Source organism: Pomacea canaliculata, linkage group LG8 (genome assembly GCF_003073045.1).
Source record: "Pomacea canaliculata isolate SZHN2017 linkage group LG8, ASM307304v1, whole genome shotgun sequence".
In the NCBI taxonomy this organism is placed as follows: Eukaryota; Metazoa; Mollusca; class Gastropoda; order Architaenioglossa; family Ampullariidae; genus Pomacea; species Pomacea canaliculata.
Window position 1 is genome coordinate 13244645 of NC_037597.1, and position 70727 is coordinate 13315371.

Sequence of the window (70727 nt, forward strand, 5' to 3'; positions counted from 1 at the left end):
TTATGCCTACTAGATTGCCCACGCTTTGCGGGTGGAAGCAAAAATTTAGCTATTCTAGTGCCATATGGTTCTAAATGATTAAAGAAACACAAGACATAAGTTAGTTGTAAGAGAACTTATCTCTTCCTGAATGGTGAGTTCATGATCTACAAATAACCTTGTATGCATGAGTAATCCAACAAGACTTTCTCAGCCTTTTGCGAGTATATAAATGTGGTCCAGCACATACACGAAAGCTTATCGCTGAGAAAATACTGATTAGCAAACCGTCATCACTCACTGTGCATTCTTTCTCTCTGTCACACTGACTGGTGTTCTGAGAACCTATCGAACGTTACGTGATGTTGCGAAATACACCCTAAGTTTCATTTTATGTCCCCCAGCAACATTATCACCAGAAGGGCAAATGGCAGACTTTGTAATCAGTCTTACCTAGAAGCAAACGTTAACAATCTCATTCCGACAGTTGGCGGAGGGAAAAAGAAGAAATCCCGAGGGGTCGGGCAGCGTGGTTCAATAGTTGCATTCGCCCCCTTCCCAACACACACACACACTGGTAACAAAAGTGTGAGCAGAAAATTATCATGTTACCATGACAGCGGGAAAAGCCAAGAGAACGCATGCGCTGGCGGCGGAATACGAGGAGCTGGTCTTCATTTCGTGGCATTGACCGGTGTTGCTCGGCTGCTCGTAGTTCTAGTTTCAAGGCTAATATTTACTCACGATACATTTTTACTAACATGATACATTTTTACTGAAAAACGTGAGTCCATATTTTCGGTGTGTTGTGAATGTTTCTTGTAGTTTGAAGAATGGTTCTGCTGCTTACGAATTCTGACAAAATTGCATACATTCAACGGAACTAGTGAAAACTGTTTGTCCCGTCACTGCAAAACACTTCCTCAAACAAAATCCAGCAATAAATTTAATAATCAGATATTAATTTTATATAACATACTAAAACATTAAATGAAATGAAGAAAAAAAAGAAGAAAATCCACGTAGTAATAAAACTGACTGCTAGGATATCAGTCGATCTGTGTCTCTGTGTGCGCGTGCCAGTCTGTCAATCTTTATTTCTCGTTCACACCATCACAGACACTGTTGCCACCACATACACAAGCAATCAACTGCTAGCACTGAGCTTTACTCGTCCGTTCACATGAATTGAAGGGACATGTCTAGTCCGCAGTACGCTCTGTATGCATTCTTGCCTCTTCATCCGTAACATCCGTACATTGCAACCTCTGTGATAGCCTGTCGCTTGTAATAAACATCAATTAACAACGAACTTCTTTTCATACCTCAGCGACCAGCCATTTTTTTTAAAAAGGTTGGGGTAGGATGGCGAATATACCGTGGTCAAAGAAGTCAGCAATGAAAAACGTGTGTCAGTAAGCTTTATAATTCTTTTAGTTCCTTCTTTATTTGTTTCTTGGTGTTTTATTTTCAGTATGAAACTATGGAAGGACTAACTGCGAAGGGGACACGTGCATAGTTCCTACCAATAACCTAACAAACTCCGACTATGCCAGCCCCGATTTATATTTATTGTAGGTACCTCTGTACAGTCCCCCACAGTTTATCGTGCTTTTTGTGTGAGCTGATAAACATTTTGTCAAAGTGTAAATTTGCCTTCTCTTGACAACTACAAACAAAGAGGATTAACATCGTTAACTGTGAGCTGTTCCAAGCCGAGAACCAACAGATTACAAACGACTTCTTGTCACCGCTGCATGGCAAGGGAAAGAATGCGATACAATCCTTATTGACAACAAAGCAAGTTGTCTTCGCTGTACGGGCAACATTTACACTTCACCATCAACATGCTTATTGTTCTGCTTCCCCTCCCTCCTAAATGAATGTTTCTTAGTTCGTGCTCAATCTTATAAAGCTGATTCTACTTCAGAATGCTGAACATGTCTTTGTTTTGTAGTGGTGGCTGTCGCAGGTATCTACAAAAAAATACGGATTTCATGGCTATAATACGCCCACAAAGTACACACTGACTAATAACGACCAGATCTCACAACAATAAGCAACGGAAATAAGAAATTCAAAAAGAAAATGGATAAACTTTCACAAATCAATAATAGCAAAGAAATTTTTAATCACTTACCGTCCATGATAATAATGCACCTGAACGAGATGAGAGGTGAGAGAAGAACGGGGCCAGTCTGAAGTCGACGCAATGCGGGTGAGACAGTGGGCTGAGCGGATTGTTTGTGGGACCTGATGCCAACTGGAACCAGCAGTAGTTCGCAATGTGTGATCGTATGAATGAACGTTTGACCAGAGCCACTGGGATGCAGGCGACGCCGAAGGAAGCCAGTTGGAAGCCAGTGGATGAGGGGGAAACCAGTGCAATGGCTCATGACCGGCTCTAGGGTGAGCAAAAGGCGGTGGGGGTGACAGCTCAGCCCGAGGTGACCATGCAGAAGAAATCGGTGTTTGTAACGAACTCTCGGAACTGGTAGATGTCCGGCTAGAGAAAGTGCGAGCTGAAGTCCTGCAAGACCACCCGAAAGGCTCAGGGTGATTAGAAAAAGTGTGCGTACAGCGAGGCTGCTGCGACTCGGGGTGGGCAGCGACAGGCAGGCGACAGGTGGACTGGTGAAAGAAGCATCTGGTCTCTTGGGAAGAATGGTTGTTATCGAATGGCTTGCGGTCCCTGAAAACATCATCAATAATCAATAGTCAATAATTAATCATCATCATCATGACAACATCCACCACCGCCACCAGCACGTAGTTATGGGCACATTTAAAAGAAATCTGTGAACTCAATAGAGAACTGGACAACAAATGCATAAATGTATGATTGCTGGTCACAGTACTGTGGACATTTTCAATGTATTGTTGATATAAAATATGTGGACTCTCTCTTTGATCTGTGAAAAAAAACTTATTTGGTATGGACATTAAAATAGATGCCACTTTCCTCTTAAAACTCATTAAAAATTTCAGTTTTTCTGTAAAATTTTGTACAATAATAGCACTGTTTATATATAATACGTATATAAGATTATGTTGATCGCTGAAAGGTGAGTGTTGCAGGGTCAGATGCACAGCTAGTCGCTAAATGGCTCGTTACACACAAGCAGCTTCTCTCAACACATCACCTCCGGTGAGATTCACAAACATTGGAGGGACAATGACAAGTCTTTAAATGTTTCAAGTCTGTCTCTGGGTTTCACGTGTAGGATTGCTGCGGCATCACTGGGATAAATGGAGAGCAAGCCATGCACTAGATCGACAAAAATACTAAACGATCCCTACATCTGCAGCTTTGTACTCATCCTCCTCTTAGCCCTCCAGCTTGGAAGCCTAAAAGTATGAAAGTCGTGAGCAGCAGCTGATCTCCCAAAAATTAAAAAATAAAATACATGCAAGGAAGAGGCACGCAGCGACTTTCCAAAATAAAAATTAAAAACGTCCGGAATCCTTTCACGTCCACGTGAAGGAAAAGTTATCATAACAGTTTGGACGTTTATTATATCATACTGTTTATTTTGAAAGTTATAATAATTTTGACGGTTATTGTTAGCAAAATGCTTATTAGAAAAGGTGTAAAAATTTTGACGTTAGTTAAATCATACTGTTTGTTATTAAAGTGATAACAGTTCTTTGTCATATTGTTATAACTTAAGTTATATCACTTTTGAGGTTTATTATATACTATTTATTATAAAAGGCTAGACCCCGATACCTCTATTCTCCTTTCTATTCCATGGATGGTTGGGTGAGTATACGAGCAAAATTAAAGCAAATATGGGAACTTCGATAAGATTAAGAGTAATTTCCATGATTCACATCCTCTTTCGCAAGAAATAATAATTTTCATATTCTTAATTTTGATTTGCTAATTCAATTTTGTACAGTTCCCTCCTAATTTGGAAAGGAAATATTGATTTTAATTGATAAATTATAGATTTCAGGCGGTTTTAATGTATTCAGTCTCTGTATATATTATGCAAATAATACGGAGGTTTAAACTGCAACTCACGTTTTAAACTTGCTATTGTAGACTTAAATCTCTTTTCTTTCTCTTTTTAATATTTTAAGAAAATCCCTATGCAGTTTATTTTATGTGGTGTATCTTTGTATAATTTTAAGACTTATAATATTGCTGCTTTCCACAACAGGTGTACTTGTCTAAAAGCATTGCAAAACCCGACAAGTTGGGAAAGAACGGTTTCAGAATAAGCCAACCAGATCACAGCACGTAGCCGGCGGATATCGAATTTTTCGCTCTAGTTTTCTATTTTCCTCCAAAGCACCCTAGCACGCCACGTCACCCTTTTAAAGGTCAAAGTATTGACATTATCAAAACGACTGAAATGCATCTCCGGCAAACTTTTTTCTTGATGAAACGACTTTAGCATGGGGAAAGTGAAGATGCAATTTTCATTACATTAGCTGCAAAAGGATATATTAATAGAGTATTTTAATTGAGCAACAGAAAAACTGCATTAATAAAACTGTTATTTTTAAACTTTTATGTGCTAATAAATATTTACTCAAAGACATACAATGTCTTTATTACGAAAATGTTTCTAACAGATACAGAACATTGTTTTATATATAGACACTAAGTAAAATAAGTCTCGCAGAAATGACTTATACATGGGAGGATACTTCTTCCAATAAAGAGCTTAAAACCCTAAAATAAGAGTTATGACCATACTATCCCATCTAGCCCTCATCACCGCTAAAAAGAAACTTCCTTTGAAAAAGAAAGCTTATGTGCTTTGATTTGCAGATCAGTTCCAGCCTAGGGATACAGCAAATCGTTGTGAGAAGCTTTGTCGCTTTTAAATGCTTTCTCCTATTCTCTCAAATTTCAAAGTTAACGAGATGAAGGCAAATAACTGATCTGAGCTGGTATAATGATCAAGAATTTCCTGAAAGTTATGTCAGCACTCGGTGTCAATATAATTTTCATTTTATCTCACCTGCCGCCGAGGTAGATAATACTAGTTGGGAAGCAATTTGACTAAATCTCTTCAATCGCAGGGCGGACGTCCGCAAGTGGCTCAAGACACAAGCTACTGATATCGAAATGGTCAACATGATTCCTATAGAAAAAAAATCTCTTACGGCTTTGCAAACATTAAAATCTCACCAGCGAAGAATTTAAAAATGCAGGCTTCTCTACGAAATTAAGGCAAGCACGATTTTCAAGCAATTATATACTCTGACCTGTTGTGCCGCTCTGTTTAAACTGCACAAATGTATATAGATAATGTGCTATTAATTCCCTGCTATTATCGCCAATCACTTGGTAAACAAACATTTGAATCTTAGTAATCATCCCATTTGTTGCAAAGCACTTCAAAGCGCTGGCATTGAAGTAAACAGCACGTTAGCAGGCGTCACCCATCATCAGGTCCAGTTGTTGACAACATCTGGCATAATGAAGGTAACGACAAATTCTTCATTTTGAAAGTATCTACCGAATGAGAAAGAAAACTCCGCATCTCCTAACTCTGACTAAATGCAGTATTAATTATCATTTAATGAGGCTAGGGATATTTTGAATAGAGGACTCTATATTTTTGAATTTCGAAAAGAATGTTCAACCGTTTCTGAGGTACACGATCTGTGAAACAGAAAAGTTTTTTCAATATATAAGTCAAGGGACTCGTTGCATAAACTTAAAGAAATCTGTAACACGTTTTTTCTATGTATATCTTATTTTCTTGTAGCTCTTTGTATACAATAAACATTTCAAGCATTTTAAATGTATACAATACACGCAAACACCCAACCACGTACACTCACAGTCACACACACAACCAATAATAAAGTAATAAAAATCATTAAGTCCTTTTGAACCAGAACCTATGACTAATAAATAAGCCGGCTAGAACTCTATTCTTTACATTATCATGTAACAAATGGTTTAAAACTAGAAAATTCATGTAGATGACGTGGTGAGAACATCCAATGAAACACTTAATGATAATAGACGAATAAGTTTAGGCAAACATTTTTTTAAAGAATAAATGATCCCTTCATTTAAAATTCTAAATAACACTCTCAAAAAAAAAAAAAAAGGAAAACATTATAAACTTGATTTTCTCAATTACCTGTAATCGCCGTTTTGGCCTGTTCATTCAAATGTAACTGATGTTATACACCTTCAGTCTATTTTTAGGTCCTTGTAAAGAATTCTTTTAAAATTTGATTTGACATTTTTATCATTTCTGTAAACTGTTTTAAAATGTACTCTTAACGATTTAAACTTTTCATGTATTTTGATATTTTCCCCTAAATAACTGCAATAGGAGTTAATCTTTAGTAATTATAATAATGGTATAGTTAATTGTTGATTATGATAATTGTTAGAACGTGTATTTAAAATAAACCGAGTTTAAATCAAGTTCCTCATTTACACGAGCGGCATGACGACTAGGAAAGTTCACAACGTAAACAGAGAGAGAGAAAAAAAAAAGCATAACATTAAGCTGTCACACCAACAGACACACCAACACGACAAAGGTGTATGTGCCGTGATGGCGGTCTCCTACTTACATGATTTAGAAGCATGCATGCGCAGACACAGTAAAAGCAGTTTTGCGATGCCGTGCAACAAGAGTTCAATTTGTCGCGCGAGTCCGCACGAGCACAAGGAGAGGAAATGCCGTTTTGCACGCGCGCCAGGTGAGTTTCCTTTTAAGGCAGACGGAGAAAATTACACCTCCTGTCCTACAGGCGCAGGCCACGTCTTTCGAAATAGCTGGTAAATGAGGAAACGCTATAACCGTCTCTCTGCGATATGTGCTCGTGTGTTAGAGGAACTGTAGACCCTCTAACCTCGTCTTCGTGCATCCATTAATCGTTCTTAATCTGCTTAATCGTTCAGTATCCCCCTAATCGATGCCTCTGTATTAAAGAAGATTTTATTGAACTTTCGGTGACTAGTTTTGTCTGTTAACTGGTACTGTTACTCCATCCACTGCTGCTGCTGAGGATAGTAATGACTGATGACGAGACAGGCTCCCTGCAACAAACCCCTAATTCTTATAAGCGCTAGCACTTTTTAAGACTTATCGTTTTCTGATAATTTTGTAATAAACCTGAATGCTAGCCAGTTAATTTAAATACCTATGGAGGTTTTTTCCCCCTTGCGACTTCGTCTACAAGCGCGTGCACACACACGAACAAAGAAGCACTTTCTATTTTTCCCATATAATTTTCTCTACATCTATGTGTGCCTGCGTTTTCTTAGTTGTTTTTATGTCTATCTGCATATACACCTACTTCAAAGAAATGAAGGAAGAAAACAAGAGTAAACAAAAAGGGTGGGGAAGAGTCCTACTAATGGTATAAATCGTTGTGTATGAGACATAAGACTTGAGGCCCGTAGACATCAGACCTAATATCTATTTTTGACAATACCTACTCCAAACACTGCCTCTTCGGTTTTACTAACAGAGGCAATAGTACGGGTTTTAACAACTGATACATAAAGATCAAGAAATGAGTACAATCTGACAATGTAATAAAAACTGGATAAATCCTGAAAACATTCGTAATGCACGGCAAAATATCACGATGACAATTGTATTTATTTAGAACGTATTCATTAGATAATGTATATCAAACCAACGAAAAATAAGCTAAAAATGCTATAGTAACCCGTTGCCAAATTTGCTTCTCTGTAATCGTACTGACGTCAGCACATCTATTATTTTCCCTATTTTTCTCCCATCATGAACTGTTGAAGGTAAATCAGCATATATATGAAAGGAATTGAATAAAGTCGACAACTTCATCTCTTCATCTGCATGTCTTCTAAAGTCGGTTTCCTCTTTTGACTTGCTATCTAAAACTAAATCAGTGGTTTGACTCGATTTTAGGCTGCTGTGAAAATTATGGACACTATTCTGTTTGCACAACATTTTAGAACGTTTTCTCGCTTGGGAAGAAATAAAGGGAGACTATGAGTCTCCCACTCCGCCTTCCCCCCTCACCATATGTACTCATTCAATATTGACAAGACTACAGCCGGACAGTGAGGTGGTATAATAGCAGCGCTGTTTAGAATCTGCTCTTCTGAGCCTGTTTTCATGGCCTGTTAAAGATCTTCCTTCCATTTTCTCATTGTAAGAAGTATGAGAGGAGACTTTTGTTAATTGAATTCACAGAAACGACCTACAAATTATTGAAACCCTGTCCATGAGATTTTTGAAGCTGTGAGTGACTTGCGTGAGAAGAAATGGGAAACCATTGTGCTTAACTTCATCCACTGGAGCTATAATGCTAAAATTAACATTAAAAACAAATAATGTGGCATACTAGAAGCCAGAAACTCGAGTCTTTATGAAAGAAATGGTCATTTTATTATTTATCAAAAATAAATATGATCGATGGAAAAGTATGCACATCTCATCATCCATCATGACCTACACTTGACAAAAGTATTACAGCATCCTTCACTCACATTGTTAATAAAACATTTTAAAAGTGTATGGTCTTAACCATGTCTAATTTTATATGGAGACTGTGTAATTCCATGGTCTTAAAAGCAGACTAATTTCACAAAGCCAATGACAGTTAATAATTTTTTAAAATATGTTGCAACAAAAGAAGGCGTAAAAAACAGTAAAAAATTAGTCTTAGAGAACAGAAATATTTTAGAGTTCATGTACAATTTAGATGTACAATGTTGTCAAATGTTTTGATGCTCCTTTATTATGGCAGCTGTCAGACCTCTGATCTTAAGAGGTTAAACTATGAATAGGGTCTGTATAAAACTTGTGTTGGGAGGGTGGGGGGAAGGTGGCATGAAACTGTGATGTGAATTTGTGGAGTGCGAAATTTAAAGGGTTCAATTAGCATAAGGCAGCCACCAAACTCTGATCTAACCTCATCCTTTTTGAGAAAGGCAATGGCTGAGATAAACGTGGCAGGAGGTCACTGTAACCACTGCTAATGTTTGTGGGATTTTGTTTCTGACTTATCAGCTATTACAGATGTGAAGACTGGAATTTATGGCCTATTCATGCAATGAACTCTGATCAAACGCTATATATATAATCTGTTTTAAATGCTTTCTCAAAAGCAAAACAAAAAAAATGCAATAAAACCCGTCCATTTAAAATGATTGTATGGAAAAAATGTACATGGGTAAGACCCACTTCTTATGTATAAAAACAATTCTTAAGATCCGAAAACCTACAAACGTCATGTCTAACATAATATATCTCCTCCTACAATGTCTGATTTCACATGTCAATATCAAATCAAAGTAAAATATGTACTTCTTGGACAAACTGGCAAGTAAATGTTAATCATGACAATTATTATTGTTGCACCTCTTCCACAAGAGCATCTATATGGAGTCTTTTGATCTGAATAACTTGCTCATCATCAAATAAACAAAATTAGCGCTCATTTAAATGTGAAATGTGAATTCTATAAATGTCAGATACACTTATTGAAAGTTTGGTACATTTCTCCAAATACACACTTCATTAAAAAATATATCTTATGACATGAGCATCTGTGAATTTCCATTTTATGTAAATTATTGTATACTCTGAACAGAGCATCCCAAACTTCAGTTCTCTGATTGCAGTCTCCTTCCTTTCACACACATCATCAGACAGCTCTTCTACCACCTTTAGCTCCATCTCTCTGTTCCCTATGGCCACTTTGACTACCCTCACCACCACCACCACCATCTGGCCTGCTACCATCATGATCATTAGACAATGGCTGAAAAGTCCAGCCTCCATCATTGCTGATATGCAAAACAAAGTCGTGAAATCTCCTAATGCTGTTACGATGACCTACACTCAGCAAGGTGATGTGAAGATCGGCACAAGTCTGGTAAAGGATTGTTTCCATGTCTTCACTTACCTGACTAGTGGCCTCATCGAGGACTGTTGAAATAGGTGCAAAATAGAATATCAATCATAATTTCAGTTACATGTGATATTTACACACATATCAACCTGATTTCCTAAAACACTCAGAAGGTAAAGATTAAAGATAAACAGACTGAAAAAGTCAATACTAACCTTTAAAAATGTGATTCTACTAATATACTTATTTCTTCTTTTTTTCTCATTTGTGATCTCTCTCTTTTCTATTCACCCCACCCCATACGCACACACACACAAATCAAAATTTTTAATTACAACCACAATGCAAAACACCGAAGATTCTTATATGTATAATTGTTATAAAGTTTTAACAAATCTTGTACTTTGTTTTTTACTTTAACTAAAATCTTTTTCTTTACTACCATGAACTTGGTACCACTAATAAAAAATGATTCTATTAAATGTTAAACTCTTTCAGATACTTTTTGTTTTTAGACTTCATCTTTAAGCCTTGCATTGTCAGATAAATTAGAATGCAGTTAGTAAACCTTATACGCTTTCTTTGATACTGTAAGTGACCTGCCTGAAGGAACAATGAACCCTAGGTCTAAAATCACATGCAAGAAATCATGTAAGCACCAGCTTGTTTAACTGGACCACTAGCAGACAATTTTTCCAGTTAACTACTAAAAAGAGGCAGGCATATACAAAGCTTCCAATTTATTCACATTTCAGATTAACTACTAAAACAAGGCAGGGTTTTATTTTGCAGAAAGTCCACTGTTCACAAGACCATTTGTGCACTAGCTGAAAATGTTGGAATTAATGACATATCAGCATTATCAAAATGACAACTGACTAATAAGTACATTTCAGGCTTTAATATTAAAAAAAAAACAAAAAAAACAAAAGTACTTGTTTTGCACTATCTTCTGATTCTTCATACTTAAGTGTGCATCAATCTTAAACTTGCAATTATAATTCCATAGGAGTCTTGCTAAGAAATAAAGGCATCAAATAAATATTGCATCATGTTTTAGCAAGACTTATTACACAAAAGTGAAATTTTAAAACTATCTCTTACTTGCAAAAGGTGGATGGTGGAAAAACAGTCTTACAAAAGACAATCTTTGCATCTCACCAGGTGATAATTCATCATGCCTGAAAAATTCCCATAAAAAATCTCTGGCTTTTATTTATTGTTACTTCATTTATACAATCAAAATCCAAGACATTTCTATTTTGTCTCTCTCTTAACTCTGTCATGAGAAATAAATAAACTTTGGAGTGTGCTACATAAAAATAGATTCCAAGGTCAGTTACTCACATGGATTAAGAGCATGGATAATATTGAAAGAGATTCATGCAGAAGTTCACTTGACAGATTATGTCTCACGTGTTTAAAACAAGAGGAAATTTGTAGTCCAGTGTTGTTTTCCTAGTTAATTAATGAATTTACACAGCAAATCACCCTAAAGGGTCTATGGTACTCTACCCAGGTATACTACAATATTTTTTTCCATTAGCACTCATGAATTTTGCTTATTTGGGTGCGTTAATTGTGACATATTTGTTGTTTATCTCCCACATCTCCTTCCGTTGGTTATAAATGCAAGCCCTCTTAAATTGTCATCACTGTCATTGTCACTCTCTCTCATTCAAACATGCACAAAGAGAAATAAGGAGCTGCTGCTGCTAAAATAAATTCTTAAACCATCTGAACCATTGTAAGTATAATAAGCATTCCCTCAACCACTGCCATGCAAGAAACCAGCTATGGCATTGGTTTCAAACTAATCAAGGCTCTTTAATGATGACTTATTTTCAAATTAATTTTGTCAAATATTTTAAATATTCACCTATCATGTAAAGATTTGCTAGTCATACTGTATGTTAAAAAATATTTATCTAGTCAAGGAGAACATTTTGTTCATTATAACAAATGCATCCCATTTTAGTTTTACCATAATGTGTTTTAAAAGCCTAAAATGTTTGCGCAGACTTTTAATTTAGTGCCTTTTTTCTTTAAGATTGTGTTAACTTCAGAACCATGTAAGCCATGTAAGCTTCCATCTCTGTACGGCATTCAGTTACTCTGGATTGTTCGTAAAGAAGTGAAGCTTGATAATTTCTTGGATCTTAACTAAAATGTTTTCAACAAATAATGGCAGGACCAAATTTAAATCAAATCCTACCAGTTCCAGTCCATATCCTTATCCAGTCCACCAATTCGTTCAACAAGAGGGTCAAGTCCCACAGCAGAGAGATACTGATATATTTTGTAGTCATCTGCCAAGACAAAATTATCAGATAAGAGAAAAGAATGATACAGAGCATACATTTTAACTATTGAAAAAGCTTGAAGGGCTATTGTTACAGGAAACAGTATTATTATTATTTGAAAATAACATTTATGAAAACCAAACAAACATTTCCCAACTTCATGTGGTTTTCCAACAAAAGTGTTGTGTTAATTCCTTAAAGAAAGATTTAAAGAACTCAACTCAAGAAAGGGACAATACAAAAGCAATTACAGTGATATGAAATTATGCTCTGACCACACTGTACAACATGAACAAAAATTCTAGCTTTTCACAATTTTTGACAACAAAATTTCTCTCCTTCAAACAGAGGGCAAAATAAACATCCCTACTCCAATGTTTGAAACTCCTTTTTCTTTTTATTCTGTTTTGGGGGGATTTCCTACACATCACATTGAGCTCATTTCCATGTGGACTCTACAAATTTATTTACTATTTAGTAACAGCAGTTGCGCAGCCCTATGCTCTCCGGGAGGGGGGGGGGTGAATAGGAACAAGAAGAAGGAAAAGTAATATGGCATATGCATAGACAAATCTTATTATTGTCTTTTCTTTCAGCAGTAAAATGCAATGCTGGAAACACCAAATGCAATAGCCAATCAAAACTGTTAGCCTTTTTTTTTAAGTTCTAAATCATGGTTACCTTTAAATGACTTCCAACACTTTTTGGTATTTATAATGATTAAGCACACAAGCAGGATAAAATGTTTTTTGTAAATTGCACAAAGTGATGATTATTAGACTACAATCGTACCTGGAATAACTTCAGTTTCTGATGAAGGAAAAACAATCTGAAACAAACAATTTAAACTCCCAGAAAATGTCAGACATAACAGACATTACATTTTTACCTACTTCATGAAACAATTATTATAAACTCAAACAAAGTAATTTACTCGTATCAGCAAATTTAAACTGAAATGAATTGTGATGCTTGGAACATGTACAGCTTTATCCTAAAAAAATAAGTGTCTCACACACTCAACCTTCTCTCTCTTTTTTATAAAAGCATCAATTATAAATCATTTGCATCAAAATAATTTAGGTAGTGGAATTTATTTTGTGCTGATAAATTTTTCATGCTTGTGAAGTGCTGATCATACCTGATCCCACAGAGAACCGTTAGTCAGGTAAGGTTTCTGAGGTAAATACATTATCTCCTGTGGTATTCGCCCAGCACCAAGATTTACTGAACCTAAACATTAAAAAATATATAGATTATTAAACAAACAATATCTTCAAACTAGTTTTTAAAAAAGATTTTTAATTTTAATTTTTTAAAATAGGGTTTATTAATTAAGTTTTGAATTAAAAAAACAAATAAAAGGTTTAACATTCTCTTGACACAGGACCACCACACAATGTGTGTGAAGGTACACAAGATTTGGCATCTAAGAGAAGTTGCTTTAACTGACTGGCTGGTAATATTCACAAGAGATGTTTTCCTTCATCAAATTTGTTGTAAAATTTGTACCATACTACAGATCTATATTTATAAACCTATTTTAGGCCATTTTCTAAATATGTGCCAGAAATAATAATTCAATGCTATCTTTATACGAGCCCATTACAATCTATTTCTCATCAAAAATCTATTTGTAGTATACATATTAAGTACTTCAGTCCTGGAGTTAGGTGGTATCTCCAATGTTTTATAGTTTAGAAATCTTTGTTGGAGGAAGCCATATAAAATTTTTCTACAATATGTAGTTTAGTGATTGGTGTCAAGAGCAAGTGAGGGAGTTCAATTGTTTAAGATGGAGAGGGAGGCATGCTTCCTGAGTATTTCAGACTTAATTTCATTACTGTGCCGATATGGATACTTGGCAAGAACTGGTTTGCAAATGTGAAGGATCGGACTGATCGTTCCATGCAGGACTTATCCATCACTGCTCAAGACAGGCCTGTGGAAAAATTTGTCAGCCCTTTTGTTTGTCCAGCTGCTACCCCTGATGAGCAGCAATAATGAATCAGCAAAACTACTCATCTGTTGGTACTAGTCAAGAGATGTATGTAAAGCAAGAAGCCCTTGGGCAAGACTATCCAGGTACCTATTTTTCGGTTCAGTTTTTAAGGGGAGTGGGGTTGGGGGGAAATCGGTGTTTTATGCTGAGGCCATATCACAGCCCTCTAAACAGATGTCATATACAGGGAAAGAGCAGTGTTCCCGAGATGAGAGTGGAACCCAGGACAGCCAACCCTCACTGTATTGGCGACAGGTGCTAACCGTTGTGCTATCGGACAGCCCTTCAGTTAAGAAAAGGAGAATGTGCAACTGTATCATGGCTGAAATACTGTGAACAGAAGTAACATCTTCAGCTCAACTTCAACAGGTTTAACGAAAAGATTGGAAGATGTTTACATGATCAGTATACCTCTCTTCTGGCATAAAGATAATTAATCTCTTGTTAATTTTATAACAAATAACCTGCCTGAAGAAAAGGAGTAATACAATACAGAAAAATGCAGTCTGATTGATACTGGGGATGAATACCATTACACATTTTTACATTAGTTTTTTCAAAACAGAAATATGTAAATCAGTTCACAATTCTACTGGAATAATTCAAACTCCTAAAAGTTGACATATTTATTTGATACCACAAAAAAATGTGTTTTAACAAATCTAATAAAGTCTATACAAATATTAATTGCATGCTTGACTTAGGAGAAGGTCAAGTTCAAAGCTTACTAAGGTCATAAGCCATGGTGATACAAATTACCTTGGTATGACCTCCAGAGACCACTGATTATGCGAATCAGTGATGTTTTCCCACAACCACTGTCACCTGTCACCAGTATGTTGCTGTTTGGCTTAAGCTGTAGTGTCAGACCTGTGAACAACAGTAACTCTGTATGTATGGTGATTCAAGTCTCAAAGAAACACTATCAAACTATTTCTTTGCTGGTCAGATTGTTAAATATTTAACTGCTTGTGGCATATCGCCAGTGACTTAACCATCTTAGGACAATGTAAACAAAAGGTTAACTGACCCCGGCAGCAAACAATGGATGATTTGGGTGGTCCGTATGTCACCCCTTCCATCTCAAAAGCATATCTTGTTGTCATTTCACGAACAGAGTTGCTGCCTTCTTGAAAGGACCTTTATCGAAAAAAACAAAAAACAAAACACTGGTGGTCATACTTCTTGATACCCTTAATTGCATACACATGCATATGCATGAAAGAAGAAGTTAAGAGAATAGGTGCACACATGCAAAATAGAGACAAAATATGGAATAGATTTCTTTTTAATCTCATTAGATGTTTATTACAAGTCTAAAGCTACTGAAGAATATAAAGATATCATAAATGCATATAAATAAGTAAAAATGTCAAAAAGGAACAATTAAATAATAAACACAGATCCCTAGTATGGTAACAGATTAATAAAATCATACAGCAAGCTGAATTCGACAGTTTAATTAAAAGGTCTTTGGTAGAGCTCTTTAAATAAACTTTCCAAAACAAGATACACCTGTTGGTTTAGATAAATACAAACACATAAATACAACAGCTCATTGCAAGTGGTTAAAAAAGAAAATTAGTTCAAGGTATTAGTAAATTATTACTATAAAGGAATTACAATGACTATACATGTACTGAAATTTTGTTATTACTGGTCAGTTTTAAGCAACATTCACCCACTCAGAGTAAGGTCTGCAGAGAGAATTCCTGTGTTCCTTCTGGTCTTCAGTCAGTGTTGCCAGCACTTCAAACAGCTGCCCAATTCTATTTACAAATCCTAGTGGTTTAATCTTTATTTTTGATCCTTTACATTTTTATGCAATTTTTGGTTACAATATTACATTATGTGTCAAAATTAATCCACCAATGAACAAACTTCAAGAATATTTCTTTATTTAAAGCAGGGGTCTCAAACTCATATTAGCCTGTGGGCCGCAGTGGAAAGTAACAGCCAGTCAGCGGGCCGCACCACGAAAAGAAAATGTTTTTTCATTAAATTTTACGAACACTACTGTCACTGCAGTTAAATGCTAAAATAAAGTTTTTATAATTATTAATTACATTTAGTGTAGTTTATTACATGCACAGGCAGTTTAGTTTATTAAAATAAGTTGACGTTGTCTCTGTCACTAATAACGGGGGTAATTTTCACTGCGGGAATTAATCACCAAGCACAACATACATATACACCGCGGACGTGGCCGAGGGCCGCACAAAAATGTTTCGCGGGCCGCATTCGGCCCGCGGGCCGCGTGTTTGAGACCCCTGATTTAAAGGTATGTGTCCTAAAAGTATAAGTCTTCTAACATTTGCATAATTCTAATATTTTCATGAATTTCTATCAAAGCATTATCAAATCATAAATAAACATAAATAAACAATCGTAATCATGAATACTAACTGCTTTTCATGATTTTTGGTCTAGGCCCTTTCAATTTTAAAATTATGATGGTTTCCTTGGAGAGCATACTAGATTTAAAGGTAAATTCAGTATATTCAAGATATATAAGCCGTCTGATAATTTTCTGCTTCCAATAAACATATTCTTACCGATGTGCAGTGCCAGCAACATCTGTGACAGAACTAGCCTGATCCATAAGCGTAGTGAAACAGTTGATGAGGTAAATGGAAACAAAAGCATTCTGAAAAGAAGAAAACATCCATAAAACAAACATAAAACTTGTGTTGAGATAAATAAATCACAGACCTTGACCTGTACTGGTTGACCCAGATTGATCATCTGTTGGGGTGGAAGGAAGTGGAGATGGAAGGATGTTGCAGCTGACAAGGTTTGCCACAAAGCCCTTTGGAGCAAAAAGCAGTTCTAGTATGATAAGGTCTGTCCACTTCTTTACGTTCACCAGCCAGATTTTCTGTACAAGACTTGCACTACGGAAACATTATAAGGCCTGGTGGAGATGTGGATATTAGTCTGCTGGAGATGGCGATGCTGCTTATGATGGCTTCTGCCACTTCTTTCCATACTATGAAGGCTACCTCATGTTTATACATGGCATCTTTCCAATCGTACCTAATCTTGTAGCACAATAACCCACAGATAATATAATTAGATAAAATAACAACTCTCATCTCCTACAGGTGATTGCACTGATAAGCTTTGCTTTACATGGTCTAAATGATTCAAGCACATAACTTGTCCCTCCCTGAAAAAAAACACATTGTGCAAGGCTCTCCTTTCTTTCAAAAATTTTTTTTCTTTTATTTACCAACAAAATTACTTGGATGATCATTATGGAAACAACAAACTTATTTAATAGTTTTTCCACACATTTTCAGAACTATCACCTTCACAGCACACAGTCTTGAATCAGGTCAAGGAATGTCATGTGATGCAGAGAGAGATTAGGAAAGTACATCTCACCTTACTGATAAGTGAAGACATGTCAGCTGGGGGCAGGTCATCATAATGGCCATAAAAGATTGGGAAAGCAATAGCTATGTAACTGAGAATGCTACCAAGGTAATCAGCAGAACTTATACAAACTGAAATTGAAAATTTTGAATATAAAGTGAACAAGGCATAAGATAAACAATCCTGAATTACAGATATATTAAATTTTTTTGCAACATAAAATTCTGTCAGAAAATGGTGCCTATTAACAGGATTCCAATTTATTGTGTTTATGATTTAAGATAACTGGAAAACTCAACCCAGCACCTGACAAACAACTTGATCTTAACCTTTATTCACAAACAACAATTAACTTTTACTCTTTTCTCTCAGCTCTTTCTCACACACATACATATGCACTCTCTCCTTCGTTTTACTTTATATACATGAATCTGTTCATGTCTGTGCATGTATATGCTTAAAACTTGAAAGAATACATTATATCCTTACATTTCAGAACAAACTCCCATCGTATGAGCTTTTTTTGGGTGGCAAGAAGATCATGCAGCTTTGTGTTTGTTTTGTCCTCTTCAATTGCAGCAGCATGATAAAATGCAGCTGATTCTGCATTTACCCGTAAATGCATATGCTTGAATCTAGTTTCAAAATAAATTTCCAGATTGTATTCCAGATTATGCTATTATTACGTGCATGCATGAACACATAAGTGTATATTAATAAATACACTATGAGTAGTTATAGATTTATTATTTTTGGAAATGTATACTAATTTAAATTTTACTTTTGTTTTTCTGCAACATCACTCATTCAAACAAATAATAAGGTAGTTTAATATTTCACTACAAATCAAATGAAGAACACTTTTATCTCATACTTGATATGGAGCATTACTTATTTGAAAAGTTTAATGACTTCTACTAGAAATACATGATTTTATTACAATGATATTAATAAAACTCTTTACCTGAAGTCACCTTCCATTTTCTCTTGCAGAAAAAAATACTGGACAACTGGGCTCATCAGAAGCTTATTTAAAGTAGTAAAAACAATGAAAAAGATGATGACACTTACAGGTCCCAGGTAACCAGTTCTGTAAAAGAATTGTATTAATACAGCAGTTTGTAAAGATGTGAAAAATATCTTATGTCATTCTCAAAAAGACACTATACAGCCCTCAAATAACAGACGCAAAGCAGCTATTTCTCACCATAAAACAAATTTTAAAAATATCTTCTAAAAAAATTTTTTTTTACAGAGAATTCTCCAACAGATCTAGGAACTTAGCATGTGACAGTGTATTAAACTCACCCATCTGAAAATAAATTTTCACACATTACCATTTAAGCATATTTAAGAAATGTTTCATTGCATTTGAACTTTTCACAACTTTTCCGAACTACTTACACTTGAGAGGCCTGATACATGTAGTAGCCAATTTTAAAGGGGGAAATTAATAGCGGCACAAACACCTTGCTGAAGGTTTGTGTGAGGATGTCTACATCTTGAGTAATTCGCTGATCGCTGAAACAAGTTAAATGCATTCATGAAATGTCTCTACTTTATTGTTTTAGACACATATTTTTTTTTTTTTTTTGTTTAAATTGGAAAAAATAATTTCTGCTTCTAACAAAGAATTCAGCTTTATGTATACAAAAAAAGCTGGTCTGATTAAAAAATAGAAACTTGTAAGAATAACAGCTATGCCTCCTTCTAGTCCACTGTAAACAATAATTTTCTTTTTTTTTTTTTAAAACTTACACAGTAAGGAAATACATTTTGTTCAATTTCTTATTTTTCTATTTTCTGCCTTTTTGCAATAAATGCAATAGGCTTTTCTAGTCACACTAAAACAATGTTAGCAAATTGTCCAAGTTTCACTCTGATGAGTAGATCATCAGTAATATAATTGTACTCAAGCTTTAACATGAAATTTCAGCTAATAGAAAATAAATTTTAAGAAATGAAACCTTAAATCTCACTCTTTTATAATGTTTTAAGAAGCAAACAAGATCTAACTTTAATGAAAGAAAATTCAAACCCAAGTCATTTTTATATTTGAATGTGGTTAAAGATTAAACATTACTAAGAATTTTTTTTTATATCCACAAAATAAAAATTACTAACGGATTATCAATTGTCTTGTCCACAGTATTTACATAGTAGTACATTAAGTTGGAAAAGTAGGATTTATGAAGTGCTCTGCATAATGCTTCCCGCCATGTTACATAGAGCAACGATGAAACATAGGCGATGGCACTGGTGAGCTGGAAATGAAAGTGCTTTTGAAATGACATTTGTTTTAATATATGCATATTGATTATCACAAATATACTGTACAATGAATTAGTAACTTTTAATGAATTTTAATGATTTAAATGATGCTATTTTAATGAATTAGTAGCTCTTGTTCTTGTTCTTTGGTTCCTTTTTGTGTTTTCTGTATTTGATGTTATTCTTTGTTTAGTACAGTTGTTTATTCTTTTATAGTTCATATGCTATTTATTTTCCTGTCCCTCGAACACTGTCCATGCTTCGCTAAGAGCATACTCCTTAGGAGTGTGAATATGCGCTTTACAAATTTTCCATTTATTATTATTATTAACTTCCAATGATGAAAAGTTAACAGCATTTGGGTTCAAATCACAACTGAGATGAGAAGTACACATTTCTGAAGCAGGCTTTTAAAACTCTAATTGTATTGAAATGTGATCAAAACTTATAATGTACAAACTGTGTGTCTTTTGTTCATGTATACGTATATAATACAGTAAATGTGAAAATATATCCTTATCCATGCGGCTATACATCAGATATTTTTTTCCAAAAGAAAGCTTCATTTGCTGTTTTCAAAAACCACAGTCAATAACAAATAAGAAATGGAGATTGCAAAGAGTAAATAAATTTTAAAAATTACCTAAATACTTACAAAAGCTTCTGACAAAATGATGAAAACAAAAAGGATTGTGCTTGAAGTGAAACCAGCACGGTCTTTTTCTCCAAGAATTTTGTAGTATTTGCTAGGTATTAGGCCAACGTTGTAGATTACAACTTGCTCTGCAAAAAGTCTTTAATATGATGATTTGATTCTTTGGGAAGAGTGCTATACATTTCTTTCATGTTTGCATTAGTAGAAATATATAGTTTTATATTATACAACAACAGTACATAATGATAAAAATATTTTAAGCATCAAACTACAGTTTCTATTCTTAAAAGATTTGAATTTAGAAAGGTAAACTTTATAAAAGTAAACGTGTTTATACCAAAAGAAAACTGAATTTAAATGTAGTAAGCACAGAATTGCCAAAAGATATTTAATCCTACTTTTCTGTCTCAAAGATCATATGGTCAGAATGAGCTATCCTGTTGAATATAATGATGCACATACCTGTACTGTAATAAAAATTAGAAGTCAAACAAATTATGTGTACATAAATTTCGTCTAAAAGACGTATAATAAAAAGAATTTGTCGTTTGGTGTGTACTCTGTACTGACTGACCTGGTTTGCATTTGTGTGTGGGCCGGCTACACGGTGGATGGGTGTATGCTTGTATATATGATGTCGGTAATTTTCTCTCACACCAAAACAAAATACTTCTGTAAACTTAGAAATAAATCTAATTAAATGAACTATGTCTACTGTATCTTACCTAGGAAAGATAAAAGTAAAAGAAAGACTGTCATCAACACCGATGTGCTGCCGAAAGTTGGGAACATACGACGACATAATTTATAAAATCGCTTGAAGAACACCAGGTCAAAGCGAAAACTGTAAAGCGAAGTAACAGATTATGTTACTAAGTCATGTAGGGCTCGTATTAAACATTAACAAGCAAACTTCAAAACATCAACTTTTTTGCCAAACTTCGAAAAACTACAAAAACCAGTCCGATGTCTGCTAAAGCGTCTACAACCACAATCCAAATTTTCTACTTTCAATTGTCTCTTTAATAAAAGGAAGAAAGAGATTTATTATACATTTCACTAATTCGAAGTCTATCACATTTATACAATAATGCAGATAAATTTGACTTACTCGGTGTGCACCATGTCTGCCCACGCCGTGGTCTGCTTCGCGTCGTCTGCTCGCTACGCAGTTTGTGTATCATGATAAAGAGAAATACTGGCTATAAAAAAAATTGAATACAAATATGCCATGTTGAAGACTTCGTAATGAAATGTTATAGAAACTGGTTAATGTAACAAAAAACTATAATGTTAGAACATTAAGAATTTTCGAGGTGCCGAACGATTTTAGAGTAGTATCCCCTGTCTTGTCCTAGAGTCGTTAGGAATGGCAGGCGAGTGTGAAGAGGATGATTACATGTCGGATGCCATTCTACAGCAATGGTATTACCTTCTTAAAAGTTCTCTGTACATTCGTAGTGTCTGCTGTGCTAGATTGTTGGTAATTCAATCTCGCTGGATTTTAGCGAAGGGCGTAAGAGTGCCCATTGTCACAGAGTGCAATGCAGTCTATCATTTCAGTGATGCAGTGTGAGCGATGTATCCACTAAAATAGCAGTATACTTAGTGATTCCTATAAAAACGAACCACCAAAACGCACTATTATCTTAGAGAGAGCGCTTTAAAATGTTGCAAGTGGTCCAGTACGTGTTGTCAGAGATTATTTCTCTCTATAGAAGAAAAGCGTCTTTAAAACGCAGATAATTTTCTCATTACAAAGATTGTTTCATTGTTCACATACATGGGTGGACTGTCTTCCTTGATAAACTGTACTTATGCATTCATTATCTGTTGCAGTGAAGACAAAAGGCCAGGGTTAGTCTTCTCATCAAAAATAGCCAAACAGTTTGAACAAGAAAAGAAACAAAAAGTTTCCAACGAAAAAAGCAAAGTGAAATCCAAGAAACAAGTGGAAGAAGAGAAGCGAACAGAAGGACTGAGTACTGCTATATCAAATGAAAACAAAGGGTTTGCTCTCCTCCAAAAAATGGGATACAAGCCTGGAATGGTGATAGGGAAACATGGTACATGATTGGATGCAGTTTTTAATTTCATAAGGAAATAAAAGTTTGGTCGTTCTTTATAATTATATAATACAGCATACTGAGAATATAGTGTCTTCTAAGAAGCAAAATTAAGGTGAGCAGTGGAAGGTGTTTTAGAGAATAACAACCTTTTTTTATTGCTTACTAGGTACAGGAAGAGCAGAGCCAGTACCTATTGAAATAAAATCCAATCGATGTGGGCTTGGGACAGAGGCAGAGGCCAAACGCAGACGAGAGGAGATGCAAGCCATGCGTGCCAAAATGGCAACTAAACGTCAACGACTGGAGGCCAATCAAAAACACACATTTCTTCAACGCTTGAATGAGAAATTTACCAGTAAAAATGTTGAAAAAGACTTGAAAACAAGTCAGGCAGCTTGCTATCAGCTTGACATTGAATGTGTGAGCATCTGCAGAATTACAGAATGTAACAATACGAAATAATATATGCTCTTACTTTTCTTTTATGGCATGTCAAAAGAAATCTGTGATATGTTCAAAAGTTTTAATCAAAAATTAAGGGTTGTAAGCAAAGTGCTCAAAGATTTTGAGAATGTCTTTGTACTTTAAGCATGATGGGCAGTTTTATCAATCGTGTTCACATTAATTTATTCTTTTAGTTATCTCAGAGTCTCTACTGTGCAGGGTTATGATAAACCTGTCGAAAGTTTCCACTGGCCAAGCCACTGTCTCTTAGAAAAGAAACAAGGCGTAAATGATGAAGACACCGAGGAAGAAGTTGTTGAAGAGGAAGATGAGGATCAATGTCTACTTTCAGTTAGTACTCTCAAAATTCATAGTTTAATAATCAAAAGTAGAAAACAAATGTTGAGAACAGTAGATTTTTTACTTGTTTTGCATGCATATCTTATCTCCCCTTCAAAGGTGCATTCATAAATTATTAGTATCTAGAGTTATAAATGGAACAGGTGTAGACCAGTGGTTCTCAAAGTGTGGTCCCCTGACCACTTTCAGGCTGCATGCATAAGTCAGGTGATCCCCGGCTGAAAGTCATCATGTCAGCAATTTCACACAAGTTTTAATTTTATCAGTGCCCAACTGCTCATTTGCATAAAATGCTCGCTTACCAACAAAGTCTTTATGTCACAGTGTGAACATTGTGTCATTTGGCCACGTCATCTGTTACCTTTATCTAAAATTTTTTTGTGTACTTTGCAATGTATGTAATTTAATGTAACTTATTACAATACTACTGTCACAAAAGTACATTTAGTTTTGAATTGTAATGAAACAAATGTGGCAATTTAAATTTGAAATTCACTGTACAGAGTAATTTTAGGCCTTGGTGGTCTGCCATATTTTTTTTACTTTAGCTGAGTGATCCGCAGTCCAAAATACTTTGAGAACCAGTTTTAGGCAAAAGCTTCAGTATAAGTGCTCATATCTATTCAAGGGAGGCTATGTGGCATTTAGGGATAACAGTTGATGCTCAATATGAGGGTTCAAGTATGATTTATGGATTAATTTATACTTTTTCATCATTGGGTCATGTAAGGTTGTGTATCAGTTATTGCTATTAATTCACTGTTTTCAGTCTGAATGTCTTTAAACTAGTAAACTGTTACAAGCTTCTGTTTCTTCCATTGGTTCATTGTATCAGGAAGAAGAGAAACTGGAAACTCTCACAAAGTACCTTAGAACAACTTACTTTTACTGCAATTGGTGTGGTACAAAGTATAAAGGTAAGTGCATCATGTGGTCATAAAAAGACCGTTCTCTATTTTTCCCCCCCCCCCTTCTAAAACTTCAGTTATATTTTTGAAAATAATTCTGTTTAAAAAAAAAATTAAGATTACAAGGAATGTCAAAAGTATTTTTGACAAAATTACTTTTTCACTGTATTTTTTGTATCCTTAATTAAGAAACTATATATAGTGTGCTGTTTTATTCATAAGCATGCCATAGGCTGTTCGTGTTTGAATGTGAAGTGTCACACTTCAAATAAATGTGGTAAAATCTGGTCTGTAGGTTGGGCTTCCATGTCGATTTCACTGCAGACTTGTATTATATGTCCGTGATTGTACTGTGTTTACTTCAGTGGTCATTGGTTATTATAAATGCTTTCTCTTACCAGTTGTTTACTGTGCTAGAAAGTCGCATTAACTGGGTATCTTTTGTTTTCAGATTTGGAAGATTTAAACACAAACTGCCCAGGCGACACTGCTGATGTGCACGAGTAAAAGATAATCTGAAATGTGATATTTTGGGAATGGGAAGTGAGAAAATTTATTTCAACCACTGTTATTGTGTTGATTTCAGACTTGTTGATATTTTAATTGTAGTGGTGTGAATGATAATATATCTGTATGTTTGTAGTGTAAATATTTGCATATGAACTTATGTATTAGCTATAAATAACTCTTCCGATTGATGCTTGTATGAGTGCATGCTTGGAAACAGGAACAGTACTGATGAAATGTTTACTCAGCAAGAAAGAATAGTGTCATCTATTTCAAACTGTTGTTTCAGCCGTCATTTATTTTAATTGCACTATCGATGATGAACTGATAATTTTGTTATAAGCATTTAAACACTTTTTCACATTAATCATTTAGCTAGAGCATAGTATCATGCATAGCTCTCATCTACTTACCTACTTGCATTTCTTTCAGTTATCTTGCTCATTCTCTAGGATCTGCTTAATGTCAGACTTATTAACTCTTAAATGTTTGCTTTGTATCATATGCTATATTTTTTGTTCCCTATATTGTTGGCTTTTAAAATTTTTTTTTTGCATTGTATTAAGCAGTCTTAATAAAATGGGTAACCTTTCCCAGTCTAAAGTTTGTTCAGGAAGATCAGTGCTGATCCCTGTTTCATTTTTAACTAAAGAAAAGACACTAACCCCTAATTTGAACACAATACTAGGTTAGGAATTTTAAAAAACTTTCCACATATTGACAATTAACTATGGGAATCTATCATCTAGTCAATCTTTGAAATGTTTGGCTGAGTTCTTGTATTAATAAAGATGAGAAAAGGTGCCTCTTCAGCTCTATTATTGACAATTCAAGCATACATTGCAAAGGAAAATGGTGAGAGACTGGTTGTTTAGTAATGAACAGAAAAATATCCCAATCTAAAACAACCTAAATACTACACATGAAATAATGTAATAGATAATATACTCTCTCATGTGAGAGGTGCCTAGTATTGATGGCCTGTGTTACCTTTAGCAATTGCCATAACAACCCAAGACTTAAAATATCATAAAATGATTAGTCCAAGCATGGAAATATGGTTATTTCAGATAGGCTTCAGTTTTGTAAAAGCTGCTGCTGTCTGTATTATTTTGGACAATGCTCTTTCTTGGTGGTTAAGAAAATTAGAAGTTTAATGACTTGTCAACTTAACAGTCTTTAACAGAAGTAAAACACTTCCAGTTAAAACCAACAAAACATCAAGACTATTCATTTTATTTTCCATCTCACACTCAAATGTTACGCATCATTGTAGGAAAAAATGTGCCTGTAGTCTAGCTGCTGCAGTGAACTGGAAGTGTCTGTACTATATATATATTGAAAAAAAAAGTGACTGCACATGTGCACACATTTTTTTTCTCTCAATGAAACATGCAGTAAAAACATCACTCTCATGAAAAACATAAAGCAGTGTTTTGTTATATATCATTCTTTTATGTTGCTGACAATTTCTGCTTCTGTTCCTTCATAAGCAATTCTACTCTGGATCACTTTCTTTATCTGTCTCTGCCTGATTTTCTCTTTGGCAAATGTATATCTACAGTAAAGCCTGCAAAACAAATTCACAAATTCTTGAAGAGGGTAAAATGTTGACTTCCACATGTTAGTAATCGGAAAGTAAATTGTTTGTGTCTTAATAGGAATTCAGAATATATGCTTCCAAATCATGCCTAATTTTACTGCTTCTCAGCTTAAAAAAAAAAAAGTAGCAGTGCTAGTAAATAATATCTGCAGACAACATGAAACCTACAATAAGGCAGAAAAATGTCAATAAATATAAAGTCAGTGCAACAATATTGTCGAATCTGATCCTTCTACTCAACATCATTTTGAATATATTCATACTCATTCCTGTTAAGTAAAATGATTGTTTTTAACTAAAAAAAATTATATGTTCACACTTTAACATATAAATTAATATTTCATATTTTTCTTACCATGTTCCCATTGTTATTAGAGCATAGCTTCCAACACCAATATTGGTTGATCGTCTCACATTACCTGAATATAAGCGCATTAAAGTTTTCAAGGAGTACCAAAACAATAATACTGAAGAATATGGAATTACTTCTTATCTATCACAGTCTGATATACATTTACTAAAGCAAAATGATATCAAAACTATGTTTATCCAATCTGCATATCTCGTGAAACAATGTTACTCAAATAAGTCATGTTCAGGCATATTCATGGACCATTTCACTTATAAAATACACAGTACTTTTAGCAGATCCACTCCATGTCGAGGGAAAAAAGTGTTATAGCTGCAATTTTGCTACTGTGAAGTCTTTAAAGCTATTGCCCTAAACCCTAACTCTGAATCCAAATGTCAGTTGAATATCTGAATACTACTGTATTAGAATAGTTTGTGTAAAAAACAAACTCATTTGTGTCATGTACATCAATGGCAAGGATATGCAGCAATCTGCATAAAATGAAGCTTTTATGAGTGCATCATTTTTATGGACATTGAAAGCATATTCAGATTTTTTGTTAAATGAAAATTAACTTTGGAAACAGCCAAAAGCAGAAAAAAATGAGAATCTGGGGTTTATTAAATATGTCTATTCATCGGCAATCTCTGGGGGGAAAAAAGCTCACCTAGTTTGCAATATAATTAAGTTAATTGATTCTTTTTTTCTTCCATTCTGTATGCATGCAAAGGTTATCTGTGAATACTATTGAGTCTATTTACTAACAACAACATGCAGGACAAACACTTAATAATCAAACTCTACATGAATATGTAACTGCAGTACATAACAAAATTCTCTTTTTGTTAACCAAATAAAGAGCCCTCACTTGTTATTAAGAAGGATCCAACTCCAATCCCTAATCCTCCTCCTATCCCTGTGAGAAAAGAACGCCGAAAACATGGTATCTTGCTCGGTTCTATAGAGAACTTTGCAATTGACTGAAATTAGAAATGATTAAAAAAAAAAAAATCGGGATAATTCATTATCATGCAAAGGTGTAATTTTCCTATCACTTTATGCACCATTGTTCCTCCTGTCTAACAAAAGCCAGAATTTTTACTGCTCTTAAAAGCAGTTTGTCCTCTAAACAGTACATTAACACGACCACTTTATCCGCTTTTGAGTACCGTGTCAACAAAGTTCCATAGATTTATGTATTTCTTTGTATTTTCATACTTCCAATACTTATTTTAAATGAACCATTGGGCAAATTAATTTTTATTTTTCATTAATGAAATCAACTTAAACTGAAATGTTGTGGGCTACTGCGCGGTAAGTTAGTGTTTTCCAAATCATGGCATGCGGCACAAAGTTTAAGTTTCGTTCACCTTGTCTGCATCGCCATCAGACGTTGGGTCTGACATGATGGTCCTTTTATGGTTTGCTTCTTTTCTTTACGTTAAGGTATCAGCGTTTAATGTTCGTCTGCCATGTCCCTAGTCCTCACGGTATAGTTTTCACGAGAGAAACAAATACTTTCTCTTTCCAATGATAAATATGAGGGTCAAGGTTGAGATAGAACATTCTATGATTTGTGCGAAGAAGAGTTCTTTGAAAAAAATACTTTGTAGTAATCTCCCTTGTGGATGGATCCAAAGGATTCTCGTATAAGTTGTATAACTCCGTGGAAAGAATGTGCGTGAATTTTGTTTTATAGTGTGTGCACTAAAATTTAAGTGAATACAAAATTCTATAGACACAATGATATTGTTTAAATTGGTAACACGAGGTACAAAAACTATGGTTATATTATCTGGTTCAATCAACATGAAGATCAGTTTACACAGATTTGAACGTCGGATAAACGATACACAGTTTTATAGTTTGAAACGTAGCTTCACAAACACCAAGAACTTATATACACTGAAGTAAAACTATTTCCAGCTACCATTAACACCACCCCAAGAGTTCTTAAAGGGTAGATTTTAATATTCTTCACATGTGACATATATATTCGTTGACTGATTTCGTGATTAAACCAAAACTTTTACAGCAACAGCCAAAACTTTCCATGGCACGACAGTACTGAAAAGAATGGAGACCGACAGTCATGAATGTAAGTGTACAGACACCGTAACAGAGGAACTCAACCCAGAATTAGAGATGAAAGGCATTACCAGACAGATGAGACCAGAATTTAAAGAAAGTCTTCGTCGGGTAATGTTGGACCGACTTTCACAGAGCCCTGCACATTTTGTTCACCAGCAGAGAGGTGACCCTGACCTCACTCATCAAGAAAAAAGAGACATTGCTGAACAAATTCTTGCAGAGAATCCAGTTACCTTCTTAGCAAGGTAGAAAATACAGATTCGTCATCATAATCCATAGGTGTACCAAAGAATATTACAACCAGCTCTTGCCCACTTTCTTGCTTTTCTACCATTCCCTGGGATGCACTATATGTGTCACCGATTCACTTATGGGTGTTGTCTGTCCATTCATTCTTTTGTCTGCTTCATCTTCTACCTTCATGTGGGTTGTCTTTGAACATCCTAATGATCTCAAGATGCACACATACCAGGGGATGAAGAATCCTCCTGTAGCATCTCATCTCTGTTGATCCTACTCCTTTTTTTTTGCAAGTCTGATGTTGGGGTCATAGTCTTACATGCATATAGGAAGATGGCATGATTTTGGAGTGGAGAGATACATCATTCCAGAATTTTTTTGTCAGTTGGTGAGAGCTGTTGTCTGCACTATACTAGAGAGGACTTCTGGTTCTGGTTCTGACACTCCATTTGAGACAATGACCCCATGTATTTGAAATTTCAGACTAGTTTTTGCCCTTGACTTTGATGTGCTGATCAAATAAATTAATAAATGATAATTCAAAGCTCTGTTGTGGATCTAAAAGATTAAGTGTACACTTTTCTTTCATAACTTTCACTGACTGGCTTATTCAAGAATGATGTTACGAAAGGCTTCAAGTATGTTTGTGTTTGTTCATTAGGATTTTGTATTTATGGATATTTTTACATTCTGTTTCTTGAAAGGCATATATTTGTGGTGGTGTCCATTTATCATTTTGTCTGATTTTTGTAAGATGCTAAGATGGCAGTTATGTTTAGTACCTGTTTTTGTCTGACATAAGGGATGCTGAAGTGAGTTAATATATGTGTACATTTGACAATAGCATAAAATGACAGTTTCATCTCTATCTTTAGAAGCAATGTAATTGTAATTTTGAGCAGAAATATTTCGAAACATGGATCTATCATTCAAGCATTACTTTTTAGTTTACTTGCCTTTCCTTTTAAATATGAAAGATTACATGTGGTAATGTTCATGGAAGGTAATGTTATAAAGTTTACTCATTTGATGTCTAAGTAATATTATTGTAATCTCTCTATCCTTTAATATTTGCATAGGTTTGGAAGATTTCTTCAGCTGTCTGATCTCAAATATTTTCAAGATGCTGGAATGAACAGTTATGAAGTGAATTTTTATCTAAAAGAAATTGAACAACAATGCAAACACTATGCACAGATTGTGAAGAACAGAAGATTTTCTGCAATGCAGCAGCTTGAAACAGCAGGAGAATACTTCAGTGAGAGTGAAATGAAAAGTCGAGAGCCCCTCCTATATGATCAAATGGTGGGCCAGTTTCTTACAGAAGAAGAGCAACAGCAGAAAGAGGCAGCATCTATTGATCGCAGTGATTTGAGATTTTCAACAATTTTGATGCATCATATGGAGAGATTACAGGAGCAGTCACTCTATTCTCAGCAAAAAGAAGAAGAGGTAGATGTGAAAAAACGCATATTTCACAGTAAAGTTTCTAGTAACCATGAGATAAAAAAAATTAGTTTCATTTGGTGACTTCTAATTTCAGAATTTATTTATGAAGAGGATTAAGCTAGTGGCTTACAAAAGAGTTTGATAATGAATAGACTGTGAAAGTTTTAGCATTAGAAAGAGTTTTGTAAAATTAATTTTAAGTGTATTCTTTCATGCACTGTGCTTTTTTGTGGGAAGGGGATGGATAGGGAGCACATAAGTCTATCTTTTTTCATTAAGTATATTTGTTTCAACAAAGTCTTTCCTTAATAAAGATGGAAAAAATCTTTTAGTAAGGTCTTACTATTGACAGTGCTATAGATATAGAGAACATTCAGGATGTGCACAAAATAAACTTTACTGAGTTTGAAATAATTTTATGTATCCATAATAATAGGAGTGTCAGGAGGAAGAGGAGGAGGACGAAGAAGATGAGGGAGATGAAGAAGAGATGGAAAAGGGTAAGATTACTGAAACTGTAGGAAGGAATTTTTAACAAGTTAGTGTGCACCATTGAAACCCTTCATCTTGATATTCACCGTAGCACAGTAGACAGTATCTCTTGCCTTTTCCCCCTTCTTTTCCACCTTTCACACACATTTTCTTGTTCACATGCACACATAAGTACATTCATAGATGATATGTTTTGGAATATGGAGTATGTATATTTATGTGTAGAGTTATTTGTACATGTTTATAGAAGTAGATCTTAACTGGTGGTGGTGTAACTGAATTATGTTTACAGCTGTTCTGTGATGTTGAATAATGACTATGACAGATACATCTTTGCAGGAGCTAAGCTCTTTTAGCAATAAAGAAGCAATCTTTCATTCACAAACAAATGTGTGCACACACCCAGGTGTCTTGAAGATGTTTTGGGTTGATGGTACACAGAGCATTTTGATATGGGTTTTTGGTGTGCTAGTGGAGTCTGAGATGCATTGTTTTCTTATGAGAAATATTCTTCAAACTTGTCGTTATTGTCTTATGTAGAGTCGGGTGACAATGATCCAGAAATATCAGACAACCGTGCCTCAGACATATGGCGTCAGCAGCTGATGTCAGAGTTCAAATCAATTATGCAAGAAAAATTTATGTCAGGGGCTGATGCCCATTTTGATTACAGGTGATTTGAAGTTTCTGACTTTTATTAATACTTTTACCTATCTGTGTATGTTACTTTAATTCACTTTGTTTGCATCTATTTATGTAAAGGATATCAGTAAAACATGAATTTGTATGGTATATATCATCATTACATATTTATTTCAATAATTATTATGCATTTGCATTGTGCTAGGGAAATTTTAACAACTGAAAATGCTAGAGTTATGGAGATTGAAAGTGATCCTTGGAGCTATCATACGTGACTGATGATTTATGCCTTTTTTACCCACCATTTTCTCCATTTTTATATGCCTGTAAAATTATCATGAAATTGCATTCTGTATTTATGTGAGGGCAGAATATACTGCTCCTGGCATACTTTACGGTACTAGTTCAGTTGCAGTTCTATGTGGATCTGGATTTTAAACTGAAGAAAAACATTTTTAATTCTGTAAATTATTTGAACTATTTCTACATCTGATCTTGAGATATTGAGAAAGGATTAAAAACATTTTGGACGCAGTGTTTCCAGTACTCTGAGCTGATAATCATATTTGTAGTATGATTAACAGTGTTTTAATAAAGTCATAATTTTTGTTTGGCTGATAAAATCTTCTCTTTAATGTTATAGTACATCATTTATCATCTGTTGTTATTGACAGCATGGTGGATAATAATCCAGATTACGACTCCATGGCTACATTGGGGCAGGATGAGGAGGAGAAATTTTTTGATTCTGAGAAACCTGATACATTGAGTTACTGTGACACAGCTGATGACAGCGATGATGAAGTACTTACGGCTTTTAAGAAGAAGATGGATGAAAAGGAAGAGGTGGAGGATTACATGGATTACATACCTTCTGAAGAACTCGTCACAAAAAGTAAAGTATACAAAGAGAAAGGAAGCTGCCAAGCTTGTGATGGTGAATAATTCAGCTGTGACTGTGTCAAAGACATGTTTTATTTATCAGAAAGATGTCTAAAATATAAACATTTTTATCTGGTAATTTTTTTCTTGGCAATTTTTATTTTAATGTAATGAAGCCTTAATTTTTTTACATCGTGATTGAGCTCTGCTCTCCCTATAGGCCCATCATCATGTGTTTTGTATATACATGTATAGTCACATGTGTATGTGCATCCTTTAACCTGAAGTAGCGTGTGGGAGGAGGGATCACCATCAGGAAAAATACAGCTTGACCAGACATTGAAAGACGAGTATATAGTATTAAGTTTCACTGAACTATTTATAATTCTTATTGGTGAAAATAATCCATTTTCACAGTTAAGGTTAAGCAGTGCTTCTTTTATTCTCTGCTGCGATCTTGTGTAGCCTTAATGCATCCTATGCCACTTGAAAACTTGAAAATGTCATTCAGGGAACTACACAAGACCTTTAGACAAGCCCTCATCTTTCCCCCCACTCCCCGCTTTCCAGTCCATGCACCCTACCACTCTATATCTGTCTTGCAATTTTGTAGACATATTACAAGCACTCATTGTTTGTGATTTGCATTTTGAACAAACAGATGTGTAATTAAATAGGGTATTGTTTCTGTAACATGTTAAAAAACAAAAATATAGATAATTTGATAATGCAATTAAGAAGGAATTCAAGAAAAACCAGTCATATTGAAAGGGTTTAATAATATAGCACATCTTGTTTACCATAAGTATTTCCTTAGAGATTATACACTTATACATAGTTTTAAAAACAAGTATTGTATGGTCAGTAATTCATGTGAGATTGCCAGAAGGTTATGTGGCATCCTTTTTTAAACTTAAGAAAATGTGAAGTTATCACATATGGAAGATTATAAATGTCAGCCATATTCAAAGTTGATAGCCACCATATCATTTGGGGCGTCTGGTAGTGAAGTGGTTAAAACGCTCACTTTTCACCACTGCATGAAAGGTTTTGATATTATCTTGGGACACTCACTGCATGTGGCATCTGTTCACAGGGCCAGCTGTCAGTGGGATTTTCTCTGGGTACTGCTGTTCCTTCCTTTCCCTCTCATCATAATGCAAGATCACCTCTAGGTGGAAGCACTTTCCCACCAAACCAATCAACCACCATTTCATTTTACATTGCAGTTTAAGTTGTCAAGCCCTTAGCTTTTACTGCACAGTCTGCCATGCCCAAAGCTTTCTTTTCTTGAACTTTTGGCTGTCATGTGTTAGGATGTATGGCTGGCTGCCTGCTACTACTTAGAGCTCGATGATGAAGATATCCATGATGGCCATTCATCAAACTGTCATGCCAGAGTTGCAATGAAGCCTCTTTGCAGAGGTCTAGCAGTTCTCTCAACACCTGTTACCAATACATCAATAATGACCATGTTACTGTGTAGAACCAAGTAAATGGAGAAAGAATGGAGGAAAAGGGGTGTGCGTGTGTGTTGTTTTTGTTTGGAGGTGGGGAATAAGAGAAGCAGAATGATGATATCCATTGATTTTTAAGCACATGCACAAGCACACACAGTTGGCAAAGAGATGTGCAAGATGGCTGCTATTTGAAACTCACATGTTATACACCACATCTTCACCAGAAGAATGTTGTTCATACAAAGTTTGACTTCAATCGATTTTTCAGAGTCTGCGTTTTCTGAAAAATATAAACAGAAAAGAAGCTTTCAAATAAAACCAACTGAATTTGAGGAATTGCAGTTCTCCAGCTGCAGCCTTAACTGCTACCACATGTGTAAATTCAAATTGTAACTGTTTAGAATTTTGCAAACAGTGATATTTCAGAAAGTACAACTGTTCATTGGGAATGAATCTAAATGAAAATTTTTGAGGCAAAATACTCAGCACACTTTCTTGAAGCTCAATCTTTTTCGACGAGGTTTCATTTTACCCTGTGACATCAGCCATAGAATGGGAGTACCTTAAGAACACTAGTGAACAGAACTCACGCCTCACCTTGACAGGCAATGCTGAAGACGGCAAGTAGTGCAGCTTCGTTCTGGGTGAGCTTTAGCGCGCACAGCTTCTGCGCCGCACGCTTCATGCGACTCTTGAAGTCGTACAGCCGGCTGATGGGCACCTCCTCTCTGTTCCAGGACGTCTGGAAGCTTCTCATGTGATCGAAGAACTCGGTCAAGGCGATCAGCGCAATGACGTAGAAGAGCTACGATCTGCTCACCAACACGATCCTGTCGTCCAGGGACACGCTGTTCATCCCTAAATAAAGGATCAGTGAGCTAAAGGGATGGTTCAGCGTGTGAAAAAAATAAAACGAAGATAATGAATGCTTCATTCAAGAATGTGGACGCAATGTTCTAGGCCAATGATCTAAGTTTTTTTGTAGTGTTTGTTTAGCTTTGTTTTTGTCTTTTTTCCCGAAGTTACCTTGCTGAAAAATCCATGACCGAATGAAGTTTCTTAAGTTTGAAATATGAAATGCTAGCTCCTGAAATATAAAACGTTTCGCTGTTTATTTCGGCGCCAAAAATGAGAGTTTTAACACGATTTTGCGCATATTAAATGGGTTTTTAACATAAAGAAATGAAATCAGTACTCAAAACTGAACAATATGTAAATCCATGTACTATTCTTTTTACTTATTTTGTAATCTTTCTCGAAGGCTTTCCGAATGTCTGCCACCAACCGACTACCAAAAGGCCAAAGAAAGTGTGCTCCCCGAACTCCAAAGGTTTCACCCATTCGTCTTTGTTGGTAGCCTCGACAACAACACTTAATTACTTCCAGTGTATAAGTTTATGACGAATCAGAACTAAGGAAAGTTGACAAAGCCGAATCCGTGCTTTAGAAATGCACTAACATTTGTCAGAAGAAAAAAGGGTTATTAGACACAAAGGCGCTATTTACCTTTTAAGTGCGAGTGTCCTGGATTCTACTCTGTTTCTCCCTCTCTTATACTTTCCTTTTGGACTCTCTCTATCCCTATGAATATGTATACGAACGTGTAAGTTGGTGTGTGAGAGAGAAGAGAGAACTTGTGTGCTTGGAAAAATGACAAAGTAATATATTTCTGTCTGTCTCTGCATTACTGCAAATCAGTCCAGGTGTTTACTTGACTATGGATGTAGATGTGCTGTTTATTATTGTGGACACTGCCTACATGTTATATATCTATATACCTATATAAAACTGGTGAAAGATCTGGAGAGCTCAATCTCCCCTTTGGATGGAAGTGATACTACAGCATTGTATTTTATATATTCACTTAAATCAGAGAAAGTTGTATCCGAGGCGTGTCTTACTCAGAAAGTCAGCGACCCTGGGCCTTGGTATTTGACTCTAGATGCCAGTGCGAGGTTAGTGGCCTTTGACCTTGGCGGGATTGTTTGAATTCTAGGAGCAGACGGGACAAGTTAAGCAAAGAGGTTGGGAAAGGGTTAGTAAGTAGGCAGGGTTGCTAGAGGTCGACTGCGAGAGAGTGGCTTGAAGAATTAGAAATGTATTCTGATATCACTAAAGAGAAATGTAGGAAGGCAAAAGAGGCGATGAACAAGGAACTAACACGTCCTTCCTTCGTCACAGCTACCAGCAATTCGCTCAGGAGAAAAAAGAAATCATTTCGCAGTTCGTTAGTCGTTTGACCAGGAAAAGCGATGGATTTAATGTCACGTGGTCAATAATGCGTCCACGAGACTCAGACTCTTAGAAAAAGGCAATACACTCGTTTACAGCACTTTTGAAAACTGGCAACTTTCGAAGCAATGAACGAGCAGGCTGCAGAAAGAAAGTTCGATTCTTTGAAAGGTGTAGCGCACGTGATCAGCAGACAAAGACCCAGACAAAAAGAGAATATGAAAAGAGTGCTTTAGGTGTGATAGAAGAAGCCATTACGGAAGAGACCCGTCTTGACCAGCCAGAGGAAAGACACCGAGGCTGTGGATGGGCATTTCGATAAGCAGATCTTAAAAGAAAGATGGGGAAAATAAGCAGAACATAAGAACAGGAGGGGAATAGTAGACAACATCCATAGCAGCAGTATAAACAAGGAAACCAATATCATGTCCATCAAGTAGAAGAAACCAGAAATTTTTATTCAGACAGGGGACGTGAAAGAAAGGCTCGCATCACAGAGGACCACTAGCGACGGTGCCAAACAAAATCAAGACCAAGTGAACCAAGTAACAGAGCAGCACTGGGACAATCTCCAATACGCCATCTACAATAATCTCAGAAGTCAGAAAATCATCAAGAACGAAAATACTTCGTAAAGGTTTGATGATTGTTGAAAAATCGGTAAAATTGGTTTGACTTTAAGCTGAGATATATTTAATATTGTGAATATAAATGAAACTGTAATGAAATATTTTTTATACTTTCATTTTCTATACTTTATCTATAAGAGTGAGTAATGAATACGTGTTATTTGCAGCTGAATGCATTTCTATTTTTGTGCAAGGAAACGCCATTTACGTACAAGATCCTTTGTTATAATTTAGACCACAGATGTAAAAAAGCACAGTATTGAAAGGAAGGTACGAAGGAAACCTTTTTTTTTTTAAATCGTTTTGATTCTTAATCCGACTTCAAAAGAAAATTGTGCTGTGACATTAACACCTCTGGTCTGCGTGACCCTCTATCTTTTGTCGTTTGTGCATTCGTGTGTGTGTGTGTGCGCATGTCAACATAAATTACAGTTCTCCGCAGTTCACTTTTTTTACCTTTTTTTTTTCATTAAGATTTTTAAATTGAATTTACTTGCGATTTCTTTGCATGAATACCTTAAGGTTGCTTAATATTTAAGTTTTTAATTCCAAGGGTTTCTTTCCATTTTATCTACAAAAACAATACTATCATCAAAATTTGTATACGCATATGGAGTGTAAATGAGTGAAGTATGGATAAACAAAAGAAGACAGTAAGTGTATTAAAATCTACTGTAGAGTTGTCGAGATGATCAGCAAATTGACAGGTGAAAGAGTCTTTATTAAAGGTAAGTGATTAAACTACCACGGCCACATGTCCCTGAATCATCCTATCACTCATGTTTGCTTCTTGCTGTGTATTTTCCACAAAGACGCCTTCATCGTTCATGGGCAGTCCACACTAACCTACACCAAAAGTTTGCACCAGAGGTTGGCGAGCGACTCTCCTCTTTGAGGCCCAAACAATGGAAACAACAACTGCCATTCTCAGTTCCAACCATTCAACCTGTTCCAAGTTTCAAGAGGGCATTAAATAAAAACTTGAAGTAACTTATTTTTGCGTGTAAGCTCTCTGTGTGTGTTCAGAAAAAGAGTTACTATTTTACACCATGAGTTGTATTCCATATCTTATGCAATGAATATCCTACTTAGGAAGTCAGTGACCCAAGGTGAGGTGTTTGACCCTGTTGAGTCAGTAATGCTAGTGAGTCACAGTGAGGTGATGACCTCTTGGCGGGAATGTAAGGTTTGCTAAGGGCAGAGAGGACAAAGATGATAAGCAAGGGGCTGGGATAAGGATTATTCAGGAAGCAGAATTTATTTCTGAAAAAAAGGACCGAGTTGCAGGAGTTAATATTTTATAGTTTTGTAGATTGTATGATATTTTGTAGAACCCTATTCTGCTCAAGCGTTTTACATTAAAATCTGCTTATGGCGTAAATCTGAAACTCTGCTAATATTGTTTTCTGTACATTGTTAAAAACAGTGCGATATGGGAAAGGTAAACGAAACTGAAAGGTAAAAGGCAAAATACCAAATGGATATAGTTTATCTCGAACGAAATTCATAAACACATTTTTCACTTCACTGTCACTGCCAGAGCAATAAACAAAAAGATTTTTTTTTAAATCCCTCGTCTCTCAAACGAATACTCTAATCGATGTACTATTCGGTCTGTAAAAACAGTTTCCAGAAATCGAAAATAATATCCATATCCAAAGGTCATTCCAGACCAGAATTAGACTGTATATGATCTAAGAAAACGGTTTAAAAAATAAGTCAACTTTTCTGTTTAATCAAGTGTGTTAATCCTGAACCCTAAAATTAATCCACAGTCATGTCTCTATCTATCGGAGCAACTCCTGTTTCAGGAATGAAATTATAATGCTGAAAAACAGTGATATGTGCGTAGTGTGTGTGTGTTTATATATATCATCTGGTCTCACTTCTGTCTAAAATAGGGTAACACAAAAAGCCACTAAAACGACAACTCCGATGATTGTAAAAATACCTATAAAGTTCTCGTCGCTTCTTTCGAAATGCGAAAGCGTGATTACCCTCGCTGTTTCGTACACTTGGCCTTGAGCATTCACAGGTTTCATGTCTTTGTTTTTGTTCTTTACCCTCAGACTATTCAGGGGTTTTCCATCAATAATTAAGTATGCATTTTTTTATGTTCAGTTTTGTGGCCGATCGACGAAAATCGCAACCACCGCGGGCAGACTAGAAAGTATAAAGAAAACTAAAAACGGTTTGTAAATTATAATTTCATAAAATACGTGCATTATTAATTTATTTTGTCATTCATCCATAAATATATACACAACTTTGTTAAATAAAACTAAGTGTTGTAAAACATTTCTGTGCGATAAAGACTACGGACTATATAGTCTGGGAGCGCCACGCTCTTTGGGTGTGTGTGTGCGCGCGCGTGTGTGTGTGTGTGAGCGAGAGAGAGAGAGAGTTGTTTGATCCTTATGTTTTAGGAACAGACAAAAGAAAGGTTTTGAGGGTAGGGGGATGAGTTATTCGCGAATTGTTCACATTCACAAGGGCCCTGCGTCACCAAGGCGAATACCGTGGGCCGCCTGTATAATCATCTGCTTACTGCGCCATGGTGCTGTCATAAAGGCATGCTGAGTATACCCTTAAGCCATCCCTGAATAGCAAAAAATGCAGTAAAGAACTTGTCACAAAAGGAGGGCACGGGGGGAAATAAACAGGCCAGCACCTCGGTCAACGTTCCTACTGAAAGTAGTGAGCATGTTTACGCGCTGTCTAGCAGATTGCACTAAACTGGTTTATACCTTCTTGACATGGACGTTTCTTAACGCTTTTGTTCTATCTGGTGGACAGGAGGGTGAAATTTGTTGTGCTCCTTTTTTGACCTGGTAATTCCTTTACATCGCGAGTTTTGATGTTATTGTTTGCAATATTGTTATTTTATTACCGCTGTCGGAAAAAAATTGGAAAAAACAACAGGCAAATAAAACAGACACAAAACTTTACGGCAACCTGTCTAACATGCAAGAAATGGTCATATGGCTGAGTTAGAACCAAAAATAGAAGATTACATCGCGACAGGACATTAGATGGCATCAGACACTTGAATATACTACCTCTAAATCACTGTTTTTATGCAGTTTTTAAGTTATTGAAGTGTATGCATTAGAAAGAATGATTCCATTCAAATGAATCTCCTATTTTTTTTATTTTTTTTTTAATAATGCAGATAGTCATCAAGATTACGTACGAGTTACATACCTGAGACCGTTTTTAGTCAATGTTTTGTAAAAGTCAGATTGGAATATGTATTTGGAATACACATGAATATGTCTTTATCAACCAGCCGTATATTTTACCTTCAAAACATCTTAACCACAATAATAAATAAACAAAATAGTTTCCCTTTTCGTTCCTATAAACTGTTTGCCTGTAACTCTGACTTCTAAATCAGTAGGTTTTGTGTTCAACAGGCGAGTGTCTTCTTATCGTAGTCCTAATACATGTGCATAGGAAAGCACAGTTAAAAGTGTTACAAAGTTTACAAAGGCTTCAGGACAATCCAACTGCTTCCCTTCATCAACACAGAAAGATCATGTTGCAGATGGCAGATGATGATGGTATACATTGTAGCTCATTGTGTGACTGGCACTTTACTACTGACATTTAAAGGAATGATTTAAGAAATATGATAAGAAAACAAGGACTCAGATTCAAAATCAAGGTTTTCTCGAGGACAAACTCTTGTCACGTGTTCCTAATATTCGCTTATCAATCCTTCAGATGTGTAGTTTTGCATCATTAATGACATCTGGTTATAGTGATAATCTAGCCGGCTTTAAAAACTTCATTTATCTTCTGTGCGATTGTGACAAATCTCAAGCAGGAATACCTCGTTTATAAACCATCTTACAATGAGACGAAAATATAAATAAATGTTCCTGTGTACCTGGAAGAGCGAAGGGGAAACGATTCTCGCCACGAACATTACGTGGCATGTGGGTCTGCAAACACTTCCAGTTCTGCTCCTCTTCCCGACACAACCACAAGCCATCCTATTACAGCAAACATCTAGTGAGGTGCTCTATTTTTAATGACCAGGTAAAGCTAATAGATGTTATTTCCCCAAATCCGGGCGAGTAAGGTATACCTGTGTACAAATGTACAAATGCGACATCCCGTTTTTGACCACCTACAAAGAATGGGGGAGTATTTACACATATTTTAGGGAAATAGTATCTTGTAATAAGCTTTACCTAATCCTTAAAAACAATTGCACTCCCACTATACCTTTACAAATACACAGCTTTGAAAAGTAAAAAAGGCGATCAATTTTATCAGTGATAATATTTTTTGTTATTAGTTGTCTGTGGAAGCGCCTGTTGGCGTTTCTCGGTTTCTAGGGTCAATCATACACTTACCGGGCGATTGGAGTCAACGTCGAGTTTTTTACTGGTGATCTTTTTGATCTCTTCGTATGACGTCACATCCTCTTTGGCGATGAACCTGAATATGTCAGGGATCTCAAAATCGCCATCGACTGGCGCGGGGACATTCAGAAGCTTCAGCGTCTTGTCCCAGTATTCTCGCAGCTTGACCAGATTGAAGCCTAATTTGGTCTGTGTCAGTTCCTCGGGAATCTGGATCGTCGAGTGGGTGGGAGTCTCCTGAGGGTTCAAAGTAGTCTTTTGTCTCTCTGATGTTTCTATTACTGCATGCATTATGTCGGCAATGTCATTCAAGGCGCGTATCTCGTCTTCCTTTACAAATGGGGCGTTGTTCCTCGGGGTAATTGTTGACTGTTTTTCGCCTCGCAGTTGATATCGAAGTTGTTGTGAATGTTCCGAAGGGATCGAATGACAGTTGTCGGAGGGAATGACTTTCTCCTGTCGGAGACTTCCAGGACAATGTTGGGGAATGCTAGGGAAATGTTCTGATGTATATTGTGCGTTCTGATTGTTGAGTGTAATCGTCTTATGCTCACTCATAAGCACGTCTCTGGAAAGCTTTCTCATGGAATCAAAATAATTAATTTCCGTACATTCTTCCGTGCGGAGTGTCTCACTGGAAGCACGGTTTATACCAAGACCACTGTTCAAACTGATTGACGCGCTCATCTCGGGATGAAGACTGGGCACAAGAGTGGTAGGCACCTTCCAAGACGAAGCTTCGAAAAGGTCCTTCTTATCTTTCGTTGAAGTCCATTGGTAATAAGACTGACATGGCGAATTTATATGCATAGAACTAAGAGACGATAATGAAACATTTCCTGTTTCCGAAACGTTTTCACATAATCTGTAGTTCTGTCGTAACGCCGAGCCTTGAGGTAGCTTGTCAGTCGCTGACAGATCTTCAGGACCATCACTGTGCGCAACAAACTGCCTCGTTGCCTCGGTTATCGGGCGATGTGAAACTGTCCACCCTGGACCACCACTCGATCTGGTGTTTTCATCGTGAACACTGTCGGAATCCATCCGAGAAATTTTGATGCCTCTTTCGACATCGTCAAAGGCTCCCTGTTCGGAGACCACCCTTTCAGTCGTGGTCGTCGCTCTCAACAAACTAACCACGTCTTCCTGGCTGCACGGTTGCATAGAATACACTCTCGGTGATTCACCATTGTAAGAAGGTGGGCACACACCATTTTTTCTGCTGGGTGCAACATTCGTCCTCACACTGAGGTCGAGCGCTCCGTCAATGTCACGGCCTCTCACGACCCGGTCGTTGACAGATGACATCAGCGACAACCTTTCTGCATGAAAGTCACGTGATGCAGGCGGCGCCCAAGACGTCTGGTCGCAAAGACGAGTTGAAACGAAGTGGTCTGGTGCATCCGGTGCAGGAGGCTTGCTTCCTTTGTATTTCTTGACAGAATGAGTGCTGGCATCAGTATTGAGACGCAGAGAAACTGGCAGAGGCTGCAGCTGGGTAACAGCCGGAGCAGAAGAACGAAAGAGTGAGCTGTAAGGATTCGAACTGGTGAAAGTCCGATTTTCACCAATTTGTGCCGAAAAATGCGAAGCCGACTGTACAGACCCTAGAGGCACGATCATCGGCATTGTCTGGACATTTGGAAGCGACTGGCTCCTACCCACATCTTCGGATGCAACACATGGTGGTTCGCTGCCCAACAATCCAGCACTGCAACTCTCACTCCTGGTCGCCCACTGATAAAAACTTATGGGCTTCTCCGGATGGAGCTGCAAGTGGGGTACGCACACAGGGTAACGTACTTCGTCTGTAGGGCTACGACGGTGAGGTGACCTGTTCAAAGACCTCTGTGGGGTCTTGTTGTCAAGCAACGCTGTCAGTTGGGTAGGTGGAGTGGTGTTGCTTTGTTTGTGATGAAAGTATGATGGTGGTAGGCCAGCTTGGTCCTCATCAGTTTTCGACTGAAAAAACGTTTTTCGTGGTCGCCCCATCTTGATAGCTGGAAATGATAAGACACATTTGTCTACAATAAGCAACAGTTCAAAGTGGACACTTTCACGGCAAGCTATTCAGATTACAGAGATGGTCTTCCTAGTACTATTTGCTCTTCATTGCTGGAACCATCTGAGCTCATTATTTATGAAAAATTTCTACTTGGCTGTCAATTAAAGACAATACACACCATCATGGACAAAGCAAAACGTACTTACTTTACTAAGATATTGTTTTGTATAATAAAGATATTTGCTTTTCACTGATAAAGCACTCTAGACATGATTATTTTCATAAAAACACTGGATGCTCTATCTTCGTCTACATAAAAAGAAACTGATCGAGACGGATTCGCATAATTGTGATATAGCTAAAGCAAAATATTACACAAATCTAGAATCTGATGAAAGCACCTATCCTACAAAACCACCATCACCACTAACCAACAGTATCTGATATTACCGAAAAACTAACACATTCTACAGTTCAGAGAGTGTACTATTCATGAAGAAAATCACTAATCAGCCAAGTCAATAGTTCCTTATTAAAAGAATAGTCTTGCAAAAGTGTGCAGAAATCAGAATCTCAAAGCCAGTTTGAAAAGCTTTAAACATATTCTGTTACCAAAGGCTAGAAAACGACTGTCTGGAAGAAATTTCTCACCATCACGTGACATGCCGACAGCTGCGCACTTCCAGAAACGACAGGCACGACAGTTGTTTCGGTTGCGTGGATTTAGTTGGCAGTCGTGGGCGCCACGGCAGACGTAACTCTTGTGCTCTTTCAACCCTCGTCGAAAAAATTTCTGTGTAGAAAAAATTGTGGAAACAACTTTACTAAAGAGGCTATCTTTCTAGAAATGAGGGAGAGTACCTCAACAAGCATACTGGGTGGTGTTGTGCAACTTATTCTATTTCTCCTCAGCTCCAGTCAAGGGACGTTATGAACAAAAGCTCCATCTTGAAACCAGAATGAGGCCTAGGGGGCTGATGTAGTGGCAACCGACATGTATTGGCACTGACCTGTATATCAAAATGTCTGTAATACTGGATTTGGAATTCTCACATTGGCGATTAAAGAAGGAATAAGAATTGCGTGACTGATGCTAGATTTTTGCTTTACATGTGAGTTCTGTTCATGACAATATGCTTGTGTGATATCTTTGTGTGATATAGCAGTTGTAAAAGGATGTCTGGAGCGTTTCTTTTTAGTAATTTGTTCATAGTATGTGTTGCTTTAAGAGTGTGATTTGGGGAATCAAAGAGACATGTAGGTTTGTTTGGGGTTTTTTTTTAAATCCTGTTCTCCATGTACTTTTAGCATAGGCGATTCTGTCGGTGACTTCAATGATTTACATCGTCCCCATCGAATAATTATGCTTAATATATTATTCGGTGTGTACATTTATTTTTCTGGCATTTCTGTGCAACCAACCTGTATGTTTTGATTTATTTCATGTGAATATTTTGCACTTTGTGTGAAAATCTCTTGCATTTGTTTTACCAACCTACATAATTTGCTTTGCATATGTATCTATTGCACTGTGTGTGCATACCTTCTGCATTTGTGTCACCACCCTGTATAATTTGCTATTTATGTGAATGTATTGCATGGTGTGTGCATTCATATCTCTTATGTTTGTGTTTTTGTTCTTTTAAGTGTAATTCTTGTACAGCTGGCCAACTATACCTGTATGTAGCGCGATTTTAGTCATTCTTAAATTGAAATATTATTTTAAAGCAAAATAGGCTTGTCATACGACACTAAAAGCTTGTATTTTATTCTTCTCAATTTTTTGTCAAATTCAAAGCTTTCAAAGATTTTAATCCATTGCAAACGAAAGAAATGGCATTCTGACCATATCTTTTATCATTTTTACAGAAAGACACACAAGACTGTCTGTGCGATTTGATTTTCTTTGTACTGCTCTTGTCTATCCGCCGTTCTTCCTCGTAACAATGAGGCCCATGAGGCCTCGTTTTGGAAAGCCGGAAGAGCCGCACGCGAATGATCCATTTTCCAAACAATAACTATATACCCCTAACTTTACCCACATCCAGAATCCAGGCCCCTATTTCATTCGTTTTTTGAGAGCTGTCTAGTATCCGCAACTATTGCCTTGTACCCTGTAATAAAGTTGAGTCAAAAAGGAGAACTAAATCTGTTCCATTTCAGTGTAGAAGAAAGATATATAACCCCATTGTTTACATAATTTGTTGCAGGAAAACCTGTTAAGCGCATCGTCAGACAGCTTCAACGTTTTAAAAGGGAACAAGAAACGCATATCCTATTTTCTCTTCAAAATATTTTGATACTTTACACAAAAAAAGAAAATAGTTAAGCAGCACAGTTTGTAAACATTTTTGGGTAAACAGATTTATAGTCGTTCTGGTTGGCGAGAGATTGAATCCTGTCTCAATTTTGTTTGTTGGCTTTTTTTGAAATTCCGTAGTATTGTGCTGACACAATACTACGGAAGATGTGTGTACAGCGACTAAGAATGTGCGAATAGCCTGTAAACGCAAGTGTAGGTTTAATAATAAAAACAACTCCGAATACATGCTTAATCCAAGTGCTTGAGTGTATGTGGGCACTAACAGTATTCCAGAGTGTGTGAACGCGCTTATTCAAGTAGGAAATTTATAATGAGGACCAATGCTGATTATACATGTGAAGTGTTTTTAACTGAAACTTTTGTCTGTTTGAAGTTTTTTATTTTTCTTTGGATGTCAAATGGTTTGGGTCACAATGACATTGTCCAGTCATCCTACTTAGGATACGAGAAAACAAAGAAAAACAATCCTGACACAGTTAACTGCAGTAAAACACATAAAAACACTCCATCCTAGGTCGAAAAGACCTACCTTACATCCCTCACAAGTGAAGATCCCGAAATGGACTCCGTTGGCAAGGTCACCACACACCCGACAAAGCTCTTGACCCTCAGCTGCGTGCACTACCATCGGCTTTTCTGGTGTGTTGACAGGTTTGTGTGTTAGAGAATTTATCTCACAAGGCCAACAACTCACAACCTATTTTTAAATCCATATCCTATTTTCTGTCCTCTCAAACGCAGTTTAAGTTTTACCAAGTTGACAACCCCATCATAAATTCATCCTTTCTTCAAGTCTTAGGAGTAAGCTGATACAGTGGAACCTCGGTTAACGAACTTAATCCGTTCTGGAAAGCTGTTCGTTAACCGAAATGTTCGTTATCCGAAACAATTTTTTCCATAAGAAATAAAGGAAATAGATTTAATTGGTTCCCAGCCCCTGTTGACTCGCTAATATTTGAAAGTTACAGGCTGTATATATATATAGGTATTTGTTTTAATGAGAACAGTTATAATGCAATATAAACGGAGTTAAATAAACATAAAAACATTAACGAAAGCATTTAAACAGAAAACTTGCCGTTTTGACGGCGTGGTTGGAAACAGGTGTGGGGAGGAAGGAGTGGAATTACTGCTTTGAATCCCCTCTCCATGAGCACACGTGACATTATAAAATCGGGGGAGACTTCCCTTTTCTGTAGCTTTGAGGTTGAAGAAAAAAACTTGTCCAGTGTCTGCTTCTTCTGCCTTTTTTTGTAAAACTCTTCGGTAATACGACATCACATATCCGACAGACGCATGCCACCTTCATACTTTGAAATCATTTCCTTTTTCAATTCATTTGTTGGCCGCGTCCTTGTCATTACCTCACTACTATTAATTGCTCTTAATCTTCTTTGGAGCCATGATTGAGGATTATCTTATTAAAATAAAGCACAACAATCACTAAATAAGAAGGATGCGCACAGGTAAGGAACGACTGATCGTAACTGTCTCGAGCGCGAATGATGATATGCTGGTCGGTCACGTGTGGTTCACGTGGCTGTTCGTTATCCGAAATTTTGTTCGCTATCGGAGACAAATTTTTAACGAAATTTTTGTTCGTTATCCGAAATTTTGTTCGCTATCCGAGACAAATTTTTAGCGAAATTTTTGTTCGTTAACCGAAAAATTCGCTATCCGAGGCGTTCGCTAACCGAGGTTCCACTGTATATATATAGATTCTTTCCACGTGACAAATAAATGTTTCTTTACAGAGTTTTGCAATTTCGTTCGGCCATGCGTCACCAGGACTTATTGCAGCAAGGACAAGGACGCTAGCCATAAATTTTGCAGACATGTTGTCTACAGATTAATAAAATGGCGAAGTATCACGCTGATGCAAAGGAAGACAAAAATCCTGAAACAAGATGTCTACCTTTTCGAGTCATGCCAATGAGCAGACAGCGCTGGAAGCGACAAAACTGACAGCGATTACGTAATTCTTTGCTGACGTCACAGCAGCCATTGCACTGCTTCTGCACGGCAGGCTCGCCATCTTTGGTGCAGCGGATAAAGAAGCTCTGAATCACAGACAATATCCATATTATCCACTCGCTTGGTAAGAAAAAAAAAAACAGTAAACTTTATCATTGTTACATGATATTTTCAGTTTGGATTAGCGGCTGATTATGAAATAAAAGGCTGCGCACACAGAGCAATTATACTTTTTGATACACATCGAGGTCTAATTATTTATTAATTAGTTCCTGATCAAAATTTAAGATTATTTATTATTTATTGGTGGGTTTTTTTATTTGTTTGTTTTGTTTTGTTTTTTACATGCATTCTCCCGTTTAGTTTGTTTACAACGATATTTGCTCACTTTACAGGGGAGGCAAACAGTAGCCCCGAAGAAGTTGCCGCTGGCACGGTCACCACAGACGGCGCAGGCTGCACTGTTGAGGACGTTGTCCGGTGGTGCAAGGTTTTGGCGGCGTGTCACGTTGTGCCCAGGCCCTGAACCCATGCGATGGCTGCCTTCCTCGCCACCTTGCGTGGGAGGATGCTGTTCATAACTGCTCCCCTCGTAGCTGCCAGTAAAGTCCCCCTTCAAAACGGTGGTCTTGGCTGTGGGCATGGCCTTCGAGTCCCAATCAACCAACAGCCATACGACGTCAGGGGAGACGAAAAAGAAGCTTGATAACTTGAATCAGTTTATTCTGGCCCTGGAAAGTCACTGTTTTTAAAGGCATTGACTGTGTAGTCACAGAAATGGGATCCTTATCTCTGGAAGGAATAAAGTACGTGCATAGAGAGTTTTGGTATACGGGGCACTGTCCTTGGTTCCCTTGAAAGTGCGACGATTACTTGAGTGGTCCTTTATGACATATCACGACTCTGCTGCTATTTAAAGAAAAGAAACAAGTACAATTAAACGCCTTTTTCAAGCTTTTCAGAGATTGATTTTAGTGTAGTTGCGTGTGCACACGTGCGACAGAGAGAGAGAAAGAAAAGAAACGAAAGAAAAGATAATCAGCTTTGCTAAATATAACGGACGCATTGGGAAAGCTAATGGAACACACAGACTTTAAAAAAAAGGTCAAAGAATTGCTCATGTAAATCCCGGTGACACAGAATCGCATGAATAATTATGAAGAGCCAGATCTCGTCCCAGCCAGGGGCCGTAATTATGAAACATCGTTTCCACGTGGCAAAAATGGAGAATTCAAGGAGAAGCGTCTTTCTTCCGAAGTTATAAAGCGGCGTCCACACCCTAGCAGATACTACTACATGTTTCTTTACCCTAAGACAGTGGTTCTCAAAGCATAAGTCAGGTGGTCCGCGGCTGACAGTCGTCAAATGTCAGCAAAGTGATGTTTAAAGTGATGCATTCCTCGCATTAACATTTTAATTACAAAGAACGAGGTAGTTTTATGTCAATTTATTACTATATTACTTTTACAAAAGGACATTTAGTTTTGAATTAAAATGAAACAAATGCGGCAATTTAAATTTGAAATTCATAGTACAGACTGATTTTTAGGCCTTGGTGGTCCGCCATATTGTTTCATTAGGCCTTGGTGGTCCGCCATAGCTTTTACTAAAGTAAAGTGGTCCGCGGTCCGAAAAACTTTGAGAACCACTGTCCTAAGACACATTTGCTTTAAATTACGCCTCCAGGGGTGAAACTCCTCCGGGGTCTGAACACCTGCTTTACATCTTCGGAAACAAGATGCCTGTCCTTGAGTTCCCCATGTTGCCCCAGGGCAACGACTTCCCTCGCGTTATAACTACGGCCCCGGATGTTGTGCACTGGTGTGGGCAATGGGAGCGTCTCGACCAGGGAGCAGATTGTGCCGCAGACAGATTGGGTGTCGGGGTAGTTTTTCACTTGAAACGCGCAGGATGCCAGTCTTAATGTAGGTAGCACAATTGTGAAACACTTGTTTCTAACATGTCCAGCGATGTATGGACTGCACAGACTAACAACGAGCGCGGAAACTGCGAGGGTACTACACATGATTAACACCGCAAAAAGTCCAAGAATCTCTACCAAAAAAAGTAACTCCAGGCTGTTCACGTTAAAAGAAAAAAAAATATTTTGCAAATAACTCCAGTTATTCTGATAATCATTTTATTTTATTTTTTTTAATTCAAGCCACATTTTCACAAATGAACTTTGAGGTCACATTTTATCCCCCGCCATGACGCCATCTGCAGTGCTCTTCGGCCTTGAAGAGAATTTATTGCTGAGACAGTTTCCAGTGTACTCACGCAAGAAAATCGAGCTCCACTACACGCTATTTCGTCCACTCAACTGTTCAATCGATCACGATAATAAAACTACAGACTAACAGTAAGGATTGTGTTTCAACCTTTGACATTTTGCTGTTATTACCAAATCTGGAATTTTTTTTTAATGTGTGGCTCTTTTGTCCCTCAAACAATAAAGAAGAAAAAAAAAAGTTTCACACAACTCGTTCTTCAGAATAATACCGATGACGAACAGAACTATCGTCATCCTCCTCCTCACCTTCCAGAAGGACAACAGTAAAAACTGACGCTGGACATAGAGGAACTTGAGAACAATGTGTGATGCAGGCTTACAGACTATAACAAGTTTTATTTCGTTGAGTTACTCAAATTTATATTCCTAAAAGAAAAGAAAAATAAAACAAGATCACAGAAAAATCAATTGAATAAGAAACAGAAATTATAAAAAAAAATTTTCAGCGGAAGACAGGAAGAAAATAAAGGATTTTGAAAAGAAACTTAGTGATATGGGGAAATGGGAAAGCAAACATATATAAGTTTATCGTATATGCTAGCTGGCGAAATAATCCAATGATTGAGAAATGAACATCACCGACAAAAGTGACAAAAAATATATGGCCTTACCTTGCGTACATGGGCACCGAACCGTTGAACAAATCATTTTTTTTGCTCTTGACAAAACAAATGCCACGAGCTTAAGTTCTTCAAGATCAAGGGAGGGAAAAAACTGACTTCCGCAGGTAAACGGTGGGACACTGAATGAAATCACCGAATCCGTCCACAAGGTAAAAAAGAAGCAAAGCGTGATTTGTTTACATCAACATTGACAAAGCAGAAAATCATTGTAACTGGGCCATGGATATGGGGCTCGGTACGTGTGGGCCATTGATCGTGTCAAGGTACGGGCTGCACTTTAATCAGGTGCACGAGTTACAGGCCTGCTTCACTCATGTCTTCCTTTGGCAACCGGCTGAGACCAAAAGAAGAAAAAAAAAATTCGGCGAAGTCACTCGCACAACACGACTTTATCAGTCAACCTGTGTCTGCCTTTGATGTGCCCACCTTCCCCGCACAGTCACAGTCACTGTTGTAGCCCCTGTTGACGGCTTGACTGAGTTTCGTAGCTTCACTCAAGTGCAGGAGAGTTAATGCCCGACAGGAGGAAGCTTGAGCCTTGCGTCACGCTGCGTGCGGCGTGACCAGCTACCTTACCTGACGTATGTCGCAAACGCTGAGCACACACAAACACTCACACACACACAAACACTCACACACACACGCTAACACACACAAACTCTCTCACACACACACACAAACACTCTCATACACCCACACACTCTCTCACACACTCTCTCACACACACACACAAACACTATTATTTACGTTTTGCTTTTTTATTAATATTATTCTTTTTTGCCAATATGGAATAAATCCATTTGGTTGTCTTGATGAATAGCTATCATTGCACAATATCCCACAGGTGTCACCTAACGGATCAATTCCATCTTGGCTTTTTTTTTTTTTTTTTTAAAGAAAGGTTCAGATCATATTTCGTTGTAAGGACAAACATGGGAAAGAACGAAGAGGGCAAGCACGTAGAGGAGCGCGTGAATGTCATGTAGGTTTGTTTGTTTTTTTTTTTTTTTTTTTTTGCTTTTTTGTGTTTGTTTTGGTTTTTGTTGTTGTTGCTGTTGTTGTATTTTTGGGGGGTTTTTTTTGTTTGTTTGTTTTTTTGTTGTTTTTTGTTGTTGGTTTTTTTTTTTTTGTTTTGTTTTTTTGTTTTTTTTTGTTAAGAATGAAAATCCATGGCTAGTGAATTCTAGCAATATTGCTCAGAAATATTCAATTCATAGAGCCGTTCGGTCATGGCATTTAGCTCCTAAGATCCTTTTCCCCTCCGTCTCTTTCCCTCCGTAAAGATGGCGGGTGGCCGTTTTAACGTACCTGCTTACGAAATGGAGCGTTGTAGTGTCTGTACAGTGGGGAGGGGCGGGGTGCTTACTTATCTATGCGGTTGAACTCGAACTGGTTAACAGACAACGGACGTGGTATCCCATCCGACGTCTCGCCGCTTTGCCGCGGTCAGGAGGACTTTGAAGGTCTCGATGGTTCTTAGATCTTTGCCGAGCATTAACCATGAACTAATAATAGTACAGGAATGTTTCACTGCTGGAATAGGCCGTAAATACGAAGTAAAAGAGAGAACAATGGAAAAGAAAGGCATAGGAGATAGACAATAGCAGCAGGTTGTGCGATGTTCGTGAAGAAGTCCCACTGCGAGTCCCACAAAGACAAAGACAAAGGTCTTTCTCCTACCAAGCCCTATCAACTTGCAACGGATTACCATCAGCTTTCGTCGCTCTTACCACCTTTAAGTCTAAACTTAAGACTCGTTTTTTTCAGGACGATGACCTCACTGCGACTCTTGTCCTGAACCTGAGGGTGCATAGCACGTGTCTGTATTTCACTCCAATGCTTTTCTGACATGACAGGCGTAGAAAATTGATAAGGAAACGGAATGAAGGTTTGGGGTCAAAGATGACCCCTATAAATTTTACATCCTATTCCACTTTTAGAACCGTGCCAGACGGATCTGGAAACAAGCAGCTCACAAAAGTGAATACATACTGACTTATATTTCGTGGTAGAAGAATTCCCAAAGATCTTGTAGGAAATCTGTGGTACGAACAAAACACCAGAATAATGGAAGAAGCATATTATATAATCTTCAAGTGCCAAAGAAGGGCAACTTAGGGAATTGGGAAAATTATGCAGGACAAGCAAAATCTTCAGTCGGCTCGTTGAAAAGGTTCACCACTGATGACAAGAATAAGTCAGGCCTTAGAATGGCACGAATGCAATGGTAAAATCTTCCTCTTAAAGCAGAACAACAGCACTTTCTACACTGACCTTGTGAAATCCTTTGACATCATACACCCATGAGTGATTGTGAAAAATCATTCGTCACTATGGAATATTTCAAAAAATAGTAAATGTAATAAGAGCGCACTAAAATCCGCATCTTCAACGCAAACCTAAAGTCAGTCCTTCTATATTGATCTGAGACATGGCGTGTGACAAACACCATCACCAACAAGATTCAGACATTCGTCAACAGATGTCTGCACCACATCCTCAACATCAGATGGCCCGAGATCTCCAATACAGACCTGTGGGAGAGAACCAACCACAAAGCTGGCAGCCAAGACATCAAGAAGCGGAAGTGGGGCTGGATCGGTCACACCTTGCGAAAGCCGGCCGACAATTTAACAAGAGAAGCTCTGGGCTGGAACCCACAGGGGAGGGGCAGGGCTGGGAGACCCAGACAGACATGGAGGAGATCAGTCCACAGAGAGGCGGAGGCAGCTGGCATCACATGGTCCCAACTGGAAAGGGACGCCCAGAGCCGGATCCGATGGCGGGATGTAGTTGCGGTCCTATGCCCTACTGGGGAGTGAATAGGAAGAAGAAGAAAAAAGAAGAGTACTACATACAGATTTTTATAGTAATTTGTTTTGTGGCAACAGTAATCTATTAGACAGCTTCAGTATTTCTACTGGTGTCAATGAATTCTCTCAGCATTTCTATTCATAATGGCTATGGACTGACTTATGAAACAATGAAGACAAGAAAAGAAAAATCTGCTAAGCACTGACATCAACACTGGACAATTAAATTATGTTTCTTTTACTTTGTTGTGCTATCCATCCAACACAACGACGCTCATAGAAAGGTCAACATTCCAACTGAATCTTCGGCGAATTAGACTAAATAGAATTTAGAAATAAATATTGGCAAAAGTAAAGAAATGAGACAGAGGGACAAGTCAACAGAACCGATCACAACTGACAGCAAGGAAATGGAGAAAGTCCATGAATATACATATCACGAGGACCTAGTGACAACAGATGGCGATATGAAAACGAATAAAGAACAGACTTATCAAAGCAAACCAAGCCTTTGGCATGCTTAAAATAAATCTGGAATCCCAAAGCTGTAAGCAAGTATTAACAAAATTAAGAATCTACAGAAGCAATGTCTTTTTTTGGAAAATGGGAGTGAATGCTGGAAGTATCGGTAAAGATCAGGCAAAATCTAGAGACTTTACCAAACAAATGTCTAAGGAAAATCGTAAAAATATTCCAGCCAAGCATAATCACTGACAAGAAAAGTCTCATAAAGTACATCTGCACAAACATGACAATCATTATCGCAAAAGACGATGGAAATGACTAGGGCATGTGTGCGGGAGAAAAACAGATGCACCGCCCAAAATAAATCTTCATTGGACAGCTGAATGTAACAGGAAACGTTGCCGACCAAAAAAAACTTGAAGTAGAGCATTTTAGGACAAAAATGGTAAGAAGCAGACTGACATAGAATAAGGTAATTAAATATACTGACAGGCAAAAATGGAGATCTTTTGACACCTTGTATACTACCCTGAGGCGAAAAGGACAAAGTAAGCAGAAAAGTAAAAAGCACGCGGTATCAGGTAGATAAGAGGTCAGACGCTGACCTCACTTTCGGACGTATTCCATTGCTTCTTGATTCATTTCATACGGATAAGCATAAAAAATTTATTTATTTATATTTACTAATTTATTTAGTTTTTCAATACTATACGGAAATTAGCCAAGGCGAGATGAGTTAAAAAATCGCATGTAATGTAGGCTCTTGTTTTTTCGTATTTTTATTTCCAACGCTGCGACCACCACCAGAGATTGGAAGAGACGCCAAGGTTGTAGTCCTCGTTAACGATTTATGCAATTATCTCACACACACACACACATATATACGCCACGTGTGCACCACAGCCTGTGTCAGTGCAACGACCAACACGCACTCGTTCCCTTATCGACTCGTCGAAAGCCTCTTTTCTTGTTTCTTTTCTTCTATCTTTCCACTGGTTGACTGTTTTTCATGATCTCAGGAATGCCCCACAGTGGTTAAAGCCTCGCTTCACTGGGTTCATCGTCATATACTGATGGGTCTGTAGGAGGAGGGCTAAGTACTGTTTTCCTAAACTTATTCTCCAACTAATAATTCCGGAATACGCTATTAAAACCTTACTTTCTTCTCCTGTCTGCTCTAAAAACTCAAATGCTCGTCTCTATACTAAATTATTCAGGTGTGTGTGTGGGAAGGGGGAGGGATGCAGAAATTGTAAACTTTTTTATGAGCGTCTTTTCCTCCCAACAAGTAGCGTGGGTTGACTGTAAATTTTTGCAATACCTTACCAAAGGACGCGGTCTCCTGATATGTCACCACTGACCTAAATTTTAACCTGGTTTGAGGACAACGTACCCGGTCTAATAATAGCCCGAAGTAAAGCAAACCCACTGGTCACACGTGCAGTCGACGAACTTATCAAACTAAGTAACTTGTTAGGAAGCTCGCCGAGGGCGCTCACCGACGCGGAACGCTTGTCCTACTACTTGCCCTGCGACCTGTTTCCAGTGCAGAAGAGTTAGTAGAGCACGAAATAAATCAAACAGCGAGCAAGTGAGAGAGAGAGAGAAGACTGACAGCTGCACTCACTCATAAAATAAGTTGGGCACACTGGTCTTCATTTTTTTGTCCACGTCGGCTTCCAAGAGGGAAACCCCCGAAAAACCGCTTTAGCTAACTGGCTAAGTGACGTGAGGTGGGGAAGGGGTCCCTTGAACCACTAACCCTCAAAAGAAAGTCTTCGAGGAAGATTTTGAGCCAGAGACTAGGATAAGCCCACTCCTAAGATAAATCCCCAGCTGGATAATCCCCACAGCCTTATCATTCTGCTGAACCACAAAAGAAAAATATATAGCCTAAAGATTGGAACTGGATATGTGTGCCAATCCGAACTTATATCTAAGCGCTAAAATCTCAGGTGAATCGGCAGGTAACACTAAGATGGCGCTGACAGTCACAGTCACAGTCTCAAGTTAGCATGTAGGCGGCTCGTAAATTTAATGTAACATCCTTCCCCTATCCAATTTTTGTTTTGTTGTTGCTACGTATTGTATGCATATTTAATTTTATGATCTGATTGGATGGAGAAAAAGTATTCGGGGGTTGTTGTTGCTGGTTGTTGTTTTTTTTTTTTTTTTGTAAACTCCATGAGCTCTCCAATCAGGAGAGATATGTGCGTATGCATCATCATCGTCGTCGTCGACGTCGTCGTCGTCATCGTCGTCGTCGTCGAGACAACACCAATCTAACAGTGAGGAGCACTTGCTGTCGGGAGAGGGCTTTATGATCATGTCCTCTATAGACAGCAGGTTGTATACAGCCTCCCAGTGGGCTACTCAAACCTTTACTGTTTAACAACCAGTTTCTCACAATCGTCAGCGACCATACCTGTGTGCTCACCCTGCAAGTTAAAATCTTCCCCAATGATATCTAAGATTTTTGGAACCCAGGCCGAGCAAAGCAACATGCCCAACCTTCCCATCAACATCAATTAAAATACTTGCACATCTTTTGGAAGAAAATCGAAGGGAAGCTTAAAGGACTAAACCAATAATCACTGTTAATTTAAAACGCGGAAAACTAGGCTTCTTTTTATTCTTCCTCTTTACACGTACAATTTCCCGGTCACCTCTTCTTTCGGTACCCCACCGGCTGGACACAGTCGCATTTGGGTACTGCGTCAGTTGTTCTCTATCTTCCACCGACCTGTGTCAACTCTTATACCTTCTTCCATTGAATATACCTGTCTTCTGATGTTCCTGAGTTTAAAGACACTTTCAGAAATAGAAGAATGACTGAGACACTCAGAACATTCACGTTGATAACACCTTTGCCATACGGTGTACTGTATGAAGATTGTGGGTGGAGTGTGTTACGAATTCTATGCTGTAGACATCTGTGATCGGCGACAGGCAGCCTTGTCATGAGTATATGACCCCGTGTGACCCGGCCGGTGTTGGATCGCCATCACCATTCTAGCATTTGCGCGAACAAGTGCGGCTGATCACGAACTTGTCTTACTGGACTGCTGGCAGACGATTTGTTTTCCCAGTTAACTACTGAAACGAGGCAGGTGGGTACAAAGCTTCCGGTTTGGTCACATTCTTTGTTTAGGCTCGCCGAGACTAACAGCGGAGAACTTCGCAAGAGGCTATAAGCGTTGGTCTTGCCAGACAGACAGCAATCCACCCATACACATCCATAAACTGACGCAAGCCTTACTACCTGGAATGTTCGGTGCCAGAGAGCGACGATTAGAAACCAGATGTTTCCAGATACCTTTGTACATTGTATAGAAGCCTTGAGACTGAGTGTCGGAACGAAAGTCTCCATTACAGAAGCTCTGTCGCCGGTCGCCGCTAGCTTAATTGAGGTGTTTGGAGTCTGTCGCCATTGTTTGTGTTGACATGTGTCACTGTCATTTTGTGTTCGGCATGTGTCACCGTTGCCAGTTTGTGTCGCTGTAGCCAGAGTTGCCGTAGTCGCTGCTATGGTAGTTTCTGTGTATGTCGCTGTTGATTGTGCTTCAGCGTGTGTCGCCGATTTTCCAGCGTGTCTGCAAGTGAAGACTGTTTAAATACTGTAAATAAAGTGTTGTTGAAAATCTCTCCTACTTCTACTAAGATCCAGTTTCTTCGAGAGGTTGGCACCTCGTAAGTCGGAACCACGAAACGACGTAACTCGAGACCCTCGTAACCCGAGGACTACCTGTCCTTCATTTTGCCCCTTCCATTCATGGACATAAGTGATAAATCCTAGTGCTACCTTATGACACTTCCATTCATGGAGATATGTGATAAAGCATAATGCTACCTTATGACACTTATAACTGGGGGTCACAGGACATTGTATTCACCAGATTTTAGCCCCGTTAGTTTTATCTCCAAGTTATGACATTCGTGGCCCGTCACCAAACATAAGGAGCCGTAAAGTTAAATGAGTCGTGCTTCCGCTAAGTGCGAATCATCAACTGACCGTTGGAAATGAAAAATTAAATCAAGCAAAAATGCAGACAAAAACTGGGAGACAAAGGCTTGCGTTGTTCTAAGTACCAAAAAGTAAATGAAATATTACTCGGTTTACTATGCAACCAGTGGTCACATGACAGGCGGAAATTAATTGCGCACTTTGTGGCGCCTAGAGTTTTATGTAACCATTAAATGCCTATCTTCTCTTTTAAAGGTGTACTAAAACGCAAAATAATTTCCAAATAGTATAAGCTCGAGCTCATTACACGATGATGCTTCTAAAGCTTCCCCAGTGAGTATCTATGATTTAATTTCAGCAGATGTGGGCACTCTGGGAGTAGGAGTGAAATCTGAATTTAACTTGTAATTTGAGAAAGTTTTGCACCAAGGTAAACCTTTGTCACACCTTCACACGAGGAATGTGTCCATAAACACATATAGTTAGGCCTACATTACAGCACACTGGATAGTTGGTTGGTTGTTTATGTTTTTACGCCGTGTCAGCAACTGTAAGGCTATATCACGGCGACAGAAGGTAACAAAACGTTAAAAACAAGACACCATTGTGATACAATAACAAAAACGCTAACAATAGAAATGGACATTTATCACACTTTTCAACACATTACTTACCCCTTCTATATTATCAAGTAATGTGTTGAAAAGTGTTCATTCCTAAAGGCCACAATTAAACTAGAACCTTAAACCAGAACATAAAAGCCAAAAAAACATCAGTTCAGTGGTAAAGCCTTACCCACCTTTAAAAAACAAATTTTAAAAGTGCTGCCCATGGAATGGACTTAATATGTGACACAAAGAGCCTATTGTGAAAAAAAAAATGCTGGCGAATACTTTGGAGGCCAGGGCAAGCAATTAAAACATGTACAACAGCAAAATGTCCTTGGCATCCTGGTGAGAGTTTACCTCATAAAAGATGGGACTGCGTGGCATTTGTGTAACCCATCCTCAGGATGGTCAACACGACAGGAAAGAAGAACTTGAGGAGCAGATAACGAGCCTGAAATGATTACGAAGATTGGTGAACATACTGCGAGGCTAGCAAGATAGCATGAAGTTCCACACAGAAGACGGAGCAGCCATTCACAAGTCGGGCTGCCTCAGTGGAACTTTGGAGCCACCCGTAAAGATGAAAGAGATCCCAGAATAGTCAAAAAGAACTTCCTGCAGGCGTTGAAGAAAGATGATATCCCTAGTGTCACAAAGCCCAAAGCTCTGAGCAAGAATTTTTAAAAAGTAGTCCAAGGAGGAGCTCATAACAGAGGGAGGGGCTCTAGTGAATATCCACTCCAGCACCCTGTAAATGAGGCGTAACACGGAGGGATAATGGTTTGGGCTCCTTGGCATGAATGGCGTGGAGGGTATTTTGCTGAGGATTGAAAAAACAAAAACAAAACAAAAACAAAAAAACAAACAAACATTGCCTGGAATTTTACGGCGACTTTAAGTTCCCTTCAGATATTTCTTAGCAGTAGTTAAAAGAAAAAAAAGCTAGAGAGAGGACAAGCAGGTGTTCTATGTGATGTCCTTGTATATTCGTATTTTAGTAAGGAACGTAGTATAGGAAATAAAGCTTGCAGGGATTGTTTCTTGAAAATAACGGTGTTCCTCCACTTTCCTCTCCTGTCTGCGGGGGCAATTTGTGGCTTTACGTGCTCATCCGTCATCAGGTAGGTGACACAAGACCCTTGGAAACATTTCATAATTAATCCCTGGTCTTGTCTTTTTTTCTAGTAGAGTAAAACTGATAAGCAGATCACAAAGAACTGAAGAGCGAAAGAATTCGTTGGCTGAGATAAGAACAAAAAAATTATGTGAGCCAGGGGAAAATCTGAGGACACTTCCGCCAAAACAAGGTTCCCAGGTGACAAGCTTCTGTGTGACCGTGCATTTTGACCTGTTTAAATGTCATTTATTTTTCCAAAATATGCTAGCGTGACGTACACAGTTGTAAACAAGTAAGCAGGTCTGTTAATAAACTTTCAGAGTACAGACATTAGAAATGCCGTTCGCAGATTAATCTGTACCGCTGTCAGAATGTAAGCAGTTTCATTAAAAACAACGATGGTGTCCCTGTCATACTGTAAAATTTGAATAGATTAGTTTCCTGGTTTTTAGCCCTACCTGAACGCATGCGCAGACAAAAACTGATGGGGTTGGTCTCTCGTGCCAGTGTTGGGACCTGCTGGATCCTGTGACCCGAGTACCTGGGCGTTATACTGAACTGACGGAGTTTGATTTAAAAAAAAAACACACACAGAGGATTTTAATAATAATGAACTTACTAGTTCTGTTAGTAAATGAATCCCCATAGCCTAATGCCCGCACGGACTGGCATAGCATGCAGAAGGTGAAGACCAATCCACTCCATCCGCCTTCCTTCAGGTAAATGGAGATACCCATTTCCTTCACAGGACAGGTTTGGAACCAAATAAACGATCAAGAGCATCAAGGTGCGCTTTTTTATTCAATCGGGACAGAAGAGATCAATTAGTGACAATCGCACGATAAAGACTCCGTTCGGAATTGTGTCCATGTACTTCTTGTTCTACCTGACTCTTGAGCCCAGCTGTTTGGTCCGTAGATTGTTTGGCTAACGCTTCTGTGCGTGTGTGAGAGAGAACTTAGTCCTTTGGCATCTTTCACCAAAGGGTGGATTTACACACATGTAGCAAGCTCTGCAAATTTGTCAGTGTCACATATAGAGAACGATATATGAAACGTGAGGACGAAATGAATGCTTATAAATATTATTACTGAACACTTAAATTGTGCTAATGTATAATAGTAACACAATTAGTACCGTTGATGCATATTTCAATAAAAATACTTTAAACATGTTTTCTGTGCGCATTTGAATTAGCTAATGCGATATGGAAGAGTTTCGCTGTTGAGAAACACGGAGGAACATACGTCGTCCATATGTGACGGTGTAGTAGGAATGGATAGAATGCGAGTCAGAGGAGGAGGGGAAGTTTCAAGCAGGAGTGTGAGCAGATAAGAGAAGAAAAATAGAGAAAGGAGGAGCCAGTAAAGAAACCATAGCAGAGAGTTTATACAAAACTAAAACTTTACATTTAAGAAATACTTGCCTTATCAATACAGTTTTACTCAAGGGGAAAAAATATAAACATTGTCAAATATGTTCCTGCGGCAGTGATCTGTTGCTGAGTCCAGTCTTCCCGATACAAACCAGTGAAGCTTCAGTGCTGTGTGAGCGCTCATGATAGACCCTTTCATTTTAGAAATCTAGGAAAGACTTAGCACCTCATCTTACCTCCCCGGCCCTACTCGCCGTTCACGCAGACCACATTAAGAAATCCTGGTTTTAAGCTGTATGTGTGTTATATATATACACTTATCATCACCGTCATACAATAATTAACATGGTTTCTAATCTCCAACTTTTTTTTCTACTTTTTTAAACACACAAGCTGGTGTTCCATGAGTACAAAAATAATTTAGTGATTATCTTTCTCCTCAATACAGGATATCATGCATTATGCAGACACAAGAGTTTAACTCTTTACACTTTTATTTCATGCTTCATATGGGCATGTAACAAAAGCATTTTGGCAGTTTTTCTTCTTTGCCTGCCTTACAAAGAGACATTGTGGAAAGTGAATGTTAACACAATTATTGGCAACTTCTACACTGGCTTATTATCATTACAGAACAGTACAAGGTGCAAAGTGACTTGCCAGGTAAAAGTTTTATCTAGTATTAGACTTTGATGTCCATTGTCACAAGATAGTAGCAGGAAACTACAATCAATAAAAGTATATTACAAAATAAGCAAACAAGAGGGCTCTATTTGCTTCTTCAAATTAAAATCCAAACCAGAATATCTGATGTCACTGTAAATGAATATGTAGTTTTACAACTGCTTTTGTACAAGGCTAATCAACAATAAACAAACCATGGCTGCCTTTTTCTTTAAAAACATCCTGGACACAAACACTCTAATGTGCAAGCATAAACAAACACATGCAACGGAAAAAAGGTGTGCACAAGTTAACTCAAGTTGATACTGTGTGCAATAATTCCCATAGTGTATCACAGATGGTTTGCTTTCCATAAACTTTTTGTTTTGTTACATTTTATAACGTGTAACCCATCTGATGAAAAATCTATTATGAATCTTAAGCTGGGATTACAGCCTTCAACGCACAGTAGAAAATAACACTTTTTAAAGTATCAGTAAATCACATGGTTACATCAAAAATAAAGGGGGAGTGTGTAATGGGCATCTTTTAATCAACCATGAGTATGAATTCGTCTATAAAAACACAGTTTTGTTGACCTAAATATAAAACAAACCTTTTTTTTAAATTTTCAAAAGTTGATGCCTGTTCTCTTTTTACATGTACTTAAAACAACAAAAAATTCTCAGTTCATTTTCACTCTCACATACTTGCACAAGACAAAAAAAAGTGTCAAGGTGACAGAGGCAACAAAGATTATTCAACTATTTCACATATTATAGGATCCATGACATGACATCAAAATGTCAGGTTTCCTCTCTGTAGGGGTAACATATCTGGATGTAAAGCAATCCAGAAGGTATCCTAGCTGCTGCTGTTGTGCCGGTTTCCACCTAACCCCAAAATGGTGCTACTTCAAGGTTTTTCTTCTTTTTCAAGTTCTTTCATGTTCTTAGGAAAGCTTCTGGTGGAATCTTGCCTTGAGAATTGAGAGTGGTGAAAACCTCTGCAGCCTTCTCAAAGTTCCAGCCATTTTCCACCAGGCATCTGTTAAGTAAGTATAAAGAGTTAAAATGTGCTGACTATGCATAAGATGGGGATGGGGTAATATAAAACATACTTCTAAAAAGAGAAAAACTGAAGGGAAGGGATCAAGGTAAAACACGTTTCCTCCAAGGGCTATTTGGATATTTATGTTATCATTTGTGGGCCATTGAAAATTATCAATTGAAATGCTAGCCTGCCCTTTTTGGTCAAACCATAGTTTCCCCACGGCATGTTAATACTTGCAACATGTACGCCCCTAGCCTGCCTGGCACCGACTTCCTTTGAGTCACTATAATAGACCACAAGCAGCTGATGAAAAGCATAGGTGTCTGTCCCATCGTGTACTTTATGTTATTGTTATGATTACTGAATTTCAATTCCTGCCTGCAACTGCCTTGACCAGTCAGACCAATTGATTTTGTGGGCCTTATACAACCCATTGGCCAGATTATCCTCACCTCTGTTCTTTAAAAAAAAAAAAAAAAGTTCCATACCCCAGTTTTAGAACAAGGATTCAATCCCATGGGATCATTTATATAAGTTACATTTTAAAGATACAAACTTAAAACCACTTTCTTACCTCTGAGAGAAAGATACATTCATGCCTGAATTCTGGCTGAATGCCAGAATCATTTGCTGCTGGCTTTCAGGGGTGGCGACACTGGCTGGAAGCAATGATGCCCCACTTGTGCTAGGTGGTGGCACGAGTGTATTTATAGGTGGGGGGTTGGATGACACTGGACTTGAGGATGGTGTAGGTCCTGTATTTTTGAAGGCAGCCTGCAAGATAAAATGCTTTTTTTATATAAAGGACATACAGGGTTATAAAAATATTTGTGCAGAATCATAAACAGCACTTTTCATGGGCTCATGTTTGCTGCATATGCATGGCTCAAATGTAAATAATGGTAAATACTGCATGTACAATGTATCTAAATCAAACATTATTTATGACAGTCATTACATCTCTCTCAACTAAAGAACACATGTCTACTAACTGAAAATCTGTGGTATATACCTGGGTCTGCTCTGGTGTGGCATTTGTGATTGTAAGCATGTCATTTGTGACGAGAATGCCACCAGCTGCGGCTGGCACGGTGACGAATACTCTGCTAAAGGCACGGATTGGGGGTTTGTCTGCTTTATTATCAGCTGCAATCAAAGGTTAGAGAAGGAAATTTTCACATCCAGGAAACTGTCATACAATTCATAAATACTGAGCATTTGCTTTGCCTCAGCATTAAAAACTCTTAAGCATAAATATTAATATAATTATACACTAAAACAAAATTCTTTCATAGAGTAGACCATCTTCCTTCTCACAACACAGTAAAGGATAAAAAAATATAAACAATATAATAAAATTTGCCATAGTCAGAAAATGAAAAACTTCCCCCTTGATTTATGCATCAATGCATGAGATTGTGATAAATCATTTTGATTGTAAATTCAATAGAGAATTAAAAAGTTAAATAATTCTGGTTCAAGACTACATTATTCATGATTCTTTTGTTATCCCACAGCGTAAAGAAACTCTTGACCACTAAACAAAATTGTTGATGACTTGCTCAGTCCTGAATTGGAAAAAAAAGTGCAGATGCCACCTTACTTACAAAACATTTGAGTTGCAAACATTCGGACATAGGAATAAATGCAGTGTAGTTAAAATTATTTCTTGCAATACTTTCACAAATCCAAATTTTTAGTTTCACGCCTTCTTCTACCTTGTGACAACCCATGTGGAGCAGTGGCTCCAATATCTACATGCCAACAGCCACTACCCTACAGTGTAAATTTGGCAACATGATGCCAGCTATACAAAAAATAGCAATGTTACGTTTTTATTTTTATTTGCTTAGTGTTTATCTAAGTTGTAAAACAAAACCTCAACACCAATGCCCAGCCATTAAAGTCATGATGGCACATAAAAAGGAACAAAATCTCTTACTCTCTTTGAAAAGGCCATTCACTGTGAAGCTCAGCAAACTTGACTGAAAAAGAACCACTGTCACATTTAGATTAAAGAGTCTGGAGTAAGAATACCAATTCATCCATAAAAATAAACATTTTATGCAAGCACACATACAGATAGACACTTACATTCCCACATGCTACTCAAGCACATACAGATAGACACCTTACATTCCCACATATATTATGCAAGCACACATACAGATAGACACTTATATTCCCATATATGCTTCCACACATGCACACATCTTGGTGACTAAAGTTAAAAGCTCTAAAATAATCCAGCATTAAACTAGAACACACAAATATAGGGTAGCAAAAATTTTACCGGGTCTACTCATTTTTAAGCTTACAAAAGATAAGTCTACACCTTAAAAAAAATTGATGTTGCCTACTGGTAAACTTACAGACACAAAGTTTACATCAACAATGAAGGAGCTGGCATCATGTGTAGTTCGTGACAAAGAATACAGCTGTGAGACAACAGGCAATCGTCCTCTCTTTAGTAAGCGGTCCATTTGTCGAGCTGTTAAACAATATTTTAACAATGTCAAATGAACAAATGCTCACACATAGACCTTTTTGAAATTATATTCTTTTCCTTTTTGATTTATATGTTTAATGTCATTACTAAACATTCTAAATGCTTTAATAATACATGTTTATTTATAGAGTGTCATCCCACCCAGCAAAGGTGCTTACATGAAGTCACTCACACATACACACACATGGTGGATGAAACATAAGTACCCAGAGAAAACATTCAATGGTCAGCCCTGCAAAAGGTGTCTAATTTAGAGAAAGTATAGATATGAACTTTTGATACCTTATTCTCACTGTTGTGGAGACAGGCGTTTTAGCTACAGTGAAACCAACAGCCCCGTTTTATTACAAATTTCATGTATTAGTTTAATGGACTTAATGGATGACTGACAGAAATACAGTTAACTGTGGCAGAAAATCATGGTCTGGTTGACAGATCTCGTGTCCAACTTACTACTAATAATAATAAGTTAGAAAACCTCAAACAGGTCCTAAACAACTGCAACATATCTTTTGCAAATCTTTCTTTCCATACAAGATGATCCATGCCACATGTTTTCAATAGCTTCAGGTATTAGTAGTCCATGTATAACTGCCTCTGTAAGAAACTGGTGAGCATATACTTGCCTCTTTCTTGATCTGAACCTTTCTTCCTCAGGCTGTTCCTGCTTTCTAACAAGTATTCTTTCAGGCTTGCTTGTCTGTGAGAATGGCAGCAGATTTATTTCATATATTTTAGAAATGAATAAAGTCACCCTTAAAAACCTTTAAAAAAAAAAAAGACATCTTCTACACAAAACATCTACTACTGATGTAAAAGATATTTTATTAAAGCAATTTACATGTGTGTGTTCTATGTGTAATACATATATATGAGAGTAAACATATGCATATATATAAAACTAAATACACATACTTGTCATTTGTTTCATTGTAGTTAGCAGTAAGTGAAAACACTGCATGCTCATGATAGGCATCAATCAAGGGTTGTCGATTATCAGAGTCATACAATGTATAATACTCCTTCAGAAACTTCACCACAAGGTCTTGGATTTCATCATTCACAAAATAAGAGCCCTGGAAGTTTAAAATAAAATTGAATGAAGAATGCAATGTCTTGCTACTTTGTTATTTACTTCACTGTCTACACAAGTTTCTTATGGTTATGTTTAAATACAAAATTTAATGCAATGAAGTGTAGCTAAAGCATGATTCCACCTCTGAAAAGAATAAATGTCCATACAATTTAGCAGGATTACTGGTATTTATGGTAATTAAAAATGATACTGAATATATCCAACATGCATTGCACTGCAGAAATATGATGTATAGTGCAGTTAACTAAACCATATGATACTTGTTTTACATTGCATGTTTTACATCATCTTTTTCCATCTTTCATGTTATCTTTTCATAAAGGCATGTAAGAAGTCATGTATAACTTAAACTGGCACCTTTTAACATTTTGCTAATTTTCTTCACTTCTTATCAATAATACAAAAACAAATAATTGTAGCCTCTATTAATTTTTGATGTACTTAAATTTTATAATACTTACTTTTGATGGGGGTATGACTGCTCTCTCCACATCAAAGGTTATTGGTGGGGGCAAATCATTTCCATCCTGAAGTGTAAATGTTTGGTTCTATAGCTAACATAACAAAATCTTACTCCAATAACTAATGAAACTGCAATCCTTTTCAGCCTTTGTTGAAAAAAAATATTGCTGATAAGCACAGCCTGAAAACTGGCAAGAAATACTACGGAGTGCAGTAATGCTAAGAACTGAACTCCTTTACTGACAAAGACCTTAATCCGTTTGAGAATTCAAAAAAAAAAATCACCAAAAAGTATACAAATTATAGATACATACGGTTTTTAAACAAAAGTCACACTGATCTTTTCCTAATTACAGGGAAACACACCAAAAGGGGGTAAAAAACTACAATGAACTCACCTAAAATAAGGGTATAAAATGACCCTCCCTCCTAACCACACACACTTTGTTCACATAGATCTATTTTGGGGACTTCGTAAAGGCAATTGATTTAGAGAGGGTTGAAAGATTAGCTCTAGCATCTGACATTATTATTTGAATCTGATGTTGAGGGAAAGGGGAAGATAGAGTATGGCCACATGCACATGTCCACATATTTTCAAAAACAAATGTTTCTACCAGACTGCATCATGCATTGCAAAAATTCTATAAGGTATTCTATACTAGCTTACTGCAGTGAACCAGAAAACAACTACGAGTATTTCAATAAATCTTTTAAAATTTAACCATTATTTCTTCATATCTGAACCACAGACAATAAATCATTCCTTTTTTTCTCTTCATGCATTATCAGAATATCAAGAATTATATAAAAAGTGAAATATAGTGAGAAAAATTTCCTTCTCAACATGTTTTTGAATTCATTCATCTTTAAGTTATAAAGTTATATCTGTGAAAAACTGGAAAAAGTTACTTACCAGTTTGGTAACTTTGGGAAATATTTTTCTGACAGCACTGGAACCACATGGCATTTGGCACAAAAATAGAGTTTAAAAAAGTGTTAAAATGTGATGTGGGATAAAGCCAGTTATTTCAATCTGTTCCCACCAGACAAGCAAGTAAAGATGCAGAAGAAAAATACTGGTATTAAGCCAGATGCTTGGAAATGACAGCTTACAGTACCTGACAGAAATCGAAATGATTTATAAGCACTAGATGGGGCTAACAGGTGGAGGCAGCTGGCATGACATGGTCCCAACTGGAAAGGGATGCCCAGAACTGGGTCCGGTGGCGGGGTGTGGTTGGGGCCCTATGCTCCACTGGGGGCGAACAGGAACAAGAAGAAGAAGGTGGAGCTAACAGTGTGGTGTTTTGTCATACAAAACAAGTCATAATGCTACTAGAAAAAGACAAATCTCCAGGAACTAAACAAAGGACCAAAAAAAAAAAAAACCACTCTGACAGCAAAGAAAATCTTTATGTTCACAAAAAGTGATTTTAAAAAAGTTGAAGTCTACAACCAGATTTAAAGCTCAAAATCTAGAATTAGAAAAAAAGTACAAATGCTACAGGAATTGTCTGCCTATACAGGATATGATGAGACCTAGCTTTAACCAGGCAGATTTCTCTCCACCAATGCACTCACTCACACACTGTGAAGATGGAAAGCAGGGTAAAACCTCAACTTTCACTTCTTATAAAGACTTCTTATAAAAACTAATTTCATACACAGTTTGAAAAAGAAAAAATTTAGGTGCACTTCAAGGCATACGCACTGTGCACAAGTTCATTTTTTTGAGCAGAGAAAGGGGAGGAGTGTATTTGGAGAGCCCTCCAAATGCAAAAGAAATGATGTCTGATAAAAAAAAAGATCTAGGAGAGAGTTGCCTTACAACATTTAGGATAAGGTGCCAAAAAGCTAAATTCTATAAGAGGAAGAAGGAAAAAACACAACAGAAACAGTTTAGAAGAAAACAAGTATTTGAAACCACTGTCAGCAAAAGGCTTGGTGTCTTGAAGAACCATATTTTGCTTTCACCATGTGAACTAAATGGCAGTATTTTTCCATCATTTCCAAAGCATATGCAGTAAAATGAGCTAAATGAAGTTGAAAATAATAAAAGAATTTTTTTTTTAAATCTTGAGAGACCAAATGTAAATGCAGTTTTAAAAAATGTCTTTCAGTTTTAGTAAGAAAAAGGACATGGAAGAAACAGCAGTAGTTACTGTTCCTGTCTTCACCAGAAGACTTTGGTAAAGTTATTTAAAGGCTTGACAGTGTCATCAGTGAAAGGTATGAAATTTTACAATCACTGATTAAAGGAAGTCAGAGTACTTACTTTTTTTTAATTGAAAGAATGCTGTAACAAAGTGAAACATTACAGAAGTCAAGAAATGGATAAAAAAAATTTTTGCATCATTTTCCAATAGATTAGTGGCTAGATTTTAGTCAAAAAGCTTTTACAATGTGAAAAGAAAATGAAAAATTATGTTATTTCAAAGAAATGTCTGGGTTATGCCAAGGCTCTCCCATCCATGGTTTAGATAAAGACAGAAAAGTCTTAAAGAAGGAATTCTGTATGAAAATGGAGCAGTAATAGACAGTGATGATTTATAGTGGCCAGAGCAGACAGTCATCAGTAACAGACTTGACGTCTTCCAAAACAGATACCTCAGGCGCATACTTAACATCTTTTGGCCAAATACCATCACCCACAAAGAACTCCACCGAAGAACTGAAACCGAGTCCATCACCACGCAGGTTCAACAAAGGTGTTGGTGATGGATTGGACATGCGTTTCACCAGCAGACAGCAAACCTCTCCAGAGTCGCCCTACGATGGACTCCAGACGGCTGAAGAAAATGAAGCTGCCCAAAGAAAACTTGGACAAGAACAGTGGAAAGAGAGATGAAAGGAAAGGGCTGGACATGGGGTCACCTGGAGCGGGTTTCAGCCGATCGACATCGGTGGACTCTGGTTGAGGCCTTATGTGCAACCTGATGCACGAAGAGGAATATATAGAGCAGACAGCCGCAGTAGTCCAAGGATGAAGAGATAAAACTTTATTACGGAATGAATGGGGAGATTACAGGGTCAGGGATCATGTATAAGTAAAAAGGTATCATATGAAGTTTTAACCAGGTTTGTACTGTGGTGGTCTGAGTATTGCAACAACTGAACAAGCACTGATAACTTACATCACACAGGACTAATAATTACAAGATGCATTATGAATTTCAGTATCAGGGATGGGAATGTGTCAAATACACATCTAAATCAGAGAAAAATAGGGAGCATGGGTTAATGCTGGACCAAGAAAACTATGACTTGCCAAGGATGCACAATTTAAGTTAGCAACAGTTTAAGGACATCAGAAAAATTAACTGTCTTCCATACCTTATAAAACTGCTAATTAAAAGAACTTAAATATTTATCATCCCCCCTCATTAATAAGTAAGGTGGAAGACTTTAGGAACAGTTTTCAGATTTAGAACCTACACACTACTTCCAAGTACTTTAAATGCTTGCATAAAGGAGAGCTGGTATTTCAAATTTCATCATACTAAATACAGCCATGTTATTGCCGTCTGGAACAGGTGGAAAGGTCCCGACTGTTGTGCTCTGACTGCTGTTTCATATAAATTTGCCACACTGCAGCATGTCTTTTATCAGACATCTTTTTTTCCTTTCTGTCTGCTCCTGCATGCCTTTTTGTGCATCCTAAGTTGCATTTTGTCAATATCTTTCCCATGTCTATCTTGTGCCCCATTGTGTCTTTGACATCTGGAGTTAGTAATTCTGCTATTGACTATACAATGCAGCCACAATAAAATGTGTAGTGATGTGGGTTAGTGGGAGATGCAAGTTTTCATATAAGAAAAAAAGGAGAGAAAACTAGCCATTGTGACAAGCACTATAAAAGCTAAGTACCTTTAACAATCTTCATGTCCAACTATCTATGTTAAATGTGGTCCAAGGACTCACAGTCATTGGAAGTTCTTAACTCCCACCATAATAAATGCAACAATCCTTTCTAAAGGAAATAAGGATGCTTTGTGGCATTACAGATGAAGCAGAAATGCAGTTTTGGCAACAAATAAGGAGAATTGTTCTCCCTTTTGTGACAGTCTTTTAGGCAGCAAGCAGGTCTAGACTCTTTCCTGATTATGTTGTGAGCATCCATGGCAAATGTTGCCTGGTGCTGATCACACTCATCTGATGCATCCCTCCCCTTCTCCTCCTTGACAGCATCAATGCTGTTCCAGACGGTGAATCTATTTATATAC

General features: G+C 37.3%; 6 protein-coding genes across 7 annotated transcripts in view; 2 read left to right on the top strand and 4 right to left on the bottom strand.

Annotated features, from left to right (window-relative positions):
- Positions 1–8325: 8325 nt before the first annotated feature.
- Positions 8326–21687, bottom strand: LOC112570121 (ATP-binding cassette sub-family D member 4-like). The gene is made up of 17 exons (XM_025248360.1): positions 21537–21687; positions 21151–21269; positions 20426–20553; positions 19624–19763; positions 18904–19020; positions 18464–18589; positions 17989–18134; positions 17509–17630; positions 16677–16768; positions 15807–15890; positions 15152–15261; positions 14881–14991; positions 13261–13352; positions 12912–12948; positions 12032–12125; positions 10921–10997; positions 8326–9893 (listed from the first exon to the last, which is right to left on the bottom strand). Exons 1-17 carry the CDS (start codon positions 21548–21550, stop codon positions 9610–9612), a joined length of 1893 nt encoding a protein of 630 aa, XP_025104145.1. The 5' UTR covers positions 21551–21687; the 3' UTR covers positions 8326–9609.
- Positions 21688–21730: 43 nt separating this feature from the next.
- LOC112570123 (G patch domain-containing protein 11-like) lies at positions 21731–25518 on the top strand. Its single transcript, XM_025248362.1, has 6 exons — positions 21731–21850; positions 22265–22491; positions 22661–22914; positions 23158–23289; positions 24134–24215; positions 24658–25518. Exons 1-6 carry the CDS (start codon positions 21795–21797, stop codon positions 24711–24713), a joined length of 807 nt encoding a protein of 268 aa, XP_025104147.1. The 5' UTR covers positions 21731–21794; the 3' UTR covers positions 24714–25518.
- Positions 25519–26147: 629 nt separating this feature from the next.
- LOC112570124 (cytochrome c oxidase assembly protein COX20, mitochondrial-like) lies at positions 26148–28180 on the bottom strand. The gene is made up of 4 exons (XM_025248363.1): positions 28039–28180; positions 27537–27648; positions 26672–26735; positions 26148–26283 (listed from the first exon to the last, which is right to left on the bottom strand). Exons 1-4 carry the CDS (start codon positions 28072–28074, stop codon positions 26160–26162), a joined length of 336 nt encoding a protein of 111 aa, XP_025104148.1. The 5' UTR covers positions 28075–28180; the 3' UTR covers positions 26148–26159.
- A 65-nt stretch (positions 28181–28245) lies between these two features.
- On the top strand, positions 28246–32885 carry LOC112570122 (coiled-coil domain-containing protein 97-like). Its single transcript, XM_025248361.1, has 6 exons — positions 28246–28345; positions 28704–29004; positions 30079–30451; positions 30885–30948; positions 31481–31613; positions 32257–32885. Exons 1-6 carry the CDS (start codon positions 28297–28299, stop codon positions 32525–32527), a joined length of 1191 nt encoding a protein of 396 aa, XP_025104146.1. The 5' UTR covers positions 28246–28296; the 3' UTR covers positions 32528–32885.
- Positions 32886–40606: 7721 nt separating this feature from the next.
- Positions 40607–50855, bottom strand: LOC112570373. Its single transcript, XM_025248787.1, has 8 exons — positions 50365–50855; positions 50000–50119; positions 47849–48369; positions 47402–47546; positions 46016–46122; positions 43815–43956; positions 41150–43158; positions 40607–40783 (listed from the first exon to the last, which is right to left on the bottom strand). The coding sequence occupies exons 3-8, from the start codon at positions 48101–48103 to the stop codon at positions 40607–40609; spliced, it is 2835 nt and encodes a 944-aa protein (XP_025104572.1). The 5' UTR covers positions 48104–48369; positions 50000–50119; positions 50365–50855.
- Positions 50856–61194: 10339 nt separating this feature from the next.
- LOC112570102 (nuclear RNA export factor 1-like) overlaps positions 61195–70727 on the bottom strand; it is a 21938-nt gene continuing 12405 nt past the window's right edge. For both annotated transcript variants that reach the window (XM_025248339.1, XM_025248338.1), the window contains exons 14-22: positions 67418–67454; positions 66501–66566; positions 65859–66019; positions 65570–65643; positions 64807–64925; positions 64377–64419; positions 63447–63580; positions 63009–63208; positions 61195–62428 (exon numbers count right to left, since the gene is read on the bottom strand). In XM_025248339.1, the coding sequence (XP_025104124.1) occupies positions 62326–62428; positions 63009–63208; positions 63447–63580; positions 64377–64419; positions 64807–64925; positions 65570–65643; positions 65859–66019; positions 66501–66566; positions 67418–67454 (937 nt within the window). In that variant the 3' untranslated portion in view covers positions 61195–62325. The remainder of the gene's footprint in view (positions 62429–63008; positions 63209–63446; positions 63581–64376; positions 64420–64806; positions 64926–65569; positions 65644–65858; positions 66020–66500; positions 66567–67417; positions 67455–70727) is intronic.

What these genes read in the sequence shown, in the direction of transcription:
- LOC112570121 (XM_025248360.1), bottom strand. An exon ending in ATGTATCAGGCCTCTCAAGT is followed by an intron (nt 18,590 to 18,903) that starts GTAAGTAGTTCG and finishes ATTCTTTTACAG; the next exon opens with AACTGGTTACCTGGGACCTG. An exon ending in TCTCTGGAGGTCATACCAAG is followed by an intron (nt 13,353 to 14,880) that starts GTAATTTGTATC and finishes TTTAATGTTTAG; the next exon opens with GTTCAGTAAATCTTGGTGCT.
- LOC112570123 (XM_025248362.1), top strand. Translation starts at nt 21,795, where the DNA reads ATGGCAGGCGAGTGTGAAGAGGATGATTACATGTCGGATGCCATTCTA. An exon ending in GATGCCATTCTACAGCAATG is followed by an intron (nt 21,851 to 22,264) that starts GTATTACCTTCT and finishes TATCTGTTGCAG; the next exon opens with TGAAGACAAAAGGCCAGGGT. An exon ending in AATGGTGATAGGGAAACATG is followed by an intron (nt 22,492 to 22,660) that starts GTACATGATTGG and finishes ATTGCTTACTAG; the next exon opens with GTACAGGAAGAGCAGAGCCA.
- LOC112570124 (XM_025248363.1), bottom strand. Translation starts at nt 28,074, where the DNA reads ATGTCAGACCCAACGTCTGATGGCGATGCAGACAAG. An exon ending in CTGATGGCGATGCAGACAAG is followed by an intron (nt 27,649 to 28,038) that starts GTGAACGAAACT and finishes TTCTAATTTCAG; the next exon opens with TCAATTGCAAAGTTCTCTAT. An exon ending in CTAATAACAATGGGAACATG is followed by an intron (nt 26,284 to 26,671) that starts GTAAGAAAAATA and finishes TTTGTTTTGCAG; the next exon opens with GCTTTACTGTAGATATACAT.
- LOC112570122 (XM_025248361.1), top strand. Translation starts at nt 28,297, where the DNA reads ATGGATCCAAAGGATTCTCGTATAAGTTGTATAACTCCGTGGAAAGAA. An exon ending in CTCAGCAAAAAGAAGAAGAG is followed by an intron (nt 30,452 to 30,884) that starts GTAGATGTGAAA and finishes CCATAATAATAG; the next exon opens with GAGTGTCAGGAGGAAGAGGA. An exon ending in TGAAGAAGAGATGGAAAAGG is followed by an intron (nt 30,949 to 31,480) that starts GTAAGATTACTG and finishes TGTCTTATGTAG; the next exon opens with AGTCGGGTGACAATGATCCA.
- LOC112570373 (XM_025248787.1), bottom strand. Translation starts at nt 48,103, where the DNA reads ATGCCCACAGCCAAGACCACCGTTTTGAAGGGGGACTTTACTGGCAGC. An exon ending in TCACTTGTGAGGGATGTAAG is followed by an intron (nt 43,957 to 46,015) that starts GTAGGTCTTTTC and finishes TTTTCTACACAG; the next exon opens with AAATTTTTTCGACGAGGGTT. An exon ending in ACGTTGACTCCAATCGCCCG is followed by an intron (nt 40,784 to 41,149) that starts GTAAGTGTATGA and finishes TTGCTGTAATAG; the next exon opens with GATGGCTTGTGGTTGTGTCG.